We start from the raw sequence: 69,967 nt of genomic DNA, 5'->3' as shown, positions 1-69,967 counted from the left end.
AAATACACTCACGTTCTAAGGTCGTGTGGGTTAGGACGTTAGCATGGGGATGTTGAGGGGCTCATTCAGACCTTAATAAAGCCCGGAAGCCCCACAGGATCACACTGGTTGAAGGACTCAGGGCAGCCCCTAGGGTTGGGGGGCCGTGGAGAATGACCTCAAGCATCCATCATTTAAAAGGTGCAGGGGAGGGGCCAGTGCTGTGGCGTAGTAGGCTAAGCCTCTGCCTGCTGCGTCAGCATCCCATATGGTTTGAGTCCCGGCTGCTCCTCTTCCGATCCTGCTAATGTACCTGGGAATAAACAGTGGAAGGTGGCCCAAGTGCTTGAGCCCCTGCACCTGCATGGGAGACCTGGAAGAAGCTCCTGGCTTTGGATCAGCTCAGCTCTAGTAGTTGTAGTCCTCTAGGGAGTGAACCAGTGGATAGGAGGTCTCTCTCTATCTCTCCCTCTCTGTCTATAACTCTGCCTCTGAAATAAATAAATATAAAACTAAAGAAAAAAAAAGAAGGAAGGAAGGAAGGAAGAAAGGAAGGAAGAAAGAAAAGTACAGGGGAAAGATGGGCTAAGGCCCAAACACTGCAAGGCCGGGCTCCCTGGAGGGGTTGCTGGTATTCTGGGAGGGAGGATGCGGGAGTACCTTGTGTTTGGAAACTGAGCTGAGGTTGTGAGCTGAAGGAGCTTTGAAAGAGGCTTATTATTATTTATCGCCACGAATAATTGCCTCAGGCAGAGGGGGACACTACAGCCTGTGGCTGCACTCCTGTTTTCCGGCCTTGACCTGACTACGGCTGAGCTCATGGTCTCTCTTCTGCTCCTATTTCTTCCACATTGTTACTTTCGCCTGGCCCAGCCCACACAGCATGCAGCATCTTCAAGGCCTTGGGCTCCAGAGCAGGGGGAGGCCTCAGAATGGAATTTCAGACTAAACTCCCGCTGGCCAGCTACCTTCTCAAGGGCACCGAGATGTCTCAGGGAACAGCTGCAGCTGCCCAGGGATCGCCAGAAAGTTCTAGTCTGTTGTGCATGAAAGGGGAAGGGCCTGGGGAACAGCTCACTCTGGGAAGGGGTCCAACTGCCCTGTTCCTGTGGGCCCAGCCATGTGGGACCCCGGGATGGTACCTGGGACATTTGCAGGATGAGGGGCAGAGTTGCAACATTCCATAATTGCTGGTTTTGTGCTGTGGACACCACTCCTCTGAGAATCAGGGTTTGTTTTGTCACGTGGTGGCTGCTCACAGAACACATGGCCACCCCAAGCTGCCTGGGGCTGAGCAGGCCACGGAGTGGCACTTGGTCTGCACAGTGAGGGGTGAGAAGGATCCGGCTGCTCGCATCCCCATCCTGCGCAGGAAGAACCCGAGGCTCAGCGGCTCAGCTGGCAGGTGGCGAACGGTGCTTCGGCATGGGAGGTCCCGCTCTGTACCTGCAGGAGCTTGGCCCACCCCCTAGCCATCCCCCAGGAGGCTCCGGAATGCTCTGTTTCTCAGGTGAGGCTGAGGCCCAGGGCTCACGGGCGAGCCCAAGATCATACAACCGGTTGGAGGCAGAGCTGACTCCATGAACTCCTGCCATCAGGTTTGGACAGATGTCAGACCTGGGCTAGGAAGGACCCAGTGGCTTAGGACCAAGGCCTGCCCTGGAGGCCCTGGCAGTCTATGTCTGGTGGTGAAGGGGGCTGGCAGGATGGGAGCCCGGGTGGGAGTGTGCGCACTGCTCCGGGACCCAGGTCTTTGCTGCGAGCCAGGAGCTGCGCTGGCTCAGAGAGGCTCCTGTGAGTGCAGCCAAGTGTAGGCCTGGCCTCTCGCCAACACCTCCAGCCACTCATGTCAGGGAGAGCACGTGGATCTGGGGTCGGATAGGTCTGGTGCTGTTTTGGGTAAGGCGTGTGACCCTGTGCAAGTCAGTCCATTTCTCCGAGCCTCAGTTTCTCTGCTTTGTAAAGCGAAAACCGCAGTGCCTGCTGGGGAGGACTTTGAGGGTGAACACGAGGCCCTGGTTGTCAGCTCTCCAACCCGGTACCCGACTCAGAGTGGAAGCTAATAAATGGCAGCTTAGACGGCCAGGATCAGCAGGGCTGTGTAGTTGCGAGCACATGTGTTAGCACCTGTGGCTCCGAGCAGGTCCTCAGGCATGCGTGGGCCTCCCTGGCACACCTGGCCTCCCGCAGGGCCTACTTCGGGTCAAAGGCTGGGCAGGCACTTGCATCACTACAGTGGGACCTTGGGCAATGTCCTTTCCCTCTTGTGCAGAATGGGACGATAAAACCTCACAGCACTGTGAGGTTCAGATGAGGCCGCGTGTGTAAGGACTCGACACAAAACACATTTCCAGTAGGCACGCGCCATCTTCAACGTCATGACCATCGTCCTTGCTCCGTCACGTGTGCTGGACAGCTGCACCGAAGGGCCTGGGCCTCTGCCTGGGCCCAGGAGGGACAGTGCTTTGTGTGTGCAGAAGTGGCCTAGTAGCTTGAGACCCACAAATTCCCTCTCCCGGAAGTGGATGGTCTCTGGGATCCTGTTGGTCTACAGTTTGATTCTTCTCTATGTGGGGCCTCAGCGGCCTTCCTTAGTGGGGAAGGAGTCAGGCTGACTGGGAGGGAGGAGGGGGGGAGGGAGATTGATTCTCCACCTTCTGGTTCACTCCCCAAATGCCCAAAACAGCTAGGACCAGACCAAATCAAAACCAGGAGCCCAGAACTCCGTGTGGGTGGCAGGAACCCTAGTACTTGAGCATCTGCTGCTCACAAGGCGCACAGTAGCAGGAAGCTGGGATGGAGCGCACAGCCAGGACTCGAACCCAGACCCTCCATAGGAGGTGCAGGAGTCCCAGGGGGTAGCTTTACCTGCTCTGCCATGAGGTCTGTCCAGAATTTCTTTTTAGCTCCGTCATTCTGGGATCCTTGTGACTCTGAGGCTTGGCTGAGCTGAACATTACTCAAAATGCTTTTCTCCCATGAGTTGGCTTCCAGGCAGCCCAGAGTCGGGGGGAGCTTGTGCTGTATCAGGGCCCGCTGTTGTCTACAGATGGGTCCACGACACAGGGCACTCAGCTGCTCTGGAGTGCAGAGCCATGGACTGTGACCACTACCAGGGCTAAGAGCAGCCCCTGGTCATCTTCCCAGAGCAGAGAAGCCTTGAGACTGAAGCTCCGTCTGGACAGGACCAGCAACAGCCAGGGGCTCCTGCTCTGCCCGCGCCGTGCGGTCTCTGAGCACACGAGGAGAAAGAAGGCACGGAGCCTACTGTCCAGGACACACAAGTCGCTTCGCTTCCAGGATGTGTTTGTTTTCTCCAACTCGAGTATGTGCTGCGGGGCAGGGGCGGGGGTGGGGGAGTGGACTTCCTGTCTCCTGTTACCGAGCCATTCCCCGGAACTGGCCGTGTGCCTGGCACGTGGCTGGCACTCGGTATCCATCAACTTTGTGGAACATTTACACAGCCATAGGGTAACAAGGGAAATGTGAGCTCAAGGTGCTGGGAGAACAGTGGAGAAGGTAAAACATGAGAGGTAACCAGTACACTGGGTTTTGAAGAAGGAATAGGAGTTCATCAGGGTGGGGGCGGCTTTGGCTCTTACAGTTAGATTTCAGGATAAACTTAATATTGATACTGTGAGACTCTTCAGCCAATCTCCCTAGGAGGTGAAGTATGCATCTTAGGGAGATTAGAATATTCGTCTGGAGTTTGTCATCCTGGGGAGGAGCCCCAGTGGCATGCCTTGTGTGCCCCCGGTGCTGTGTGAGGCAGCGGGCGCACACCTGCTGTCCGGCCCGAGAGATGGGCATTTGAGGAAGTCAAGGGCTCCAGCACTTGTTGTGGGTCTCAGAGCTGGCCGGTGCTGGGCTCCAGCCATGCTAACCATGGAGTGAGTGAAATGAATGAATGAAATGAATGGGTGAATGTCCGAAACAGAGCCGCTGTAAAGCACCAGGCCCCACAGCCTGCGTTTCAGAATGAGCCCCAAGGCGTTTTCCACGTGGAAAACCCGTGTTTGGAGCCTACAGCCTTTCTGCTTCACTTCAGGCCCTCCCGCCTCCTCCCTCCCAGCCCGAGGTCCCAGGAACACTCAGAAGCTCCCAGAGGGGCTGGAGAAGCTCCATCTATCACCAACCTTGAGATGTCCCAGGGCAGGGCTGGGTAGGGGCGGGGAGGAGGGGCGCCCAAGCCCTGGAGCTCCTAGGTCCTTTCCCTAGAGGGGCGGGCCCAAGATGTGGGAGTGGAAAGGGAGCGAGGGCAGGGGTGGAGGGAAGATAAGCGGGCGTCATTTGTCTTTTTAATTGGCTCAAATGCTCCGAGGAGAGCTTCGTGTAATCCTGGCTGTGGGCTGGAGTGGGTCCAAGCACCAGGCCGAGCAGCGTAGTGCGGGCTGCCCTTGCCCTGGGGGTGGGGGTGAGGGGAGCACCCCTTGGGAGCCTCGGGAGGATGGGTTCAGGGAGACAGGGTGGGAGGCAGTGAACACGGCCGGGGCGGCTTTTGCTCCTCCGGCATCTCAGCAATTTAAAACCGTTTTTCAGGGACTGAAAGAGACATATTTTAAAGACCCTGTGACATCTGCAGGCCCCTCCTCGTTCTTTCCTCCGCCCAAGGCGGGTGCTGATGTGGGCGAGGCGTTTTAGGGGTGTCAGCAACCTGGAACTTGCCCATGCAATCAGCAGGATTGGCCCTCTGAAGGCATGCACGCCCAGCACGCACCCTCACGCTCGCCAGCTGTGCCCTGCTGTGTGGATTGTCCCATCTAGGTCTCTGAAAAAATTTATTGGTGAAGACAGGACAGGTGCACCCCCCCCCCCCAGCTCCAGCTCCCAGATGCAGCCTCGACAGCCCAGAGAGGCGGATGGATGAGTCTGAAGGCACCCAGCCCTGCAGCTGTGGCTCAAACCCAGGTCTCCCCATCCACATTCATAGTCTGGGGGTGCCCTGTGTGGTGCTTCCAGTGACGGGCTGCAGGGACAGACGGCTCCATGCGGGTCCCCCCTGGGAATCTGGGCCATGGGAGGAAGCAGGGGGGGAGGAAGCTCTCAGGAACAGGATTGGCCCAGAGAGCGAGTGCCGAGGGCAGAGCTGGGGAGATGCGGTGTTCCCAGGTAGGCTGTTGGTGGGTGAGGCTGTTTGGTGGGCATAGCCGTCACAGCTGTCATACCGGGCCTTGAGGAGCTTCCCTCAGGAAGGTTCCAGAGCAAGATAAGACACATTCATTTTGCTTCCTTAAAACCCCCAGGCCCAGGGGAGGAGGTGGCTCAGCCTGGGTGGGGGTCCTCACACAGGGCAGGGCTGTGTACCTCGGCTTCTCCCTCCCCCCAGGATGTGCCTGCGAGGCTCTGGAAAATGCCCGTTTTGACCACCGCCTGCCCTCTGTGCCCTGAGCTCTGTAGCTCCTCGCCTGCCAGTGTAGCCTGGGAGATGGAGGCCAACGGCAGCTCAGGGTGGCGACAGGACTCAGGGAGAGTGGGTTGTTGGAGAGCTGTGTGTCCCAGCACCTGTCCCCGGGCAGCATCCTGCAGGGCGGCAGGTGGGGAGGTTGGGGGAATGGGAAGCTGCAAGCGCCCCCATGGGGCTGTGGCACAGACGGCCTCCCAGGGTGACCCACAGCAGGACCAGGAACTGGAGAAGGGACCCAGAGTGGGGGAGTTGGCCGAGGCCTGCCCGGAGAGCGTGCCAGGAATAGCCGGGGTTGCGGGTGAAGTGACCCACAGGGTGGGTCCCCCAGGCCAGGCCCAAGCAGGAGCCAGACTTCCAGCAAGGGCCAAGGTGGGGCCCCAGCAGCAGGGTGGAGCAGCAGCCTGGCTGGGCCGAGAACTGACCACAAGGTCATCAGCCCCAGGCCAGCCCAGGGGCTTGGACCTGACTCACCCGGTTCTACCTTTGTGACCCCTCATCCGGGGCAGGCTGGGGCAGCCAGCGTGGAGCCAGCCGGCCTCCTTCTTGACACCAGGTGCCCCTGGTGCTCTGTCCCCCCGCTGGGCCCCGCCCCGGAGCTGCTCTGCAGGGGAGGGAGGGCACCTAGGCTTGGGGCCTTGGCTGGCGCTGGGCAGCCTGGGAACTTGCCTGTGAGGACAGTGAAGTACCCTAAGTGGAGTGGGTGGATCTCTGCTGCCTCTGGTCCTGGCCTTTGACCCTCCCACCAGGCTCACCTGGGGCCACAGCTTCCAGATTGCTCTGTTTCCGGGATTTCAGCTCCTCCCCTGCCCGCCACCTGCAGCCCCAGGCCAGCATCTTGCTGCCCTCGCCCATCTCAGGGGCCTCTCTACAATCCTGTCATCAGGACAACCGGCTCCTCAGTTCAAAATCCCGCTGCTTTAAACCACAGAGTCCATTTCTTTCTCCTGCTTGGAGCCTGACTGATCCATTTTCCGGGGAGAGTAAAATTGAGCCTCATTTTATGAATGAGACCCGACAGGACTCTGAGGAGCTCGGGATGGGGGGAACGTGTCGGGGAAGTTGGGGTTTGAACCTGGGGTCCGCAGTCCTCGTCTGTTCTACCTCGGCCGCCAGTCAATCAATGCCTTGGGAACCACTGCGCCCTCCTGCGGTTCCCCGAGCACGCCGCCTCCGTTCCACCTCCTGAGCGGTCCCACTCAGAAGTTCACCCTGACTTCGGCTCTCCGTGGGGACACTCCATGCTTACTTGTGGGCTCTCCCCCTCCTCAGTTGTTGTTCTGCTTGTCCATCCATCCGTCCATGCACAGTTGGCTTGTCACCTTTCCAGGCTCAGCTCCACTGTCACCTCCCCACAAACCAGTGCTGTACCTGTGGCTGAACACAACCAGGCGGGGAGGCTGAGCATTCTACATGGGGGAGACGGTCTCTCCCCCAGCCCAGCACCCCAGGGGACGTGGGGAGGACATACAGTAAATGTGTGCCTGTTGCCCAAAGCCTGTGCCACACAGGGCCTGGGCATTGCATTTGTGGCACCCAAAGTCGCTTTTTGGACACAGCTTAGGGAACCAGACTGACGGAGTGGCCTTTCCTCCCAGGAAGGAAATGTCTGTGTCAAGTTCAAGTCAGATGCTCCGCTGGGCTGGAAGCTCGTGGAGGTGGGGGTGGGGCTCCAGCTGAGTCCTAGGACCCGAGACCCCGAGGACGACTGTCCTGGACTCTCCTGGCACTCCCCTGGGCAGCTCAGGTGGGGGAATTGTGCGCCTGGCTTGGTCCGCAGGGGGTGTCCCGGATCCACGCACTGTCCTTTACCTCGGACCCGTGCCATCCACTCTTGACCAAGACAGCAGCGGGGAGGGTCCTGGGGACAAGGACCCAGCAGAGGAAAGGAAATGCAAGGAGGAGAGGAAAGAGGCTGCGAACATGTGGGAGTGAGGAAAGTTTTCCAAGCTTTTGGAGAAGGATTGCTCTAGATGCTTAAGAATCTTTTGCTTAGTTTTTTTAAAAAAAATTTAAAAATTGCCTTGGCATTTGACCATACATCACTAATTCCCTTCTGGTGATGAGGCTCCTGGGCTTCCCTTCTTCTCACAGCCTAAGGAGAAGTAGAAGAAGCAGAATCTCAGAGCTGGGGCCTGGGAGACCCTGTTCTGCAGACTGTACGCCGCACAGGAGCATTGCAGCTATTTTCCAGCAGGTGGCAGTAATGTGTCTTGTGGAAAGGTAACTTCAGTGTAACTGGCACAGAGGCCCTGTGCAGAGTGGTGGTGGCCTGGGGTGGGGTGAGGGCTGTGGCCCTTAACCGACGTGGAGCACGACCTGCCGATGGGGTGGGGACTACTCAACACAAGACCTGTGATGGCGGGTTACACTTGCTCTGCTCCATCCCCAGGATCAGGAAGAAGACCAAGGAGACAGTGCTACCGGAAGGCGAGTGTTGGTCCCAAACCAGGAGGAACTTGATAAAAGTACCAGCGATGGACAGTGGTGAGCTGCCCATCACGGGGAGCATTCAAGCTCGGGTGGATCTAGCAGACACCCGAGATGGAGTGGGACAAAGAGGACTTCCAGGGTCTCCTCCACACCCCCGGGGCCTGTGTGGTTATCTTTTTACTACGAGGAAAGTGACGGCAAGATCTGGAACTCATTGAGCCAAGGAGTGTGTCTTGTTTGTCACCACTCACCTGTGCCTCGGGCACATACGCTAAACGTGTGGCAGGTGGAGTGGGCTTCGTTGATCGAGGAGGGGGTGCCGGAGAAATGGGACCAGGCTGCCCCATCCTGAAGCTTTGGACGATTCATGGACAGAACCCTAGCCTCCAGCTCTGGCCCTCGGGCTCCCAGGCAAGGACAGCAGGACAGGGTGGTCCTCAGTCTCCCATTTGTCTTTCTGTCCTCCCCTGGGACAAGGAGTAGGGTGGGAAGGACGCCACAGCTTTGCCCCAGTCGGGACCGCAGCCCTGGACTGCCAGGACTCCGGGGGTCCTGAAGCCACCCGTCCCTTCCGCAGCCCCCAGCTGCAGAGGCCCCTGACAGTAACCATACGCCACCCCCACGTCACTCAAAGCGCCCGTGGCAAATGTCAGCCACAGTTGCTTGTAATCTTCAGGGAGGTATAAGGCGGTGCCAGAAGTGACCGGTCTCTTTATCCACATCACCCAGATATAAACAATATCGGGGACTAATGACAGGGAGATCCTGCGAGGCCCGTCCCCCGAACCCATTTCTCCCGCAGCAGAGCGCCCGGGAAGCTCGGGCCCTAATGGCTGCGGGGGGAGGCAGCTTGTTACTCTTATCTCCTGCAGGCAAAAGCACCTCAGTGAAAGACATTTTTGGTGCCGTGTTCTGGATGTCTCGGTAATCCTCTCATTTATGTCCGCAGACAAGGAGATCAAAGCCCCCTGGGGATGCATAAAACATGTCAAGGCTGGGAGTCTTACATCCATTAAAGCTGACAAATGCTTTGTCCAGCGGATGAGGTGGCCAGATAACCGCCCTGCTGCGCTGGAGGCCGTGGAGCCGGGCGGGGAGCACCGGCCGTGCCGGCACAGGGACCAGGGAGGGACTGGGAGAGGCAGGGCTGAGCCGCGCACCCCCTCACCTCCATCAACACCCCAATCTCTGTGAAGGGCAATCGTGGCTCCCTTGATCGCATGAAAAGCACACTGTGGAAAGGCAGCCCCAAGACGTCCTCCAGGAGCGCAGAGGCCCTGGGTGGACATCGGAGGGTGACCTCTGATGCAGAGAACGCCAGGCCTGGCAGAGGGGTGGGAAACCCTCAGGAAAGGGAGGCAAGAGAAAAGGAACGAGAAAGCAGGCTGCAGGAAAGGCAACGTCCCACTGCTGGGCCTGTCTCCGAAGCATCACTCACGACTGGTCCTGTCCCCGCTGTGGTCACCCTCGTGTGCCTCGGCTCTTTCAGGGCCTGGCGAGGGCTCCCTGGAGTCCCACTGAGGACAGCCCTGCAGACAGAGGAGCAAGTGTCGCCGACAGGCTTGGGGAGGACTGAGGCCACTGCTGGTCTGCAAACAAGGGGAGAACGTGTGTGTGTGAGAGCAAGCAAGAGCGCTGTGCCCGCTCTGCTCGCCCAGGCCCTGTGGCTCAGCTGGTGCCTCCCGCAGGTGCAAGAGCCGACAGTGTGAGCCTGTGAGCTGTCCGCGAGCCTGCACATGTGGTTCCGGCTTTTTGCCTTGGATGCATTGCGGCAGAGCCTTGCGCAGACTGCTCTCTGTTGGCTTAGATTGGCTTCCCGGTGTAAGTCATCAGAATGGCGAGCACAGGGAGTCCCCTAGGGGTCCATCACAGGAACCCCACCTTAGCTTCTGTGAGAGCCTGAGGCAGCCCTTGCCAAGGGGGGAACTGCTCTCGAAGCTGGGCTCTACTGTCCCACTTCTGTCTGTCCCAGCCGAACCATCTCAGCCTCACTGCCAGGGAGCCATGGCACAGCTGCTTGGGACTGGTGTCGCACTTCCCTGGGGAGGCTTCTGGTTTGAAACTCCCCCAAACACATTCCCTGGAATGGCACACGTGAGGGTCTGCCAAAAGTCCGAGAAAAATGCTTATTATGAGAAAACTGCAGGGGTCTCAAAAAGTTTTGCACCCAAATAAACTTGTCTTTAAAAAATGTTAATTGATTTAAGTGGCAGAGAGAGAGAGCGAGCCAGCGAGCAAGCTCTTATCTGCTGATTCACTTCCCCAATGCCCACAATGGCCAGTGCTGACGGGGCTGAAGCTGGGAGTCCACAACTCAGTCTGGGTCTCCCACGTGGGTGGCAGAGACCCAATTGCTTGAGCAGTCACCTGCTGCCTCCCAAGGTGTGCATCCACAGGAAGCTGGAAGCAGGGCAGAGCCAGGACTTGCACCCAGGCACTGTGATATGGGATGTGGGCATCCCAGTAACTATCTTATCTACTGTGCTAAATACCTCCCCTAAAGTTACTTCTAAATTCCATGCTTTCATGAATATGTTTCCTCCCCTCATACAATGAAAGCTACATGCCATTGCAGACTCGTAATCTACATGAAACCAAGCAAGAAATCTGATGAAGCAATGACTTCCCAACTGTCATGAAAGTTTCCCCACCTCTCCACTAAGGCCACTCAACTGCTGCCTGACTGCAAGCTCTAAACCCGATCTGGATCTCAGGCATGGGAGTTACGCATGCGCGCGCGCACGCACACACACACACACACACGCAGAGTGCGCGCGCGAGAGAGCACTTTCATCTGCTGGTTTACTCCCCAGAGGGCTGCAACAGTCAGGGCTGGGTCAGGCAGAAGCCAGGAGCCAGGAGTTTCTTCCAGGTCTCCCATATATGTGTCAGGGGCCCAAGCACTTGGGCCAGCTTCCGCTGCTTTTCCCAGGCCATTAGCTGAGAGTTGGATCAGAAGTGGAGCAGCCAGGACTCGAACCGGTGCCCATATGGGATGCCGGTGTCATAGCCAGTGGCGTAACCTGCTGTGCCACAGTGCCAGCCCCTCCAGGATGTTTTCATCTCCCCAAACTAAAACTTGGCACCCACTAAACATGCACTCCCCATTCCCACCTCTTGGCCCCGGCAACCCTCCCTCTGCTCCCTGTGTCTATGAACTGACTGCTCTAGAAACCCAGGGTAAGTGGGAGCACACGGTACTCATGCTCTTGTGGCCGGCTTGTTTCACTTAGCACGTTTGCAAGGGTCATGCTTGTTGCAGCATAGCCAAAATTTTCTTCCTTTTCAAGGACAAATAAGATTTCACCCTGTGTCTAGACCTCATTTTGTTTCTGCATTTATTGGTTGATGGACACTTGGGGTGCTTTCTTCTTTTGGCAAATGTGAAAAATGGGGCAGGTGTTGTGGTGCAGCAGGTTAAGCCACTGCTTGGGACTCCCACACCCCATATCGGAGGGCCGGTTCAAGTCCAGGTTACTCTGCTTCCAGTCCAGTCCAGTCCCTGATGTCGCACCTGGGAAGCAGGAGGTAATAGCTCAAGTACTTGAGTTCCTGCCTCCCGTGTTAGAAACACAGATGGAGTTCCTGACTCCTGGCTTCAGACTGGCCCAGCCCTGGATCTTGTAGCTATTTGCGGACTGAACCAGTGGATGGAGGATCTCCGCCCCCCACCCCCCCTTTCTTTTTGTTGATCTGTCTTTCAAATAAATTAATCAATAGGTCTTTAAGAAAGCAATGCTGCTTTGCACATGTTGCTTGGGCAACATCAGGTGTACTTTAATGTTGTTCATTCAGGGCTGGTGCAGGGGGAAGAGAAGCCACACAGTAAAGAAAACATGGAGCAGAAAGCAAGATGCTCTCACAGCCTTCCCTCGTCCTCAAGGCGGGAGAGGCCAGGGGAGCAGGGAAGGGAAGGTGGGAGCCCTCTCTGTAGCATTTCCCTGCACGCGGGAGGCCAGGCTGATGCAAGGCAGCCCTCAGGGTTCCACCCTGTCCCAGAATCCCTGCTTTCTGCATTGCTACACCTGCCAGACCAGCCTCGGGAGCACGTGAAGCTCAGTTTGTGACTGAGCCTTCACTGGAGGCGTTTCCAGAGCCCCCGCCTTGCCCTCGGTCTCTGGCCAGCTCGGTGGGCTGTGCGCTCCAGCATGCACGTGGAGAAGAGAATCGGCGACGTTCCAACCGAAATTCTGCTCGGTGGTCCCGACGGAGGAGAGAGCAGAAGCAAAGAGCTCTCGGTCTCCAAGGACTTCCGCTTATTTATCGATTGCTGGGCAATCATTTTCTGGCGGTGGCAGGAGGCTGGGGTACCGGTCCCTGCTAGGGTGAGGGGTTTGAGATCCTGGCTGAGGTTCCAAGGGCTCTCGAGGTGGCGTGGGAGCCGCCACGCTAAGGGATTGAAGAACCCTAAGGAAAGAGGAACCAGCGATGCAAGGGGAGCAAGGCAAGGATGGAGCCTGGAGAGAGCCCTGGAGCTGGGCTCTGGGCCCAGAACAAGTGCGGGCAGGGAGGAAGGGCGTGAGAAGAGCTTGCATTCACCCTCGCAGCCATGACGTGCTGAGCACGCACTGTATGTCCAGCCCTGTTGTAGGCGCCAGGGACAAACCCAGCGGCTCTCATGGTTTGCTGTGTTGGGTAAGTGGCCACCTCCAAGATCAGGGGGGTTTTCCCTCAGATCTGAGGGTCCAGTCCCTCTGTCCCTCTCTTCTCTTTCGTGTGTTAACCAATTAACCAACAAACTAGCTACTTATGGGGTTAGGTAGGTAGAGCAGGAGCCCTTGACAGAGCATCTTGCTTTCTCCCTTGATAGCATTAGTTTCACACTGGGGTTGGATGGAGAAGCCAGAAGGGACTTGGGGCAGGGGCAGGGGCAGGGGAAAGGTGCCCGGCCAAGGTCATGAATTCCGTTTTCCTTTGTCCCAGTCAGGATGTTGATCTGGGTCACCCAAACTCTCTCTAAATATAACTCTGCCTTTCAAGTAAATAAAGTCAGATTTACAAAGAGAGAGAAAGTGATCTTCCGTCTGCTGGTTCACTCCCCAGATGGCTGCAATGGCCAGGGATGGGCCAGGTTGAAGGCAGGAGCCAGGAGCATCTTCCAGGCCTCCCATGTGGGTGTTAAGGGGCCCAAACACTTGGGCCATCTTCCGCTGCTTTCCCAGACACATTAGGAGGGAGCTGGATTGGAAGTGGAGCAGCCAGGAAATGAACAGGTGCCCATATGGGATGCCAGCGTTGTAGGTGGAGGCTTTACTCGCTGTGTCACAATACTGGCCCAAGCCTCAGTTTTCTCAAATATCAGATGGGGGAGATAACAATAGGGCTTACTTCAAAGGTCAGAATCAATAATAGGACGCACCTCCTACATCTGTAGGACACAAGCTCTTGGCCAGGCAGGGCACAGTGGGTTAAGCTGCCATCTGTGACACCGGATCCTGTATCAGAGCACTGGTCTGAGTCCCGGCTGCTCTGCTTCTGATCCTGTGCCTGGGAAAGCAGCAGGAGATGGCCCAAGCACTTGGACCCATGCACCCACGTGGGAGACCCAGATGGAGCTCCTGGCTCCTGGCTTCAGCCTGGCCCAGCCCAGAATATTGAGGCCATTTGGGGAGTGAACCAGCGGGTGAAAGATGTCTCTGCCTCTCTGTAACTCTGTAACTCTGCCTTTAAATACATACATACATACATACATACATACATACATCTTTAAAGCAAAGGCAGGTGCCTTTCAGCTGTGATTCCTTTAGGACTTCTCTTCATTGACTGATGCTCCAGACCCGACTGCCCCTGTGGCCCATCCAGGGACCCTCGCATCTGGAAACAGGGCTGTTGGAGAGGCAGAACCCAGGGGCCTGTGTTGACTGGCATGGAGGGCTTCTCTGTTACTGAGCACTGCACCGGGCAGCCAGTCCAGGCTAAGTGGGGAGGAGGAATTGTCCTGCGAAGAAAAGAGACTAAGAGTCATGGTGGGTCTATGGGGTCCAGGGGAGAATAGGGGGGAATGGCAGGGTAAACAGATGAGCCCAGGGCCAGTGTTTTGGGGGAGGGGGCCCGAGAGACGCCCCTTAATGCATCACATGCACAAGGTGTCCAGTGCACCCCTGTGGGGTGCTGGGTCCTGGGGGAGGCCTTCCTGCGCTGGGGTACCGCAGTCCTGGCCCTGTGGCTCCCAGCCAAGGGAAAGGTGCTACCTGGTCATCCAGACACTGCGGATGCTTTGTGTTTACACCACCTTCTCTGAGGCGAGAGCCTGAGCGCCACAGCCCCTCCCGGCAGCAGGGAGAGTGGAGATGCCTGGCCAGCTGCTGGCCCCAGGCTGACCCCCACGACCCCAGAGTTATCACAGGGAGACGGGTCCTGCGGTGGGCCCAGGACCACCAACAAAGCAACCAAGACAAGGGCAGGGGGTGGAGCCAAGGAAGAAACCACAGGGAAGGATTTTTCAGCCGTGGACCCTCCCTGGCCCCAAAACAGGTGATTAATAATTGCCGGACGGAGAGACGCTGGCCAGCATCTGCCGAGCACTTTACAGACACTTTCATTGAGTTTCACCTTGGCCCTGGGAGGCAGGGACCATGGTGACCCAGGCACTGGGGCACACAGCAGAGACAGGAAATCCCTTTCTGGAGGTTCCTGCGCCTGGCTCGCGGCAGCACTCGGAGCTTCCTCCAGGTGTGTCCACTTCCACAGCCCTCCCCTCACTCCACCACCGGGGACAGAGGCGCAGGTGCATTCCTGTTGAGCCTTTAGCTCCTGCTCTGTGGGCAGGAGGCCTTGTGCGACACAGGAACTTTGAGAGATGGGGTGAGGAAAAGTTGAACGTGTTTGCATGGTCAGGGAGTAGAGTGACAGCCACTCATTGCCCATGCTCCGCTCCAGTGTGGCTTCCTCTAAGACATGCAGCTGCTGCCACACCTCACCTCTCCCGTGGGGTGGTGGCTGAGGCACCTCCTCAGTCCCAGCAAGGCTGGTCACAGTTGCAATAGAACTCAAGGGACAAGCCATAGAATCCTTAAGTGGGACACAGGTCATTTCCTGTAGCCCCCTGCCTCCCTCCCTCAGTCTGGCCTGTAGGATGACGCTCTATCCAGACTTTTTTTTTTTTTTTTGACAGAGTGGATAGTGAGAGAGCGAGACAGAGAGAAAGGTCTTCCTTTTTGCCGTTGGTTCACCCTCCAATGGCCGCTGTGGCCCGCGCATCTCGCTCATCCGAAGCCAGGAGCCAGGTGCTTCTCCTGGTCTCCCATGCGGGTGCAGGGCCCAAGCACTTGGGCCATCCTCCACTGCCTTCCCGGGCCATAGCAAAGAGCTGGCCTGGAAGAGGGGCAACCGGGATAGAATCCGGCGCCCCAACCGGGACTAGAACCTGGTGTGCTGGCGCCGCAAGGCGGAGGATTAGCCTGTTAAGCCACGGTGCTGGCCTCTATCCAGACTTTAAGAGAAAGGAGTATCATGGGTTTCATGGGCTCTCTCCCAAACTCTATTAGGTTGGACTATATGATATTGCTAATTTTTAATTATTTTTGACCTACAAAAATGGCATTTTCATATGGTCCAACCTAATTTTTGAAAGGGTCACACTGATCCAGTAGAATTTGCTGGAAATTTCTGTCCTCCGAGTTCTTGGTCCCCCAGCTGACTTCTTGGCAAAGTGCTGTCCAGGGCCACTCTGGGGGGAGTAGCTGCGTCCTAGTCCATCAGGAAGCCTCCACCACTGTGTGGCGGTGCGGAGGTCGAAAGCTGTGGGACTCTGGGAAAGTCACCTGGCTCCCTGTGCCTCAGTGTGCTCATCTGTACTTCCTCCCCGGGTTTTTATACCATGAAACAAACTGACGTAGGCAAAGTCTCCAGCGCCAGGCCAGGCACCGGGTGCTGGTGGGTTTGTGTGGACCATTGGAGTCACCGAGAACCGTGTTCGGCTCAGCACTCAGAGCTTCCGTGAAGTCACATGGGCAGAGCTGAGCGCTTCAGCATCGACCACCCCTGCCCCAGTTCCAGTGCTGGACGAACCCTTCGGGTGCCCGGAGCCATTGCTGCCTTCCTCCGTGTCCACTTTAGCTTCTTTCCATCCATCCACTCGGCCTGCTCTGTCCCGTCTGCCTGAGGGTCGCTTTGCCAGAGGCCACACAAATGAGTCTGAGCCTAATGCTAGGGGGCTCTGGGTTAGGGAAATTGTTGCCCTTTGTTCTAATCCTATCCATTTAAGACAGACACCTGCCAGAGAGCCACCTGCCCCTCTCCAAAACCCACTCCTCCTAACACATACACTTCCCTGTCCATGCCATACCTTCCCCTACTCCTATGACACACCCACTCTGGCATAACACTTCCCCATACCCTCGCACCTTCATGGGAGGTTCCCCCCATAACACCCCACCTCTGATTCTTCCTTGGATCCCTGGAAGCGGTCCCAGTACTTTCAGCTGCCCTGAAAACTAACCCAGGCAGAATGGAGCAGAGCCATCCCTGACCCCTAAGAAAACAAAGATGATGGTGATGTTTCCCCCTATCAGCCCCTCTGTGTCTTAACCATTGTCCCCAAGAGCTAGGGGCATTGGACATGAACTTTCTTGGTGAGGAGTTTTATGAAAGAAGAAAGAGAATTTAGATAACTTGCCAAAAATCGCAGCGTTTGAAGCCATGGAGCTGGGATTAGGCAGACGCTGAGCCCCTCCTGCTCTGAGGGTCGGAGGGTCCTCTGAATGCCAGGCCTCGAGCAGCTTGCTGAACTCCTAAGGTGGGAGGCAGCTGCGGTTCCAAGTGGGGACAGAGCCGGCAATGAGGCCGCGTCTCAGAAAAGCCAGGTGAGTTCTGCAGAGACCAGAGCTTCCCGCTCCCTAAACACAGGGATTTTACCCAGAACTTCCCAGAGCTCCCCAACCCCAGCTTCCCTCAGACTCTCCTGAGATGGCACACTCTCTCCTCCAGAGAGGGGCCGGTCGGGGGGTGGGGGCGGTGGCGCTGAACTCCCAGGCCAGACTCTGCTGCGAGGTAGAGATTCTGAGAGTGAGACTGCCCTGTTACTTCAAGGAATGCAAAAATAATTCCAGACAGGTTAACAGGGTACAGAAGCTCCTCGACTTCCGATGGGGTCATGGCCTCCTAACCTACCGAACACCGTCGCTTAGCAACAGTATATTGTAGTGCACCTGTCAGCTGTTCCCTCTGGGATCATGATGGTGGGGCTGACTGCTGCTGCGCTATCCTGCCACACGCTGCTAGCCAGGTCAAACCTTGTAGTGTCCACTCCGTGATGACCTTCCCACTCTCATCAAGCTGAGAAATCGTAAGTGGAGCCACCGCAAGTCGGGGAGAGCACTCACAGAGAGCCCATCTGGAAGGAACACCGGGGTGCTCAGGAGACTGCCAGGTTCCTTCTTTCCTCCCCTCAGCTGAAATTGCCTCCAGGTACGCTGCTCTGGCACATCCCGTTTCCTCTGCACTCAGAACTAGGGACTGGGAGGAGAAAGAGGAGGTCTCTCTCCTCTTACTCTCACACTCGAGGAAGGCAAGGCCCGGACGATGCCAATGAGGCCCAGCTCCTGGCCCTGCGTTCCCGGCTCTAGGGGCTAAACAGCCACTTTGCCTCCCAACCAAGTGCTTGGCATCTGCTTTGCTTCCATGGATACTTTCACTACACCTATTCTACAGATGAGAAAAGTGAGGCCAGCCAGTGGCCCAGCTGAAAAGTTTCAGAGTGGCCTGGGTCCCATGTGGCCCTGCCAGGTGCTGATTCCACAAGTGCTCTTCCCATGGGACCCACTGCCTGGAGAGGTAGGGAGACCCACTCTCTCCATTAACTGGCTCTGTCCATGCTGTTTGTGTGAGCGCCACTCCCAAGGGGGAGAGTCCCTCACACAGGGACCTCCTGTTTTCCGGGCAGAAGCCGGAGCCCTGGTCCCTGTGTTTGCAGCCTCAGTACCCTGGGTCCACATCCTGGCTCTGCTGTGTATTTGTGGGTGACCTGGATTCCTTAATGCCTGGAGCGTTTTCTCACGTGGCACGCAGGAACCACCCAGCCCTGGCTTTCAGGACTGTGCAAATGTGGCCTTGGCGGCCGCGCTTGGGCAGGTGCCATGGCGGTCATGGGAACAGAGGGTGGCGGCCCTGCATCCTTCTCTGGGACGCCCTGGTTGTGGAGGAGCCCTTGGAGGCCCCGAGTTGTCCCTGTGGATGAGGAGGCTGGTCTGGCCAGCGCCGTGGGCCGGCTGTGAGAAGCAAGAGCATCCCTGCTCCTCCGAGGCCTGCCCGCGCCCCGACCCGGGTTTGATAACCTGCGCCCCGGAGGGCGGAAGTGGGCCGGAGGGGGCGGGCGATAGAGCAGGCCCCCCAGGGCGGGACCCCACCTCCTGGGGGTCATGTCATCCATTCTCTGCCACCCGGCACAATTGCACGGAGCCATCCATCACGGCTGCCTGCCTGGCTTTTTTCTGCTCCAAGTGCATTAAGGCATTTTCATTCTAAAAGACTCAGAGTAATGTGCTGGGTGGGCGCCCCACCCACCTCTGCCCCATTAGCTCCTGTTCCCTCCCCGGAGTCAGGCCCAGCACTCTTAGGTGGGTCCCTTTGTCACACATCGAGGTAGGTAAGCATGTATGTAACAAACAGTGGTGTGTGTGTGTGTGCGTGTGTGATCACGTGGTTTTCTCCCACCTGCCGTGCCATGGCCGTGTTTCCATATGGGTACCTACTGAGGGACCCATCCATTCAACGCCAGGACAGTCTGTAAGGCAAAGGTGCCCTGGTTTCCTTACACCTCCCCCGGTTGGGTACCGCATGGTTGTTGCTGTTGCGATGGTGAACACGCCGCCAGGGAGGGTACTGGTGTTTATCTACAGAGCTCAGGAGATGTTTTGCTGGAGGTTCATTTTCTCAGCATGCGGCAGCTCCATCCACCTGTATTCATAGCCAAAATGTGAAGTGCTGTGCCCCAGATGCTACCCCAAAAGTCTCCGTCCCACGGTGTGCCCCTCAGCCTTTAGCTCAGTAGCTGTGTTTCCAAAAGCTACACCGATAGTATTGTATGGTGGTGGTTTTGCCGTTCATTGTTACCATCTCATGGCAACAACATTGCTCGCTCTTATTTAATCTGCCTTTTCCCTTGTGTTGGTGTGGTGGATTGCCTTTTGCTGCATTTCTTAGTGGTCTGTAGTTCCCTTTCTGGGCAGTGCCCATTCCTAGCATTCATCCATTTGTCTTTGGGCTGCTTAAGAACAGGAAGCATGGCCGGTGCCACAGCTCACTAAGCTAATCCTCCGCCTGTGGCGCTGGCACCCCGGGTTCTAGTCCCGGTTGGCACCGGTTCTGTCCCGGTTGCTCCTCTTCCAGGCCAGCTCTCTGCTGTGGCCCAGGAGGGCAGTGGAGGATGGCCCAAGTGCTTGAGCCCTGCACCCCATGGGAGACCAGGAGGAAGCACCTGGCTCCTGGCTTCGGATCAGCACAATGCGCCGGCCATAGTGGCCACTTGGGGGTAAGCCAACGGAAAGGAAGACCTTTTTCTCTGTCTCTCTCTCTCATGGTCTAACTCTGCCTGTCAAAAACAAAACAAAACAAAAAAACAAAAAAAAAAACACAAAAAAAAACAAAAAACAAAAACAAAAACAGGAAGCGCTCGTGAGTTTTCCTTGCAGTAATCCTTTGTCGTATGGGCACTGCAAGTATTTTCTTGCCGACTATCACTGACTTTCAGCTTTGCGAGGTTCCCCTCTGCAGGCCTAGAAGCTGTCCCCTGCTATGCTTCTGGACCCCTGTCAAGTCCACCGTTCTCCCACCGAAATCCTGCGCATGTGCTAACCAGTGCTCTCTCTTGCATGCCCATCTTGTGCCAGGCAACGCAGCGTGGAGGCCTGCCGAGGCACTGTCTTGTCCGTTGCAGGCAAGGGCTCTGATTAGTGATGCACTCGGCAAATGAGCGCAATCTCAGGGAGCTGATGGCCTCACAGAAGGCCACTGAGGAGGACCTGAGCCCCGCTCTGCAGTTCTAGCTGCTGCTGCTTCTCCGCCTTCCTCCTCTTCCTCCTCTTCCTCTTTCCTGTTTCCCTTCTCCTCCTATTTCTCCTTTCCCTTCTCCTTGTGCAGTCTCCTTTCATCCTTTTTGAGAGGCAGAGAAACACAGAGAGAGAGAGAGAGAGAGAGAGAGAGAGAGAGAGAGAGGCTCATTCTCTAAATACCCATAACAGCGGGGGCAGGGTGGTGGTGCCTGAAGCCAATAGCTAATTCCACCTAGGTCTTCCAATCGGGTTGCAGAAATCCAACTACTTGATGCTTCCTAAAGGCTCTTCATCAGCAGGAAGATGGAGTCAGGAGCTAAGGTGGGGATTGAACCCATGAATTCTGCTGTGGGGTCATGGGAGTCCCAATGGACATCTTAACTGCTGGGCCAAATACCTCCTCCCTTTTAAAAATATTTTCTTTTCTTAAAATAATATTTGGCTAGGCTGGCGCTGTGGCTTAACAGGCTAATCCTCTGCCTTGCAGCGCCGGCACACCAGGTTCTAGTCCCAGTTGGGGCACTGGATTCTGTCCCGGTTGCCCCTCTTCCAGGCCAGCTCTCTGCTATGGCCCGGGAAGGCAGTGGAGGATGGCCCAAGTGCTTGGGCCCTGCACCCGCATGGGAGACCAGGAGAAGCACCTGGCTCCTGGCTTCGGATGAGCGAGATGCGCGGGCCACAGCGGCCATTGGAGGGTGAACCAACGGCAAAAAGGAAGACCTTTCTCTCTGTCTCTCTCTCTCACTAGCCACTCTGCCTGTCAAAAAAAAAAAAAAGTTTGGCTAACACATAATGTTTGCATATTTTTATGGGTATGGTGCAATATTTCAATACATATGCACAGCATAAACCAATAAAATGATTGCCTTATCTTTTCTTTGTGTTTGGAGTCTGCCAGTTCTTCACATAGTATGTAATATGTTTTTGAGACCTCTACTCACGTCACTGTCCTGTGGAACATAGAACTTGTGATTTCCCACTGTGTTTTGTTCTCTGTAAGCCAATTCCCCTCTCTCCTCATTCTCTCTTCCTTCACAGCCTTTGCAAGTCACTATTCTAAGTTCAGATCAGCTATTTTTTTTAAATTTTTTTTTAATTTTTATTTTTGACAGGCAGAGTGGACAGTGAGAGAGAGACAGAGAGAAAGGTCTTCCTTTTGCCGTTGGTTCACCCTCCAATGGCCGCCGCGGTAGGCGCGCTGCGGCCGGCGCACCGCGCTGATCCGATGGCAGGAGCCAGGTGCTTCTCCTGGTCTCCCATGGGGTGCAGGGCCCAAGCACTTGGGCCATCCTCCACTGCACTCCCTGGCCACAGCAGAGAGCTGGCCTGGAAGAGGGGCAACCGGGACAGGATCGGTGCCCCGACCGGGACTAGAACCCGGTGTGCCGGCGCCGCAAGGCGGAGGATTAGCCTGTTGAGCCACGGCGCCGGCCCAGATCAGCTATTTTTTGTAGCTTCTACATTTGAGAGAGGATGTGGCATTTGTCTTTCCGGACCTGGTTTATTCCATTGAGCATAATGACCTCCTGTTCCATCCATTTTGTTGCAAATGGCAGGAGTCCATTCTTTTTTATGGTTGAATACTATTCCACCACGTGTGTGGGATCCCATTTGCTTTACTCACTCATCCATTGAGATGGACTTGGAGACTGATTCTGTATCTTGGCTGTGAATCCTGCTGCAGTGAACCCACGAGTGCAGGTTTCTCTTTTATTTGGTGATTTCATCTCCTTTGGATATATACCCGGAAGTGGGATAGCTGGGTTGTATGGCAGATCCATTTTCAGTTTTTTGAGAAACCTCCATACTGGTCTCCTTAATGGCTCTTTCACTTGCATTCCCCCCATAAGGATTCCCTTCCTCTACATCCTCACCAGCATTTGTTATTATTTTTGTCTTTTTGATAATAGCCATTCTCATTGGAGAGATACCTCATTGTGGTTTTGATTTGCATTTCCCTGATTGTCAGTACTACTTAATATTTTTTCATGTGTTTGCTGGTCATTGAATTTCTTCCTTTGAGAAGTGACTATTCAGAGCTTTTGCTTTTGAACAGGATATTTTGTTGTTGAATTTTTTTTATAGTCTAGATATTAATGTTTTATCAGCGGAATAGTTTGCAAATAATCTTCCCATTCTGTAAGGTCATCTCTTCCCACTGCTGTTTCTTTTGCTGTGCAGAAGCTTCTTAGTTTGATACAATCACACTTGACTAATTGTGTTTTGTTGCCTGTATTTTTGGGGCCTTATCCAAAAAACGTTGTGTATGCGAATGTCTGAAAGTATTTCTCCTATGTTTTCTTCTTCTTCTTTTTTTTTTTAAACAGGCAGAGTGGACCGTGAGAGAGAGAGACAGAGAGAAAGGTCTTCCTTTTTTGCCATTGGTTCACCCTCCAATGGCTGCCACGGCCGGCACGCTGTGGCCGGTGCGCTGCGCTGATCCAAAGCTAGAAGCCAGGTGCTTCCTCCTGGCTCCCATGGGGTGCAGGGCCCAAGGACTTGGGCCATCCTCCACTGCACTCCCGGGCCACAGCAGAGAGCTGGACAGGAAGAGGAGTGACTGGGACAGAATCCGGTGCCCCAACTGGGACTAGAACCCGGGGTGCCGGCGCCACAGGAGGAGGATTAGCCTAGTGAGCCATGGCGCCGGCCTCTCCTATATTTTCTTCTAATAGTCTCATAGTTTTAGATCTCACACGGAGATCTTTGATTCATTTTGAGTTAGTTTTGAGTAGGATGTGGTGGTGAGGGGGCAGGAAGCAAGCTTAAATCTCCAGCGTGTGACGTGTGACTGTCCAGTGTCCCCAGCCATCTATGGGACAGACTGCTCTTTCTCTAGGGTGAGTTTTTGTCACCTTTGTCATGAATCAGTTGGCTGTAGAGGCATGGGCCCAGGTCTGGAGTCCATTCTGTTCCATTGATCTATGTGTCTGGACCACACCATTTAGGTTGCAATAGCTCCGTAGTATATCTTGAAATCAGGTACTGTGATGCCTCCAACTTGTTCTTTTTGTCCAAGATTGTTTTTACTATTCAGGGTTTTGTGCTTCTGTATGAATTTTAGGGCTTTTTTCTAGTTCTGTGAAGAATCTTGGAGGCATTTTGATGGGGAGTGTGTCAAATCTTTACATTGCTTTGGCTAGAATGGACATTTTAATAATACTAATTCTTCCCACCCCTGAACATGGGAGATCGTTCCCTTTTTCCTGTCTGTGTGTGTGCCTTCTTCCCTTTCTTTCATTAGCATTTAGTAATTTTCATTGTAGAGGTTAGATTTATTCCAAGGCATTTTTGGTGACTATTGTGGATAGTATTTCTCTTATAATTTCTTTCTCAGTGAGTTCATTTTTGATGAATAAAAGTGATACTGTTTTTTGTGTGTTGGTTTTGTATCCTGCAACTTCACTGACGTAGTTTGTTAGTTCTCCTAGTTTCGTGGAGTCTTCAGAGTTCTCTTTCTACAGAATCATGTCATCTGCAAGTGGGAATAATTTGACTTCCCTCTTTCCTACTTACATATCTTGTATTTCTTTCTCTCTCCTAGTTGCTGTGGCTAAAACTTCCAGCACTACGCTGAATAACAGCAGTAAGAGTGGACATCCTTATGTAGTTCCAGATCTAGTTCCAGACCAGAAGTGGAGCAGCCGGGACTTGAACCAGCTACCATACGGGATGCTGACACTGTAGGTGGCAGCTTTACCCACTACGCCACAGCGCAGGTCCCAGCAGTGCAGTTTCTTAATCTTGAGTGCAGTGTGAGGGGCATGTGGTTGGAGCTACTGTTTAATACAAGAGGCCAGAAAACAGTAAGGTAATGTCAGCAGCCGTTACACAGGAGCCTTGGAGGTGAGCACGCAACAGCTCAGTTGAGGAACGAATGATGCTGATGGTGACTGTCTCTTTCCTAGGTGCCCTGGAGGGGCTAGGGGTTCGTGACCTAGGCAGGCTCACCCAACAATGCATGCACATGCCCCACCTACCTCAGTCTCCAGCGCCATGGCCATGCATTCTATTGGCTCCCCAGAGAGCGGAGGGCATGTTGCCCGGCCCTGGGTGTGTGAGGCCAGGAGCTAGTGGCTCACGGGAAAAGGCCACTCGCAGTCCAGAGCAATGACCAGGAGGCTAATTTTAACCAAGAGCAGCAGAGTGACCTTGGCACAGGAGGGGACGGCTCCAGCAGCGATGCCCCTAGATGGTACCCTGGCCCTTCCAGAAACATCAGGTGGAGATTAGAGAGCCCTCCTTGCCCTCAGCCCCCCCGCTGCTGCTGTCAGCTCCCAGGCAGCCGTCCCTTTTCACCTCATCAGTTCTCAGTAATCTGCCTTCAGACCCGCAGGGACTGGCTCCCATCAGGCCCTGTCAGTCTCTGTTGCCCACAGGGACCCATGGCCCAGGGGCCAAGCTGCTGGTTGTGGTGGGAGAGCTAGGGGCCCTGGCTGGTTGGGTTCTGAGGACGCCATGGAAGGTGCGGTCTGGCCTGGACCTTGGCTTCCAAGTGTGTTGGGGGAAGGGAGGGTGCACCTATTGACACCCTGCCGCATGCACACCCTGGGTCCAAAGCCCTGTGCCCATTGTCTCGGTTCATCCCCAATTTCCCTAGAGGCAGGTGTGTTTGTGTCCATTTTAAAGATAATGTCACCGAGGCTCAGGAAGCTCAATAATTTGCTAGGGACCCCGCAGCCAGCACGAGACAGAGCCTAGAGGTGACGTGAGTGTCGCCCGACTGCTCCCAAGCTCGTTCTTCTTCCACCGCACGAGCTGCAGCTGGCAAGAGCTGTGTGCCACGCGGGCACCCGGCGTTTTGCGGGGCCCGCCCCAGCCTCTGCTCCGGCTGCTGCGACCTCAAAGCCTCGCTCCTTCCCTCGCTCGGGAAGCTCTGGCTGGAGGGGGCTCTGCAGCGACGGGGGAGGAGCTTAGTGGGTGCCCTCGCCTCTTGGGGCCTTGGTGTTCTCATCCACCAAATGGGATCAGTAACAGAACCCACTTGTGCGTGGTGGCATTGTGCGGCCGCAGCACACGCCCAGTGCCGGGCACAGAGGACGCAAGGTGGCGCTGTCAGCTCGGGGATGGTGCGGGAGCCGAGCATATGCGCACAGGTGACACACTTGCTTCCAGGAGCCGGGCCTGGGGGAGGGCTCCTGGGGCGGAGGGGCCCTGCCTTACTTGGGGCAGGGTGAAGTAGGGGCCTGAGCGGTCACAGAGTGCCCCTGGTGCCTGCAGCCCCTACCCATGGATGCCTGGGCGCTCCCGGGGGCTGCTCGTAGGTGTGCAGGGACGTCGGGCAGAGTCGCGTCCAGGGCCTCGCGCCCAGGGCCTCAGGCCACGTGCATCCATGTGGGCGCCCTTGAGGCCTGGTGGCTCCGCTATCTCCGCTCCCCACTGGGCTGAACCTGACCAGGAGGGCCCCTGCGCAGCCCCGCAGGGCATGGCTCATGCCAGTGCCCTTCGCTGGGGCCGCGGGCCCCCTTGCCAGGGACCCCCTTGCCAGGGACGTCGTGAGGAGCCCACAGGCTTTCGCCCCTGCCTTGTCGCTGGTGGCTGGAAATGGGAGTTGGCCGCAAGCACAGGAGCTGCTGGGAGTCGTGGGTGTAGACCATGGAGTACCGCGCCCACGTGCAGCCCTAGGCTTGCTGGGTGCTGTGGTCTGCGCCCTGAAATAATTTCTAGAGAACCACATGACCTTGTCTGGACAATACAAAAAGTCCTGGTTTCGGACAAATGTGCAGGTGAGGGAGCTCCTGCCGGCCACCGAGGGGGTCCCGGGAGCTCGGAGCAGGGGCCTGGCCTAGCACCTGGAGGCGGTGCCCGTGGCAGTGGCAGCTTCCAGGTGTGGCTGCTGGCCTTTGGGCTAATGCCTCCTCCCAGCCTCAGTTTCTCATTTGTGAGGACAAGGGGTGAGACTGTTGGACTAGGTGACTAGCTTCCAGAAAAAATATTGAAGGCAGACTCTGTTTCAAAAGAGGCAATCAAATAAGTAAAATGCAAGAGGAGCAGCCGTGTCCAGCGGGTGGGTGACGCCCACCCTCTTGTTCTCCTGGCCATCTCACCCTGAGCTTCCGACCCCCGAGGTTCTGCCATAGCTCCCGCCCAAGGCTCCCGGCAGTGTGGTTTGAACCTTGTGCGCCAGGTGCTTCCTTGGAGAATGGCTGAGATGGAGAGCCCTCACTGTGCTGTTCACTGGCTGTGTGACCTGGGCTCTGTTTCTCACCCTCTCTGGGCCCCAGGTTCTGCCTCTGCAAAATGAGGACTCTAAGCCTCCCTCTCGGGGAGACAGGGTCCTGGGCACAGGCTCAGCACGTGTGGCTGACTGTGAGGCCTCTGTCGCTATCCAAGCGTCTAAACCACATAGTAGCAGCTCGGCTTGGCAGCAGAGGCCGGGGTGGGGTGGGGTCCCTGAAGTCAGGCATCCGGGGGTCTCTCGTCCTCCCTGCTCCCTCAGAAACTGAAGAGGGGTGTCTAGCAACTCTTGGTGAACATTTGAGGTGGGGGTCTATGCACAGGTCCCCTAGGCCCACCTGGGACAGCTGGGAGTATCTGGGCTGAGGTGGCACTGGGAGAGATGTGTGTACAGGCTCTTTCCCAAGAATGGAACCCAGGGGTTCCCCACATGCGCACAACTCCTGCCCTGACCCAGAACCCCCCCCCCCCCCAACAGCAGATGATCAGCCAGGCATCCGGGGCACAGCAGGAAGCAGGGGATCCTCTGAGTTAGGGGGCCCAAAGGGCTACCAGGAGCACACAGCAAACCCTGGGAATCCCAGAAGTACCAGGCTCTCTTCAAGTAGGGCAGAGGTCTCTTAGGGCCCCAAGTTAAACACAAACAAACAAACAAACAACAGGGGTGATTGTGTCCACACACCACCCTCCACCGTCTCCACCACCACCAGGATGGCCACGATGAAAACAAAAGGCACCCAGAGAATGGCCAGTGTGTGTGGCCGTGTGCTGCAGCCGTGGCCTGGGAGACGGATCTGTGCCCCTGTGTTCATGGCGTCGGAGAAATTATTGTTACCTCGCTTCTTTGTCTCTTGGAAGAATTCCCAAGTGGACGGCAAAGAGATTTAAAAGCATTTATTAGAATCAGGGACCTGCAGCCAGAGCAGTGTGGAGGGGGCTCCCAAGGAGGAAACCCCAAAGGGACTGGTGGCAGTCGGCTTTAAGTACAATTTCGAAGAGGAAAAAACTTGACAATCAGATTGGCATTCAGTTGCCAGGCAGAGACAAAAACCATCACAAGACTCATTTACAATTTTCCATCTGGGTCTGGCCTGCTAAGGGCGGGGTAGGCAACTTGTTTTCAGAAGGAGCTGTGAGCTCAGGAAGAGCTCTCCTGTTATTCTCATGGTAAATGTGGAGATTCTGAAGGAAGGAGGGCGGCCTGTGTTCTTGCTAAAGATAATGTTTTGGGGAAGGAAGCAAATATTTTACACCGCAGGTTCCACTGGGGTCCCCGACTATGAACCCATCTGACTCCTCACAAGGACAGTGCCTCCCACAAGAGCCAAGCGGTGAACACGCCCAAGTGTCCATCGATGAAGCAATGAGCAAGCAAAGGAGCTCTTTCCAGAAAGGGGAGCTGTAGTCAGCCTCACCAGAAGGGAGTTCCAGCCCACGCCGCAGCCGATGAACCCACGGCCGAGACGAATACCACGTGACTCCACTTGTTGGCGGGGGTTGGGGTCCCAGAGGCAGAAAGCAGAGGGGAGTAGGGGCGCCAGGGGCCTGGGTTAGTGTTGACTGTTGCGGGGTTCGAACCCTGCTGAGGGAGAGAGGACTCTGGGAACACCCCACATGTTACTGAAGGGCCCGCTGAGAAACTCCTCCACGGCCTACTCTGTGCCATGCCTGTTGTAGGACACGAGCCAGTGACAACGCAGACACTCAGGGGACCACCTGACCTGGCCAGGGAAGGTGAAACCTGGTGGGTGCCGTGGGAAAACCTCGCCCACCTGCACGAACATCTAGGCTTCGGGATGAGTTTGCTTAGCGCTGGCCCCTGGGCGGTCCGCTTCAGCTTTGGCTCCTCCTGGTTTGTAGACTGGGAGTTTAATCCCCCAGATACTGTTGTCTGAAAGTAGTCAATCGTGAGACCAGCACTGACACTGCCATGAGCTTAGCGCTGGGCCCTGGGGCATAGGAAGCAGCAGAGGCAGCAATGGCTCTGGGGTTCTGTGGGCTGTTTGTCCAGGGCTGGATGTGACCCAGCCCTACCTCACACCTGGAGATGGGGTCTACAATGAGGTCCTGCGCCTGGGCTCTGAGCCCATCTGCCTGGGGGCCTTGCACGAAGAGGAGGGGACACAGACACACACGGGGTGACCACGAGGGACACACAAAATCGGGGTCACCCAGCTAAGGGGTTCCTGAAGGCCCTTCTTTGGGGTCTAGAACTAGCACTAGTAAGTTATTATTGCTGAGTGTCTACCATAAGACAGGCGCTGTGACAAATACCTCATGTGGACTGTTTCACCTAAATCTCACAAGTGTAAAAGAGAGGGGTCATTACTGTGCCCATTTTCCAGATGAGGAAACTGAGGCTCGGAGAAGTTGAGCAAAGTGCCCAGGGTCATATGTCCCAACAGGAACTGCTTGAACTTGAATCCAGGTCTATCTGACCCCACAGATCTTGCTGTTACTCTTGTCACCAAAACGTTGAGGGTGTGCCCCACTTTGGGGGTGGAGACAGGGTGAGCTCAACCTCCACCTCAGGCAATGGGGCATCTGGGGTCCCAAGACTCAGGCTGTACTCTCACCACAGGGTGAGGGCGAGGGATGGCAGTCTCTCTCTCTCTCTCTCTCTCTCTCTCTCTCTCATACACACACACACACACCTTTCACTTTCTAGCAGGGGGTTGGAAAGCCCCTCCTCCTTTATAAGCTTACTTAGGTGCCCAAGAAAAACACCAGAAAACCTGGTTTCAGCCTGGCCACCACCACGGCAAGGGCGCCTCCTAGTGGAGGAAACTCATCAGCCCTCCAAGGAAAACCTGGTAGTGCATGCACGTATGTATGTATGTTTTTGAAAGGTGGGGTGATAGAAAGGCAGAGAGAGAGAGAGAGAGAGAGACAGAGAGAGATCTTCCACTTGCTGATTCACTCCCACAACAGCTGGGGCTGGGTCGGGCTGAAGCCAGGTGCCAGGAGCTCTTTCATCTGAATCTCTTGTGTGGGTGGCAGGGACCCAAGCACTGGGCCAGCCTCTGCTGTCTCCCAGGTGCATTAGCGAGGAGCTGGATTGGAAGCAGAGCAACCGGAACTTGAACCGGTGCTCCAGTATGGGATGCGAGTGTCCCTAGCAGTGACTTAGTCCACTGCCACAATGCCCCTCCTTTGTGGGCTTCTGTTCTGGGTTCTGCGGGCTGTCATTTGCGTATCAGCACTGGGAAACACCACAAGCACCAGCTAGCCCTGCAGTACCAGGACCTGAGCCTGACTGACCCCCAGGTGTCATAGGCCAGCCCTCCTGGGAAGCCCTCCTGCAGACCTCGCACAGCTCAGCCCGGAGGTCCAGGAGGAAACACCTGGGGCACTGGCGCTTTGCCATACCCTCCCCCCAAGTTCTGCACTCCACCGCAGCTGGGTCTCCCTGCAGCCAGGGCTGAGAGCAAGGGGCCAAGCCGAGGCTTGCGCCACTGAACCGCTGCAGAAAGACCACGATTGCAGATCCAGCCCAAGACTAGGAGATAGAATCTTCCAGGGACAAGAGGAGGGCCCCGTGGGCCCCGAGGAGATGTCTGTGGAGCACTGGGTGACCTCCTTCATCTGTAGGGTAAGGCGCTAGGGCAGCTTCCTCAGCTGCAGAGCGACAACAGTGGCCGCCACGCCAGACTCCTGGCGTTTGCCCCCTGTCGTTGGTTCTGAGCCTTCGCTGCGCCCTGGCTCCAGACCCGCGCCCACGGGCCGGGGATAAGTGGGATGAGGACGCCCCCTGCCGGTCGGAAAAGGCACTAAGGGGTTCGTGGTCGCCCTGCGGGGGCGGGACTCGCCTTCAACCCCAGACCCTGCGCCTTGCAGGGCTCGCGGGGCAGAGACCCTCAGGCAAGCGGGCACGCGTCGCCAGTCTTGTCGGCAGAAACTACCCGGGGAAGGCCAGACTCTTGCGACTTTATTACAGAACAGTCCCAAAGTGCGGAGTGCCGCCTGGGTCGGGGCCCCCGGCAGCGGGCAGGGCGCGGCTTGGGGCGCACGGCGGCGCCTGCGAGGGGCTGGCACCGCTCTGCGCACCTCCCGCGGCTTAACCCTGCGGCGGTCAGCGCGAACGACAGGCGTGGGGAGCCACATGGTCCTGCCCCGTGATGCCAAGCACAGAGGGGCTCGGGAAGTCGTTCCAGGGCCCAGCCGGCGAACCTGCGAGGTCACCTCTACCCTTGGTTTCCTGATCGGAGACGTGGGTGAGCCCGTCCGGCTCGCCCGCGGCCTGAAGAAGAGCCGGAGCGGTCCACAGGTGCGGCTCATCCCGGGCCCGAGGCTCGCACAGGTGAGCCGGGGGGGCGGGGCCGCGCCTAGGGCTGCAGCTCGTACTGGCGCTCGGTGGCCGTGTAGAAGTCCTCCAGCACCGACTGCAGGAACTCGAAGGTGGGCCGCTCCTCGGGCCGGTCCCGCCAGCACTCGGCGATGACGTCGCGGTACAGCTCGGGCGGGCAGGTGTCCGGGCGCGGCATGCGGTAGCCGCGCTCCAGGCTGCGGATGACCTCGGGGTTGCTCATCCCTGCGGGCAGCGGACAGCGCGGGGCGGGGCGCCGGGCTCAGGACGGGGAGGGCGCGCGCCGCACGGGCGCAGACCCCTGCTTCCTCCCGGCAGGCGCCCTGACTGCCGGCTCGGGCCGTCTCTGTCTAGGGTTGGCAGAAAGGCTGTAGGGAGGCTGTGCGTCTCCTCCTGAATGGGCAGCCCCCCGAGGAGGACCCTCTCTGATGATCTGTGATTGCCTGGGACAGCCGCCACGCACTGGGCAGGTGCCCTGAAAATTCACCCCGGCCGACTGCCAGGCTGAGCGGTGCGGAGAGTGGGGGTTTTGCATTCTGCCCGCTCAGGACGGGGCTCTGGTACACACCCCAGGTGTAAGAACCAGGGAGAGACAACCTGTCCCCAACCTGTCCCCAGCTGACACAGATCGGCTGGGAATGAAGTGGAGTTCACTCTGATTGCTGTTTTCAGAGCTCACTTGAGGTCAGGGCAAAGATGATGAAGCAGCACAACCCCCCCCCCCCCCCCCCCCGGGACCTGCCTTGGTCTCTGTCCTCACTGACAGGACCCTGCTGTGGCAAGCACGGGCAGCGCCGGTGCCCCTCCCACCCCAGGACGGCATCGGGGAGACAGGCAGCGTCGGGAGAGCTGTGGGGCACAGCCTACCTGGGTACGGCACCCGCCCATACGTGACAATTTCCATCAGGAGTATCCCAAATGACCACACGTCTGCTTTGATGGTGAACACCCCGAATTGGATGGCTTCGGGCGCAGTCCACTTGATGGGGAACTTGGCTCCTGCAGGAAAAGCCCCAGGAGGCTCTGAGAGGCGGTGCCTGGGTGCCTGCACCCCTACACACCCCCAGCCAGCCCCCACTCTGGGGCCTTGCTGGGCTCGGCTGCTGGACACAGCAGAGCTGCCTCCAGGAATCACTAAGATACCCCAGGACACAAGAGCACTCCCCATCTCCCCTCTGGGTCTTTGCATGGAGGGCACATGGACCTCATAAGAGCGCGTCCATCTGGGATGGCAGACTCTCCCCCTCCCCGCACATGTGAACTTGTCCTGCAACCTGGAGATGGCAACAGGTGATGTGGGTGCCTCCCCAGGGTGCTGTGAGGCATGAATCCAAATCCTGGAGTCTTAGCCCACGCTGTGCTCGCCTGAGCTTTTCCATGGCCTTGCTATCTCGGTCACTGAGGGACCGAGCCCGTCTCTCCTCCTGGACCGACCAGCTACGGTGCTCGGCTAACAGCGACACCTCCGCTCACTTTCGCTTCTCCCGAGCTGCACTAGACTGAGGCAGAGTGCTCTGGGGGAAGCCTGACCCGGTGCAGGCGCTGCTGCTCAAAGTTTGATCCGTGAAACTCCGCTTTGGTGGACAGTGTACAGGAACCAAACGGGCAAAGTATTTGGGGCTCAAATTAGCTGGGGAGACTAGAGGTGAGGCCTATGTACACGTAAAGGTCGCTGCGGGACTTCTCAGTGCCTTTGCTGTGGCACCGTGCACTGGGGATCAGCTCCAGGCAGCACCACCACGCCTGTGTCCCTGCAGAGCCGCTCCCCTGTGGACAGTCTGCTCTGCTGAAGGCACCCAGGACAGGTGATCGTGCAGGTGCAGGTGAGGGCGCCTCACAACGCTGAGGTCCCTTCCCACGGGGGTTGTAGAGTCCGGGGCAGGGCAGGCCTGCTCACCTTCCTGGGCGGTGTACTCGCTGTCGATGATGCGGGCCAGGCCGAAGTCAGCGATTTTGCAGCTCAGCGCCTCGGACACCAGGATGTTGGCCGCCCTCAGGTCGCGGTGGATGGAGTTCATGTGCTCTATGTACGCCATGCCTTCAGCAATCTGAGGGCACAAGGCCATGAGATGAAGGGCCGTGTGGGGGCCGGGAGCGAGGGTGCACGCACCCAGCATCCCCTGCATAGCCCCTAAGCACCCCCTCCCCCACCAGCCCATCTGCCAAGCCCACCTCACCGTCCACTGGCAAGGCTGGGAGGGCAGGGCAGGCTGGGGCAGGCTTTTTGCTTGCTTCTGGTGGCTGCATGGGGGTGATGTTGTGGCTAGGGGAGGCATGTGGGAGGCAGTGCTCCCCAGCCAGCTCAACCCCAGGCCCCCAGAAGCCCGGCATGGCAGGGACACAGTGGTTGGAGACACAGGGGGAGCCTGTGCATCTGGGCAGTGTCCGAGTGACTGTGGGGAAGGCGGGCAGCAGGACCAAGGCAAGGGCAAGGGCGAGGAAGGCGTCTGTGGAAGGAGGGAGCAGAACAGGAAGGGGTGGGGAGGGCGTGTCCTCTCCTTGGGGAGCCCAAGGTGGGAACCCCGGGCCCTCTGCAAGTTGCTTCACCTTGCTGAGGGTCATGGCTGTGGCCTGGGACTAAGGGAAGAGTACGCAGGGCACGGAGTGGAGGAGCAGGCGGGACGCAGTCTGTGGCCGGGGGCCGGGCCCTGCACCTGCCCCGAGGTGGCCACAGGGGGCCTGAGCAGAATCCAGGTGGAAGAGAGCAAAGGGGAGGAAGCCTGTTCTCCGTCCCCTTCTCAAATCCTCGGCTGTTTGCACTGCTCTGGTGCCTGCCAGCTGAGAAGCTGTGGCTCTATTCACCCGACTGACAAGTGGAGAAACTGAGGCAGAGGACACACAGCCAGTTTACCCCTCGGGCCCATGGTGCAAGACGCCAGCACTGCAGAACCAGAGGATGGAAGATCCTCTCTCTCTCTCCCTCTCTCCATCTGTCATACTTTCAAGTAAATAAGTCTTTTAAAAAGCAGTTGATTTTGTTAAGGCCCAGAGCACCAGGGAGAGGGGCGTGGGCAGGGGTGAGGGCATGGTTCCCCCCAGGCTCCCTCTGCACCTGTGGTGCACCAACCTGGGCCGACATGTCGATCAGGCGTGGGAGGGACAATTTGCTGCCTTCATCTGTCTTCAGGAAATCCAGCAAGCAGCCTAAGAAAAGAGAAGTTGCAACTGGACCTCCGCAAAGCCACCCACCCCTGGCTACCTGTGCCAGCCTCTCCCCTGCTGGTGGTGGGAAGTGGCTGGTGGCGCCATCAGAGCTCTTGCTGCCTCGGCACGGGGTCCACCTGCAGACCCTGGGAGCCTTGCCCACTGAAGCTCAGTCGCAGCTGACAGCCCCCAGCTGGGGAGAAGCAGTTAGGTGGTGGCCAGGTCAGCCACCTGTCTGAGGTCCCTGGCGGGGGGGGGGGGGGGGGGGGCGGGGCGGGCTGAGAAGGGAAGCCAGGTTCTGACTGGAAGGTCAGTGCTGTTCCCCAGCCAGGTGCTCCCGCCCGTCTGCCTCGCTCCCCGTCCCTGCTGCCAGACTGTGCCCCAAGGACCAAGGAAACACCAGAAGGGAGAGAACTGGGCCTGGGGCCTGGGACGGAGATTATGGCCCCCGCGCTGTGGAATCAAAGCCGAGCTGCAGCCCGCGTGGCAATGTTGAAGGAACTGTATCACCATGGCCACTTAAAGGCACCATGCAGGGTCAGGGTTATGGGGGGGAGGGGACAAGAGGGAGGTGACAGGCTGAGGCTGATCCCCCCACCCCCACGTGCGCCCAAGTCTGCTGCCCATGGGAACCTGCCGTGGACCTCAGAGGCTGCCCAGCCCAGTCTCTGTGGTCATCCAGGTTGTAAAATCCCAAGGACCCAGCTCTTTCCACTTGGCAACGCGCTACCCTCCCTGTGAGCACAGAAGAGTGTGATAAGCACACACACTGCAGAAACGTGGCCTGCACTCTGCTAGGTAAGGACCCGTCAGCTCTCTTCCCTCTCAGCCTTTTCCTACTGCACAGCCCCCACCCCCCAAGCATGCAGAGCAGTGCCCTCCGTCTGCAGCACACGAGCTCACAGACCCCCTGGCCAGGCAAGCCCAGCGCAGGGCCCCACCCCGGCTCCCGCCCAGCATGAGGACGGAGCCCCGCAGGAGGCACACCTCTGGCCATGTACTCCGTGACGATGTAGATGGGCTCCCTGGTGACCACGGCGTAGAGGCGCACCAGCCGCTCGTGCTGCAGCGTCTTCATCAGGTTGGCCTCGCCCAGGAAGGCTTCTGGAGACATGGTTCCCTCCTTCAAGGTCTTGATGGCCACCTTCACGTTGTTCTTGTAGTAACCTGAGCCGGGGCAGGGCAGGGGGTTGGGGGAGAGGATGGAGCAGCCCTTTGCAAGACAGAGGGGGCTGCTTGGAGGCGGTGCCTTCCCAGCCTACAGAATTGGGCCACCCAATTCTATAGGAGGGGATCTGAGCTGGGCTCAGAGCTGGGGACCTCTGCTCCGCGGGCTGCACTGGGGTCTCAGTCTCTTGAGGAACTCACCTTGCCTGGTAGTAGGGTAGGCGGGGGGGGGGGGGGGGGAGGGGGCGTTCACCTCTTTGCCCCATACCAGGGTCAGAGTGGCGTTCCCTTGCCCTGCACATAGCCTGCCTCCTGCCCCTCCGTGTCACTCTGCAGCTTGACATGGAAGTGAGCTGCATGCAGTTGCAAGGTAGGGGGGTTGGGCCTGCTCCCTCCTCCTTTCCCACTCCTCAAAGTTCCTGTAGCCCCAGGCTCTCCAGTGCTCCGTAGAGCTCCATCCACCCCCAAAGGGTAACAGCCAGCAACCCTGAGCAGACATGCCCCGCCCTGTCCTGTGGCAGTGGCGCCTGGAGGAGCTCCTGCCAGAGGCCCCTTGGGCATCAGCCTTGGGTGTAGACATTTGGGGAGGCTTCAGGATCCAACCCTGAATCATGCCCCAGTGGACCAGGGCAGGGATCGAAGCACCACTGGATCTTATATTCTGATGGTGCCCATGGGGAGTGGGGAGTGGTCCTATGAGCTGTAAGTGCAAGGTGGGGAGACGGGACTGGAGGGTAAGGGACAAGGCCAGTGGCTGGCTGCAGCACCTGCACCTACAGTCAGATCCAGAGCTCCTGGCTCACGGCTCTCCATGCTTCAGACCGCCTCCATCTGTGGGAGCCAAGCCGAGGGGTGGACCAGATGGTCAAGCTCACCCCGAGGCCCAGGCCAGGCCACCAGCAGGCCAAGCGGAACAAAGCGGGGGCCTAGACTTAGGGGGTGGAGAGCTGGATTCCTTCTTCCCCAGCAAGATGTCCCTACGGGCATGCGGGCATGGGTGGACAGCTCGAGGTTCTGGACTTGCATTACTTCGTCCTCACAGCCTCTGTGCGGGGCCCCAGGGGGAGGCGCATGCTGAGCCTTCTGCCTTCCAGGCACCTGCATGCTCTGGGCCCCGGGGCAGGGGAAGGGCCCGGCGCACCACCACTCACCCATCCAGACTTCGCCAAACTGCCCCGAGCCCAGCTTCCTGACCAGCTTCAGAGACTGCCGGGGGATCTCCCACTCGTCCTGGGCCCAGGGGCTCTGAGGAGCCACGCCCACACAGGGCAGGGTCAGCCTCTGGCATAGACCGTCCCCCTTCTCTGCATTGGGGAAGACAGGACCGGACAGGAGGTTACCAGAACAGCCAGGCCCCTGCTCCAGAGCCCGTCATCCCTGGCCGTGTCAGTCCCTTCCCTCCCCCGCGTCTCCCCGCCGAGCCCCGCCTCCTAGCGTAGGCACAGGTGCATGCGCATGCGCATGTCCACGCTCGGTTCTAACATTCATTCTGCATAGAGCAGGTCTGCAGTCATCAGCCTGCCTTGCTGAGACTGAACATCCTTGCTGCTGTCCAAGAGGTCCCACGCTGAGCCAGTAGAGGGCCCCTGGCTTGGACTCACCATGCCGAGTGTGGCCAATCCTTAGATCCGCCTTTGGGATCGTCTCCCTCCACCCCACGGAGGCGCCCGAGAGCCACAATATTTGGGATCCTAGAGACAGCCTCAGGGCTCCTCTGGCCCCAGCCCCAGCCCCAGCCCCAGCCCCAGCAGGCGCCCCCTCTTACCAGAATAGTGCTCCACCAGGGCCTGGAGGGAGGGGAAGGTGGCTCGGGGGGAGATGTAGTAGCCCCCTTCATCCAGGGAGCGGATCTTATAGTGTTTGATCACCTCCCCCTGGGGGCTGGCATCCTTCACCGACAGAGAGAAAGCGCCTGCAGAGAAGATGGCAACTCAGCATGGGCTTGTGGGCTTTGTTTCAATGCTTTGCAAAAAAAAAGCTCCTCTCAGTTCTGGCTGCTTCCACCGTAAGTTCCCTTTTCTTTCATCTCGACCTCCACCCCCTAGCGGTTCCTTGGCAGGACAGCGTGCGGCTGTTCGTGCTGTCCGCCACTTGGGCGCCTGGTCACTCAGGGACCCTGTGCCAGGAAACCCTGGGAAACGTTAAGGCGGCTGCTGGCAGGGGTTGGGGGTTAGGAGCTTTATTTATTTTTCTGGCTGATCAGGCTGACTCGGCTCCCACAAGCAAATAGCAAATCACAGCATCAGGTACCCGTGCCCTGGGCAGAGGGCATCGTAAGCTATTCCCCAGTGGCCCTGTTCAATTCCTTATATATCCGTGATGCCCTTCTGCCCACAAGAACAACTTCGGAGGTAGGAGTTTCTGCTTTCCATGACCCCGAGGTTTTCCTAAAATGCCCCTGCCCAGCTCTCTGGGTTCCATGGGCACCTCCTGTTCTCCCCACACCCACAGCTGTCATTTGGGGTCGCCGAGGCCCGGAAGGAAGACCTGGCTTCCCAGCGGCGGCTCCGGGGCGCCCTGCAGTGCCGCGCTTCCCCGCCAGGGGTCAGGCGCGGGGCCTCTTTCTCCAGCGTGGCCGCGTCCTTCTCCTCTCCCATCAGAGCCCTGACCCCATCTCGGCCTCTCCGCGGGGCACACGCCCCTTGCCGCAGGCACAGCGCCCCCCACTCAGCCCGCCCGGGCCTGGTGCTGGGTCTCCAGGAGAGCAGAGCACGGCTCGGAGGGGCTCCTGCACCCTGGCGCCCCCGGGATGGGGGCTCTCCCCCGGGCCACGCTGCTAGGCCGGTGCTTAGGGTCCCTTCCTGCCTCAGTCCTCCAAGGACCCGACCCTGACATCTTTGGACAATCTGGTTTTCTTCTTAAAGAGGTCGTCCATATCCTGTCAGCTTCAGGTTCACAAAACCCAGCCCCTGCCTCTGTGCCGTGTCGGCTGCCCCGGACTTGGGCGCTGTGGAGACTGGGATTTTCTGACGGGGGAAGGCGGCCAGCAGACTGGGGCTTGGGAGGCGGACCGAGGTCCTGCAGCCCGCACTGGCTGGCCCGCACGCCCCTACCGGGGCAGCTCCCTTCCCAGTCTCCATGTGCTGCCTGTGACTTGAGGACGCTGACTGTGTGGTCCTCTGTGTGTGCGTACTAAATAAGATTCAGAGCAGTACCTGCCTCACAGCCCCCAAATGGAAACAACCCAATGTGGACCAACCTCACACAGATAGGCAGGTTTGGGATTCTCATGCACTGGATTCTCAACAGCTCAACAGATGAAGGCATCTGTTATTGGTTGGATCGTGTCCCTAAAGTCTCATGTCCAAGTGCTAACCCCAGCACCTGGGGATGTGACTGTAGTGGGATTCTGGGACTCTAGAGAAGAGATGAATTAACATGAGGTCTATGGGCAGGCGCTAATTCAACACCAGTGCTGCTCTCACAAGAAGAGGAGATCAAGACGTGGACAGGCATGGAGGGAAGGCTGCGTGAGCACTCCCGGAGAGACCAACCCTGCCCACACCTTGACCTTGGACTTGGAGTTGGAGCCCCAGGGCAGGGGGACGGTGTATGTAGTACTCTGTTATGGCTGTCCTAGCAAACGGATGCAGGCTCTCACAAGGAGAAGTGGAAAGAGCAATACACATGGAAATGAAAATGGCACGATTCCCGTGAATAAACTCAACAGTGGACACAACGTGGGTGGTAAAACAAACAAACAAAAAAAATCGAGGGAGGATTTGCATGCAAGCCAGGGCAGTGGTTGCTAACCTCTCAGGAGGCAGGGACGACCACAACTGTACATCTGGAATGTTCTTTCTTGGCTGTGGTTACACAGGGGCCTACTTTTCATCACCCTGTATAATTTATAGTTATGTACTCATTGATGATTTACGTGGTATTACATGTATTTTGTATTTCACAACAACAAACATGAAGAACGAAAGAGGAGCTGGTGCTTGGCAAGGTAGATAAGCCGCTGGTTGGACCGCCCGTATCATCCGGTATCAGAGTGCCTGGGGGCCAGGCCCAGCTCTGCTCCCTGTTCCGGCGGCCTGCTAATGTGCACCCTGGGAGGCAGCAGGTGGTGGCTCAAGTACTTGGGTCCCTGCCACCCACACAGGAGACCTGGTTTGAGTTCTTAGCTCCTAGCTCTGGTCCCAGCCCAGCCCTGGCTGTTGTAGGCATTTGGGGAGTGAACCAGTGGATGGAAGCTCTGTCTGTCTTTTCCAAATAAATAAATAAATAAATAAACATTAAAAAAAAAAAAAAGGCAAAAAGCTTAAGTAGGTAGAGGAGGGGCAGCCATGTTTTGCTCAGTTACAGGATCCAACTTGGAGACCCAGTGTCTCCAAGTTGCCATTCTCCACAGTCACTGTCCCCTTTGAGGCACAGGCCAGCTCCCAAACCGTGTCACCTGCTGGCTTCTGGCTGAGGGGCCTCTCAAGGATCATGGAGCTCACCCATCTTTGGATTCCACATCCCAGCTGGGGATTGAGGGCTCTGAGGTCCACGCTGCCTCCACGGACCCCAGCAGCCTCACTTTCCTGCTGACCAGGTTGCATGGTCGGGGGGGGGGGCGGGTCTCCCACTGGCCTCTGCTGCCCGTTGTCTGGGTGGTGTCCTAGCCTGGGAGAGCTGCTCGTGTGCACAGCCTCAAAGTCAGCTGCCCAGCAGGGCCAGAAGTGGGAGGGGTCGGAGGCTACAGGTTCTCTAGACGGGGACCCTTCCCCACTCACCGCAGACACTAGGCCTATGGTGGTGGTAGGGGGTGCTTCCCAGGGCCCCAGGGCAGGGGCCAGGAAGGCTTACCTTGACTGGTTTCGCTCTCTCTTATGAGGAAGGAGCCGACCTTGTTGACTGGAGCTAGAAGCTGCCTCTCCGCCTCTTTCCGGCTGATTGACTTAAAGAACCACCTGAAAAATGACAAGACAGGTGAGTCTCAGGGTCCCCTTGCTTGGCAAGTTTTTTTTATAAGATTTATTTAATTTTTTTTGAAAGTCAGAGAAGTCTTCCATCCGCTGGTTCACTCCCCAAATGGCTGCAATGGCCAAGACCCAGGAAGGTTGAAGACAGGAGCCAGGAGCCTCATCCTGGTCTCTTATGTGGGTGCAGCAGCCCAAGCGCTTGGGCTGTCCTCCAGTGCTTTCTCAGGCCATTAGCATGGAGCTGGATCAGAAGTGGAGCAGCCAGGGCCGGCACCATGGCTCACTTGACTAATCCTCCGCCTGAGATGCTGGCACCCCGGGTTCTAGTCCCGGTTGGGGCACCGGGTACTAGTCCTGGTTGCTCCTCTTCCTGTCCAGCTCTCTGCTGTGGCCCGGGAAGGCAGTGGAGGATGGCCCAGGTGCTTGGGTCCCTGCACCCGCATGGGAGACCGGGAGGAAGCTCCTGGCTTCGGATCGGCGCAGCGCCGGCCATGGCAGCCATTTGGGGAGTGAACCAACGGAAGGAAGACCTTTCTCTCTAACTCTGCCTGTCAAAAAAAAAAAAAAAAAAAAAAAAAGAAGAAGTGGAGCAGCCGGGACTTGAACCGGTGCCCATATGGGATGCCAGCAGGGCAGTTGGCGTCACCCACGACCCCGATCCCGGTCCTGGAAATATTTTTATCCAGCTTCCTTGCCAAGCCACCCTTAGAGATGAGTTAGTCCTGAGCTGTTCTCTGTGTCTTGGAGCTTGCTCATCCCATCCCGCTTCCCATCAGCTGCTGGACCGAAATGAAACCAGGACTTTATGTGGGTGGCCACTGTTAGTTCTGCTCAGGAAAAATGCACTCGATCCATCACTGTCCCCTACAGCATTGGCTCCGCAGGGCGGACACATGTCTGCCCTTGGGGTCCGTGTCTGAAGGAGACAGAAGGCAGGAGACTCCCCAGCCTGGATTCCAGCTGTGCCCCTTCAGCACAGGACTGTCCAGCACCGAGACGCCCCAGGGCCCCGCTAGCTGTTCTGCGGGGAAAGCCGCAGGCCAGAGCGCCCAGCCGGGCAGGGCGGGAGCAGCTGAGCGTTACCCGCTGCGGCCCCTTCCCCAGGCTTGGACGGAGCCCGCTGTGTGCGCATGCTCCAGGCATCGTGTGCGCATGCTCCAGGCATTGTGTGCGCATGCCCCAGGCATCGTGTGCGCATGCTCCAGGCGCTGTGCGCACCATTCGTGGGCTAGGCCTCGCTGACCCGCACAGCTGGTTCTGGTGAGTGTGGGCGGTGAGGCTGCTGGGGGAAGCTGGTTCGGAACAGGGTCCGAATCCTGGGAGCCCCCTGGGCGCTGAGCTCTAGAGGCCTGCCCCTGGAGGCAATGGGGCCTGGCTGCTGGCCAGGGAGCCTCACCGTGAGCTCGCAAGGCTACGCTGGGCTGGCCTCCACCCGGGGATGCGAGAGAGGGAACTCTTGTCGTGCTTGATGGGGGTGGGGGCGGTGTGGCTCCCTCTGTGTCACACTGCGGGTTAAGTGCTGTGTGGACCACTCCCGCCCCTTCGGGCTGGGCCCTGTGGTCACTGTTTAGCCAGCTTTCGGGCCCTGCCCTGCGTGGCAGCCTCCGGAGCAGAAGCAGGAAAGGCACCTCCGGTTTGAGGGGCTTCTGTTTGGCCACCTACTTTTCCACCTCCAGGGACTCCACTCCGGCCACAAAGTTGCTGGGCACGTAGCCTTCTTTCCCTGTGACGAGCGACTTGGCCAACCACCAGTCTCCAGTTCTATGGGGGAGGAGAAACAGAAATACAGCGATGGCCCCCAGAGGCGGCACCCCCTCCCCATAACCTCATCCCTGGCCGGTGGGCAGAGAACTGGTGATGGAGGGCATTGTGGCAGCTGGGGGGAGTTTGTGCGTGTCGCCCAGTGCCCTGTGGGGCAGGTGCAGGGAATGACACAGGGACAGGGAGGGGCGCAGCCTCTGAGGGGCAGCCTGGCAGCCCAGGACGGCCGTGCCATCTGGTGAGCATCCTTCCTTCTTGATGAAGGGGACACTTTGGAACTCAGCGAGTGAGAGGGGATTTGTTTGGAAAAACTAAAGCAAGAGGGCTGCTGTCAGGAGGACGGGTGGCCCCTGTAGGGTCACAGGTCAGGGCCTTCCTGGGACGGGTTCAAGGCCACCACAGAACCTCACGAACAAAATCAGGTTCTCAGGGCTTTGCAGGACAAGGGGTGTTCAAGAGAGAGCAGACTTTGGGGGAGTTGTCTGAGCCAGGCAGGTGCTACGGGACCCTGTGAGAGCCAGGAGGGCTGCACAGAGGAGGCAACTTCAGAGATGGGCTCTGAAGGTTGTAGAGGAGCTTAACCATGGAGCAAGAGGCTGTGCAGGGCAGCCAACTCCCCAGGAAGACCTTGGCAGGGAAGACAGTGGGTCAAGTTTAAGAGGCTGCGGCGTGGGATGGGGTGGGAGAGGGGAGAAGAGGCAGCCCTGGAGGGCTGGGGTGTGGGGTGAGGAGGCGGACAGCGAGAGGGAGTTCTGCCGTGTCCAGGTGCATGGCCAGGGGACAGCCTTCCCAAAACTCACTCCTGCAAGATCTGTAGCTTCTCGCCCCTCACCATGTGCAGGTCCTGGTCGTTCACGGCTGCGTAGTCGTACAGGGCCACCACAAAATGTCCCTCTGGAAGGAACAGGGAAGAGATGGCCACCACACAGGAGGGATGTGGGGGCTGGGGCTGGTGTGTGGGCCGAGTCACCTTCTGGGTATACAAGGGTTAGGGACAGGCAAGGATGGGGCAGCCGAGGTGAGGGTCTTGCTCTCCCTGGAGAGGAAGTGCCCAGCAGGTGCACGGGCCTTGTGTCTGCTCCAGGGCTGGGCTGTCCCTCAGAGCCCACCCCTCTCTGCCCTTCTGGGTCCTCTGAGAAGCCCTCAGGCCTGGACACAGACGTGGACAGTGAGCTGCGTGGAGGCAGCCATTGTCAGGATCTGCCGACAGCAGACCCAAGCATGGGGAGCAGAGTGAGCCAACCCCCCCCCCCCCCCGCCTTCCCCTGCCCTTGCCCCTGGCGCGCCTAAGCGTCCCTCCTCCTTCCCCTATACCCCCTGCCCCTGCAGCCTCTATCCCTTAGAGGGCATGGCTTTTGAAGGCAGCAGCCCTAGCCTTGACCTCTCCTGGATCACCTCCATGGGGCTTCTGACTGGCAGGCAGTACCCCGGGCCTGTAGGCCCAGAACAGAGCAGGGGAGCGGGCCTGCAGGCTTGGTCTGTTGTCTCTCAGTGACCACTGCGGGTGACGAGGGCTCCCTGCACATCTGGGGAGGGTTCCCTGGAGACCCCGTGGCCTCCCCAGGAGTCCATGCCTCCGCTTTGTCCCTGAGGAGTGCTGTGACCTTTGGCAGGAAAGAGGCTGTGGTGGGGACAGGGACCTGTGCGGGTGTAAGATTGGAGTTCGCACACCAGGGGCCGCTAGTTGATTTCCTTCCCCTGAGCTTCGTTTCTGGAGATGGGGACCCCCTGCCAGGAAGCAAAGGATTGCTCACCCCCATGGGGACGAATGTTGTCCCCAGCAGGATCAGGGATCCCACTTGGATTGTGACACTGACAAACTGAGCCCTTCCTAGGAGCCGCGCGTTACCCGCTGTCACACACTGTCCAGTCCTGGGACAGGACATGGGAGGCCTTGAGTGGCTGTGCCGGCCCAGGCAGACCTCTCTGTGCTGTGTGGGGACAGCTGGCTCTGGACAGGTCACCAGCCTGGGAGCCCTGGAGATCTGAGCCCACCCGAGTTTTGCCACCAGAGTAGAAGTGGAATCTGTGCCGGAGGGAGGGGGGCGGAGAGGGCTCTGGAACTGGGCTGGGAAGGTGGGTGACAAGGTGGTGCCTCCATGTGGACCAGAACCAGAGCATTTGGCTCCGCGCCGTTGAGGTTGGGAGAGAATCTTTGAGAGCTTGGACTTGATGATGCTGTTAGAATTCCCTGCAGTGCTTTTCTGTTTGTTTTCCTTTCTGGTCTGTGAAAGACTTTTTGAAAAATCCCACCCAGAATTAGGAAGCTGTGCTTGGTCCTGGAGAGACTGCCAAGGCGCCCGCGGACCCAGGCCTCTGTCAGCCTCTGGATGCCGTCTTCTCTTCTCTGACCTGGAGGGCCGGCCTTGGAGAGAGGGCTGTGGGGCCTCTGTGCGCAGACCAGCCCTTCTTACCTTGCTCTGGGAGTTCACTGGGAGGTGGCGGGTCCAGGTGGTTAAGGACGACCTTGAGCGGAAACACACAGGCTCTGAGTTAGTGCAGCCTCTGCAGAGGGACAGCCTGGCAGCATGGAGCTGTCAAGTGGGCTGATGGATACCTGTGGGCACCGGGGAGGTGGCACAGGCAAATCCGGTACCTGCAGCAGCAGCTCCCCGGGGTCCCAGTGCCTCCCTCAGACATACTCAAGACTTTGCCACCTTTGCTCCAACCATGTGGGGATGCCCCAGGCTGGAAGAGACAGCTGTGGGGTGCGGAAAACCTCAGGCACCAGGGTGAAGCCCTTAGCTCTACCAGTAGAAGATGAAGCTGCAAAAGGGTGTTTGTTGATAAGGAAAAATATTTTGGAAGTCCATTTCCCTAAAACTCAACACATATATTTGTAAATGTATGTCCTAGAGAGAAACCTCTGTGTATATATACCAGGAAACATAGATTAGAGTGTTCCTAGAATAAACATTAAAACTTCCAAAATAATCCTTATGACCAAGTGATAGGAGGACAGAAAAATTGCAACATCATAGGGCTCTTCAGAAAGGTTGGAGAAAATGCATATTATGGAAAAACTATGGCACGAATGTCAACATTTTTTCCACTAAAACTTCCTTTTTTAAAAAAGAAATGCTTGTTTATTTATTTTTCTCTACCTGAGTGGCAGAGAGAGAGACAGAGAGAGAAAAAGAGATTCCAACTACTGGTTCACTCCCCAGATACCCACAACAGCCAGGGCTGGGTCAGGCCACAGACGGAAGCCCAGAGCTCCATCTGGATCTCCTGCGTGAGTGGCGGGGACCCAGATTCTTGAGTCATCATCTGCTGCTTCCCAGGATGCAACAGCAGGAAGCTGGACTGGAAGCAGAGCAGCCGGGAGTCGAGTTGGCGTTCCCGCCAACTCCCATATGAGATGCAGGTGTCCCAAGTGGCAGCTTAGCCTGCTGCACCACAATGCCTGCCCATGAACTTATCTTTCCATTCTGTTTTCCAAGAACTTCTGGAAGTACCCTTGTGGCCATGCAGTGAAGTGAATGAACTGTAGCTCAATGCATCAGTGTGGGTGAATCTCACAGACATAATGTTGAACCCAAGCTTAAGTCTCAGAGGATGCCTGCTGCTCAATTCAGTTGATTTAAAATTCACAGCTGGGAGGCCGTTACTGTGGTGCTGTAGGTTAATCCTCTGCCTGCAGCACCAGTATCCCATATGGGTGCCAGTTCTAGTCCCGACTGTGCTCTTCCAGTCCAGCTCTCTGCTATGGCCTGGGAAAGTAGTAGAAGATGGCCCAAGTCTCCCTGCACCTGCGTGGGAGACCCGGAAGAAGCACCTGGCTCCTGGCTTCAGGTCAACGAAGCTCTGGCCATTGCAACCATTTTGGGAATGAACAGGCAGATAGAAGACCTTTCTCTCTCTCTCTCTCTCTGCATTTGCCTCTCTGTAACTACCTCTCAAATAAATAATACATAATATCTTTAAAAAAATAAAGTTCATAGTGGGAAAAATAAATGCTGTTTATTCTTGTTTACATATGTGATAATGGAAAACAGCTAAGGCTTGATGAACACTCTTGGGAAGTGGGGGTGTGGGCTATGGGAGATGAACAGGCAGAGGTGCAGGGAGACAACAAGAAAAACGTGAGGCTGGGGGGAGCCGCACACATGCTGGCTTGATTGTACTCTTTCAGCCCGATGTGTGTACTCTGATATTCTTTTTGTGGTCCAGATTTCTTGAACACAATCTTGAAGTAGCATTTTGCAAAGTGGTAAGCACGATCTCATTCCCTTAAAAACATGAACACACAAGGAGTGCACAGAAGTGGGCTCTCAGGACTCAGAGCTGGCCGCTGGTGTCTGGGATAGTGAGGAATTGTCATCTTGTGGTTATATGGCTTTTTTAAGTTAAAATAAATCCCAGGCTCCACCACTTTACATATAACTTTGGGGAAATGACTCAATCTGTCTCGAGTCCAACTTTACCCATTTGATCATTTGTTTGCTCAACAAACAGCTGGTTTTTGAGTGCCCAGGCCAGGGGGTTAACTGGGTGACAGGCGGAGAAGATGGCTAGGCTCAGCCATGAGATGACTGCAGTAACTCCCACCTCATACCAAGACCCTGTGAGAAACGAGGGGGTGGCCTCATGATGTACCCCTGGTGGCAGAGGAGGAGGGCTCAGGCATGGCTCCCAAGTGCCCTAGGCCAAAAGAGGGTAAGGAGCCCAGCAGCGGGGGCACAAACCATCGCCTGGAAACGCATTTGTGAAAATGCAGTGGCTGTTAGAGGATGCTCACTGCTTTGTAAACAAACCAGAAGTGTGTTTAAGGGAAAATGGGTTTGGGGCTGGCGTGGTACGGTAGATTGAGCCGCTGTTTGCAATACACCAGCAGCCCCTAATGGAGTGCTACTTCAAGTCTCTGCTGCTATTTCCCATCCACCTTCCCACCAGTGCGTCCAGGAAGGCAGAGGAAGTGGCCCAGTTACCTGGCCCCTGCCACCCATGTGGGAGACCAGAAAGGAATTCCTGGCTCCTGGCTTCAGCCTGGCCCAGCCCTGGCCATCACAGCCATTTGAGGAGTGCACCAGCGGATGGATGGATGATCTCTTTCTGTCTCCTTCTCTTTCTCTCGTTCTGCCATTCAAATAAAGAAAATCTTTTTTTTAAAAAAGATCTTTTTAAAGATGTTATTTAATTGAGAGGTAGCGTTACAGATAGAAAGAGGGAGAGACAAAGGTCTTCTATCCACCGGCTCACTCCCCAAATGGCCTCAGCGGCTGGAGCTGAATCCATCGGAAGCCAGGAGCCAGGAGCTTTATCCGGGTCTCCCATGTGGGTGCAGGAGCCTGAGCCCTTGGGCCATCTTCCACTGCTTAACCAGGCCATAGCAGAGGAGCAGCTGGGACATGAACTAGTGCCCATCTGGGATGCCGCCACCACAGGCAGAGGCTTAGCCCACTACACCACACTGCCGGCCCCAGTAAATCATTGTTCAAAAGGGAAGATGGATTCCCCAGCAGTAAAACGTTACCACTTGAAATCTCCCTGTTTCCTGCCCATGGAAAGTTTTCTGCCTGTGCAGTGCCTGTGGGGCTGCAGGGAGACGGGGGGTCTGTGGTGCCCTCAGTCTCAGGATGCTCACCTTTGCAGCGCTGCGCAGGGGGCAGTGGTGTCCGGGTGCTTCCAGGTAGAGGAAGGCACAGGTGTAGCTAAAAGCTTGGACCCTGCCCCACCATGCCCTCCCAAGCTGTGACAAGAGAGCACTGGCTAAGCATCCTGGGTTAGACCCTGTGTGTTGTTCCATGCCTATCAGGAAGGCACTTCTACTGTACCCGTCAGGTGGAAACTGAGGCACGGGTGTGTTAACTAATCTGCTTCGAAGCACACACTAAGATCCGCACTGGTTGTTGAGCATTCTGCTCTACTGCCACGCTGGTGTGTGGCTTGTCTACTACGGTGGGCTTGTCAGAACCGAGAGTTGTCTAGAGACGGCACTCGGGCTGGCTGGAGACCTGTGGTAGCCTCCGGGAGCTGCAGGTGCACCGCACTCCCCCTCCCGCTGCCTCCCCACCCCAGTCACTCACCAGGGGCGGTAGTGGTGGGGGCGCTTTGCTCTGAGCGCTGACTGTCGTGGGGCTCCAGTGGCTCTTGCCCTTCTCCTTGACTTGCTTTTTGCTGCCCACCAGCCCCATCCTGTGGAAAGGACACAGTAGATTGGTGGTAGGAGATGGCATGGCTGCCTCCGGTCCCTTGCAGGTAGGAAGGTGGAGGAGAAGGGTGGTTAGAAGGGGTGGGCAAGCGGAGCCTGTGTCCGTCATTTTTCAGTGGCCCAGAGAGGAGAACAGGACACAGAGATCACCTGGCCAGAGGCAACAGCCAAAAATTGCTGGGGTGGATCCCAGGCTCCTGGGGACAGGTGTCTGGGTAGGGAGGCTCTTGAGTGTTCTAGAAAGAGCCCGATCAATGTGTCAGGTGTCTGGGTTTCAGGCTTCCTTTGGCCACTGGATGTGTCACTTCAGACTGTCCTGTTTCCTTTTTGGGCCCATGGGCTCCTGGTAACCTGCAGAGCTGTGCTGGGGCAGGCAGGAGGTGCATTCCGGCTCCAGCTGGCAGGTGGGGTGCTAGAACGAGGGAAGACCAGCAGCGCAGGCTTCTTCCTGAGAGTACCTGGAGTCTCCTTGGGAGGGGACAAAACTATGGCCAGGAATGTTCTCCAGGAAAGAATCTTAGGATGACAGACGTGGGGGAGGCTCTAAGGACCAGGCCATTAATACCACGTCCATGCCAGGAGGCCATGCTCTTTAGGGAGGCTGCTTCTCCACCCTGTTAAATAGCTTGTTCCTGGTGAAACAATCAGCCGGTGCAGAGCTAGCCCAAGGTGCAGTCCAGTGCTGGGCCAGCACACTCATCTGGCCCAGGCCTGAGGTGTAGACCTTCGTGGAGAGAAGGGTCCCTGAGTCCCTGATGTTTTATTTAGGATGAGAATCTTGCTTCTCAAGCACGGTTCTCTCTGAGGGGCTCATGTGAAGGTGGTCTGGCTGCGTGACACATACAGGGACTCTCTGTCTTTCCTCTGGGGCAGCCTCTGGTGTTTATTAACACTGGGATGATTTGCTCTTTAAAGGCTCCTTAGAACTCAGCCTTAAGTGTCTCTTCCTGGAGCCCTTTTACTTAGGAGTCCTCTAGATATAGTTCTAACTTCTAAGGGAATTGTTCTGTACCAATTTCTCCTTCCGCTTGCGCCATTAAAACTTACAGGAGATCTTTGATTTCCTCTGCATTTTCCAATTGTTTGCTGACTCCCAGTGCTCCTACTGATTCCAGCTTCTCTGTCAGAAAGAGAGCGAGCGAGCGAGCGAGCTCCCATCCACTAATTCAGGCCCCCCAAATACCTGCAATGGCGGGGCCGGGGCCAGGGTTGGGGCCAGGAGCCAGGAACACAGTCCGGGTGGCCAGAATCTAATTACTAGAGCCATTGTTGCTGCCTCCCAAGCAGGTGGGCCATCTTTCGCTGCCTTCCCAGGTGCATCAACAGGTTCAGAAACAGAGCAGTCAGGACTCACACTAGCAGTCTGATATGGCTTAACCATGCACCACATGGTTGGCCGCAGAGATACAAAAATGTTTATTGCAGCAATAATTGTAGCAGATAAAAAAAAACCCAACACAAAACTCAATAATGAAACTACTCACCAGTTAGAGAACTGTTGACAAAAATGTATACTCTCAAAATCTCTAAATTATTGCACAGCTATTAAAAAGAACGAGCTGGATCTTTTATAATGAAGCTAAAAGGAATTTCTACAGTGTGTTGTCCCATGAGAAAAGCAGGTGTCAAGAGGTACACGGAGGGGTGTGATGCGGTGGCGGCGATGTAGCACAGAGGATTAAGTCACTTTCTGCAACGCTGCCATCACTTATGGGCGCCAGTTCAAGTCCTGGCCGCTCCGCTTCTGATCCGGCTCTCTGCTAATGTGCCTGGGAAAGTAACAGGATCACCCATCAGCAGAAGGTGGCTTGGGCTCATGCCACACATGAGGGAGACCCAGATGGAGTTCCAAGCTCCTGGCTTTGGCCTGGCCCAGCCCTGGCCTTTGTGGCCATTTGGGGAGGGAACCAGAGGACAGAAGATTTCTCTCTCTCTTTAACTCTGCCTGTGAAGTAAATAAATCAGTCTTTAAAAAAATGCTCCCTGGGGCAGTCCGTATTTGGAGACAGCTGAGAGTGAGGAAAGAGCCCCTCGGTAGGCGTATGTGTGTTTGTGGAAGGCGTGGACACCGAGCTGTTCACTCTGGTATTGGCAGGAGGAGATAGAGGTAGGAAGCAGAGGTAGAAGTCCCCTCCTCCCCCACCAAAGAAGAGCAAATTGTAAAGATTGTGTGTATGTGGGTGTCTATGCAAAACAGTGCCCCCAAAAGATATTTCCTAAAGTGTTAATATTGTTTATCTCAGGTGATGGCCTCCACGTGACGTTTACTTTCTTAGAATAGTGTATATGCATTGCATCCTTTAAAGACTGCGGGCACAAGTAGGAAGACTAAAAGTGAATGTGAATGTTTTGCTCCGCAGTAGAGGGGCCTACAGCCAGGAGCCAAGTTCAGACTTCAGTTCCTGACCGTGGCCCCCAAGGGGCCGGCCAGGGCTGCCTGAGCCTCAGGCCTGTCCTGACCTCTCTCAGGCTCCCTGGCTCAGCAAAGGAACAGGCCAGCCCCAGGGTCTTCCTTCACGCGGTCGGCCATGTTGCAGCCAAGTTGACACTTCCCGGGCAAGCATTTATGACCACTTCAACCACATAACGGGACACTTGAAGAACCCGACAGAAAGTGAAATGGCTGAAATGAAACCACCCCCGACTCACACTTCGTCCTTCGCCTCTAGTGGTGTCCGGACGGATGGTTTCCCATGACTTCCATGAAGCTCCAGGCTCTCCACACCGCCCTTTGCCCTGTGGCTGCCTGGGGACCAGAGGCACTCAGGAGGCTGGGGCTGGGGCTGCCCCTGCGTGGTTCAAGTTGGGTGGAGCCAGGAAGTGCAGAGGTCTGTGCAGAAGCAAAGGGAACCCACGCTGGCCTGGGGGCTCCAGGAGGCCACGCTGCATTGAGCAGACCTGGCCTCCTTTCCAGTGGGGCAGGACGGGGTGGGGGAGGGTGGAGTCTGTGCATGTGTCTGTGTGAGAGAGTAAAAGAGGGAGTGTGTGTGTTTGCATGGAGGTAAGTGCTTGTCTATGGGTTTGTGTGTTTGCATTTGTGTGTGTGAGACAGCGTGCATGTGCACCTGTGAGTATGAGCATGTGTGGTAGGAGGGTCAGCAAAAGGAGAGGTGGGGGAGGGCTAGAGCCCTGTGCAGACCTTCATGGGGCAGGGAGGTCAGTGTGTGCCCCTGGGGAGATGCTCAGAGCCCAAAAGACAGCTTTAGCCGAACAGAGGATGTGTGAAGGCAGCAGCTAAAGATAGAGAACCAAGATACCCCTTGCTTGCGCTTACTTAGCAGGTAATGGCTGAAAAGCACTTGACATACGTGATGGTTTTGATATTCATGACAGCATCGCTAGTTTGGCTACAGTTATCCTCATTTTACAGCTGAAGGAAGAGAGGCAAGGTGACTTGCTAAGGTGACAGAACCAGGAGCTGGAAGGCGGCGTCCGCCTCCTGTGCTGCCCGAGCTCACTGCCCAAAGCAGGTGCGTGTGTGGCCCTGTCTGTGCTCCATTCCTTTCAGTTGCAGGTCATGGTCACATACAGACCCCCTGCCCTGCGGGACTGCTGCCTGCTCTGCCATGCTCTTTCCATTGGAGGGAGCTCAGGTGGAGCTGCTGGGCTGGGAGGTCTGGGATTTGGGGCAGAGACTTGGGCAGCCTTTTCCCTCCTCCCTGATCCAGCCTGGGTACGAGGTGGCTCAAGGAACCACTTACTGGGCGTGTGAACTGGGGCAGACCCCTGAGTCTCTCTAGGCTCATCTTCCTCCCCGATGCGAGAGAGGAAGCAGTCCCTGTTTCTATACCAGACTTTCCTGAAGAAGCCTCCTCAAAGGTGACGCTTAAAAACTCAGGCAGTGCTGTTTGGGAAGGGGCGCTTCTCTTCTGCAGGAGGAAACCTGGCCCCCCGCCTTGCAGTTTTCTCTTGCCTGTTTGGCCCATCTTCACGCTCTGTTTCCAGCCTCGCACAGATGCCTTCTAATTATGCACTCGCCCACAACCATGGGCTTACTTCCAACCACTGTTTGACTGTTTGTGTGAAGTAAGGGGAAAAGACAGCAAAGTTTTGAAACATTTCTGCAAACACTACATCCTGGATAAAGACACTTGTCTCACCGCAGCCGAGCCATTGGCAGGTGGGCAGCAGCCACACCCTCGCTCCCTACCCCTGGCCCTGTGATGGTTACCAGCGCTCACTCACCAGCTGAAGTGCTCACGTTTAAACTCAGCACATGGGAAATGTCTGGGGTGGTTGACACATTATGAGCAAATATATAGGTTTTTATAGAGGTCTGGGTCACAACCTGCACATCATTCCCATGGTTGTCAGGCAAACTCAACAGGGCAAAGGTGGCAAAAGAACAAATAAGGCACCAAACAAATTAGTTTTGTTTTCTAAGTTTTAGTTTTGATCGACACAAAATAATCGCACATATTTCTAGATAAATATGAGCTAGAGGGCAGCCTGTGGAACTTGAGCAATACTTTCCCTCCTCGGCGCTTTATGCAAAGGTGGTCCCCGGTGCCAGTGGGGTTCCTTTATTTCTTTTGGGTTTTGGGAGCCGGGGGTGGGGGTCAGTGGTGGTGATCATGGGCAGGGGACAAAGCAACGTGCGTATTGAGCCGCCGTGGGCGTGGGGATGTGTAGAGCACGCCTCGTTTTTCAGCCAGCGCTGACTGTTTCAGAAACCAAGCGGGTTATTTTACAGCCTGGGGAACTCCTGGTGGAAAAAAACATCTCACCCATGATGTCAGGCCCGGGGTGCAGATGGCCTCATGACGTAAAATTCCATCCGACTCTGGTTTATTCTGAGTCGTGGGTGCTGTCATGTGTTACACATTTACTGTGTGCTACAAGCTGGACCACACAGCCCGCCCGCAGTGCCCTGTTCCTGAGGGGCCTCACTGCATGGCACACACATGCTGAGATCGAATCTGTGGCTTGGTGTTTCGTGCTGTGTGTCTTTTGGTAAGCTGTTTAACACTTTGGTCCCTTAGTCCGGGAATATTCGTATTTCTGCCTCTAGAATGTTGTAAGGATGGAATTAGCTTTTATATTCTATCGGTACATCTTAGAACAGTGGCCTCTAATAAAAATTTCACTGTTATTCCACTTATGCAACTACCCAATGATTGCAGTTCCCATAGGGCAGGCATTATCACCTCCTCTCGACAGTGAGACGGACTTGGAGACATGAGCAACTTGCAAAGGTCACGCAGCTATGAACTGTGGTGCCAGCCACAAATGCAGGTCACATGGACTCCTATGGCTGGGATCTGGAGACCTTGCCATATCACACTAACTGAAAGCTTGACTTTTCTGACTGTATCTGCCAGGTACAGGTGTATCCAGGTAGAACAAGTGAACCAATTGGCAAAGGAACTCATCCTGGGAATTGGCAGCCATGATGAGACATCCACTTCCCATCGCCGAGACCCCTCACAGAGCTTTTTGCTAATATCCAGGCATTCCAAGTCTCTTCACAGCATAAACCCACTAGTGCTATGCCCGATTTTATAGAAGCACAAAGTACCATGACTGGCCTATGACCCGCGATTTAAAAGAAGCTAAAGAACTTGGACTAAAATCCATTTTTCACGTGTCAATTCAAGTTCAGGCTAACTCACCTTGAGTGGGGCTCCCTCACCTTCACCCTAGTAGTGATCCCTCCACGTGGGAACATGCAGCAGCCCCCGGGAGGGCCCTTCGAGTGCTATACTCTATTGTTTGTTCACATTCAGTCACTGTCAGCCATCTGCTGTGTCAGGTACAGCAGCAAACACAGACATGAAACAAGCAAAAACATCTGCCCTCATGGTAAGAGACAAGAAGTGCCTCAGAGTTCAAGGTAGGCAGATTACATACAGAAGAGAGGCCTAGGTACAAAGTTGTGTGAGCTTGGTTAGAAGAAATCGCCTCCACCTGCGAGAAAACATCAACCAGACCCAAGAAGGATGGCAAAGAGATGATTTTCTAGATTAAAACTTGTATATAAAATATTTCAAAATATACTAAAATAAAGAATATAATGAACTCACATACTCATCACCCAGATTTTGACAATTATCTTAAACTGTTTCTTCATTGAAGTTTTAGAAAACAAATCGTTTTGTTAAATAAATGTGTGAGGCTTTGAAATGAAACAAATGACTTGAAGCAAATCATTTCCCCTCCCCAAGTTTTGCATGTGTGTCTAAAACGTGGAGATATTATATCTCATGTAACAACTATGCCATTGTATTACACCTAACAAAACTAACACTAATTCTATAGTATCTAACCATCCAGCTATCTGATTCAATCCATAATCAAATTCCAACAACCATCTCAAAAAGAGCTTCTTGCTTGGTTTGTCCCCCTCAGGATACAAATAAAGTTCCTCAATGAGCAGAACTCCTGGCTACTCTGCCCTTAAGTTTCCTTTTTTAAGTAAGAGTCCCTCCCCACAACTTTGGTTCCTTTCATGCCATTGATTTGTAAAACCAAGCCTATAGAATGGTCCACCTTTCAGACTTGCTTCTTGGTAATGGTTCATAACTTTTCCTCTGTATCTATATTTCTTAAACTACAGGGCTTCAAATAGTTTGTCGAAGATGGGATTAAAAGATGAGTTTATTTTTGTGCAAAGAAACTTGGAATCTATGTACATGAGTGATCTACAAAAGGTTCATGGAATGTGTATTATGAGAAACTGAGCACAGATTGCATTTTTTTAAACTCAATCCTATCTTTGGAGTTAACTCTAGAGGTTCCGTTAGACTCAGGTTCACCTTTTTCTGGTAAGGTGATGTGTGTGCTGTGTAGTTCATTTTATCAGGAGGCTCACCATGTCTAGCTATACCATCCTAACAATGCTGAGACAGATGGGGCCCTAGTCCTCTGTCAACTAATGGTTTCATTAGAGAATGCCGAAGGCCAATGTCTGATTCCATGATTCCTTCCACATCATTTCTTAGTTAAGAATTGAGAGTGAAAGGATGAGAAAGTGGGAACACCAGAAACAAAATTGCTAAGTTTAATGTTACCAGGTTAGGGAGTATTTTCCCAAAGACATGAAACATGGTTCAAGGTTAATTATGAAAAACTTAATTATTTGCTTATATATCAGTAGTGATGTGAATAACAAACTAACATCAACATAGTCAACTGATGTTTGAGAAAACAGCAAAAGAATTCAACTGGGAAAGGGTAGTCTTTACAGTGAATGCTGCAAACATTGAACATCCATAAGTAAAAAGTAATCTGAACACATAAATTTACATAATTCCCCAAAATTAACTCTAAATGGATCATAGAGCAGAATGTAAAATGCAAAACGGGGCCGATGCTGTAGCATACAGGGTAAAGCCACTGCCTGTAGTGCTGGCATCCCATATGGCACCGGTTCAAAATCCCAGCTGCTCCACTTCCTATCTAGCTCTCTGCTATGGCCTGGGAGAGCACTAGAAGATGGCTCAGGTCCTTGGGCCTCTGCACCCGTGTGGGACACCCAGAGGAGGCTCCTGGCTCCTGGCTTCAGATCAGCACACCTCCAGCTGATGGGGCCATCTGGGGAGTGAACCAGTGGATGGAATATCTCTCTCTCTCTCTCTCTCACCCTCTGCCTCTCTGTAGCTCTGCCTTTCAAATAAATAAATAAATATTTTTTAAAAATGCAAAATGAAAACTCCTGGAAGATCACTCAAGAAATTCTAGATGATCTTGGATTTGGTGATGATTGTTTAGATATAACACCAACAGTATGATCCATGAAAAAACACTCAGGACATTGGACTTCATGGAAATGGGACGTCTAGATGATGAGATGTTATTCAGTGCTACAAAAGAAATGAGGTTTTTTTTTTTTTTTAGAAATGAGTTATTATATTAAAAAAAAAACACAGAGGGACTTGAAATGTGAAATGAGCTAATCAGAAAAACGCACATACTGTGCGATTCCAACTGTAAGACATTCTGGAAAAGGCAAAACGAGAGAGTAAAAAGATCAGCAGTTGTCAGACCATAAAAATACTTGAACCTGTTTAGCAGCTTTACTGAATATTAACTCCCAACTGGAAACAACCAAAAGCCTATGTATAAGAGCACTGTGTGAAGAGAAAGAAGCTGAACATGAAATAATACACACTGTTTAATTCCATATATATGGACCTCTAGACAAATCAAACTTGTAGTAACAGAAAGTAAATAGTGCTTGCCAGCGGCTGGGGGTGCTGTAAGAAGATTGAACTGAAAGAAGCCAAAGGAAACTCTTTGCAATGATGAGAATGTTCTAAATTTTAATTTAGTGGTATGTATATTTGTACAGATTCAGAACTGTACACTTTTAAACAATTATTTATTTGAGAGGTAGTTACAGACAAAGAGGGAGAGAGAGAGAGAGATCTTTCATCAGCTGGTTCACTCCCCAAAGGGCTGCAATGGCCAGAGCTGAGCTGATCCGAAGCCAGGGGCCAGAGCTTCTTCCTGGTCTTCCATGTGGGTGCAGGGGTCCAAGGACCTGGGCCATCTTCTGCTGCTTTCCCAGGCCTTAGCAGAGAGCTGGATTGGAACAGGAGCAGCTGGGACACAAACTGGTACCCATATGGGATGCCAGCGCCACAGGCAAAGGCTTATTAACTTACTACGCCACACCACTGGCCCATAATTTTTCACTTTAAATGGGTGACTTTTATGAGTGTTATTTACACTTCATTAAAACTAATTTTATAAATATCATTTGGGTTACACTGAAGGGTGTTGCCTTTTGTTGAGTTTTCTAACATGATAGAAAAAGTTCATTTCTGTCTAGTTATTCCAAATTTAATTTCAAAGCCAATGAAAGCTCCCCTTGCATACATACATACATACATGGGGGAATAAATTACACAATGACATATTCTATAAAAATTGAAAATGAAGCATCTAAAAAAGAAGGAAAATTGCATCAAGGACAATAAAAGAGGCTTACTTTAGTATTTGGGAAATTCTCCCTCAAATGACAGACTTTAATGACAGAGTATCATAAAGTATCAATAAATATTGGGCCGGTGCTGTGGCATAGTGGATTAAGTTGCCTCCTGCAGTGCTGGCATCCCATAGGAGTGCTGGTTCGAGTCCCAGCTGCTCCATTTCCCATTTAGCTCCCTGCTAATGAGCCTGGGAAAGCATTGGAATATGGCCCAAGTGCTTGGGCCCTTGCACCCATGTGGGAGACCCAGATGGAGTTCCAGGCTCCTGGCTTCAGCCTGCCCAGCCCCAGCCATTGCAGCCATTTGGGGAGTGAATCAATCAACAGATGGAAGATTCCTCTCTCTCTCTCTCTCTCTCTCTCTCTCTCTGCCTTTCAAATCATATAAAATAAATCTTTAAAGAAATATCAGTAGATACTGTTTAAAACTGACAAAGATATAAAGATTTAAGTATATTATTTTAGAGGTTGATGTTTTGGCCTAGTGGCCAAGAAATACCAGCATCCCATATTGAAGTGCTTGGGTTCAATTTCTTGCATCATTAGTGTTCCAGCTTCCCGCTAACGCAGACCCTGGGAGGCAGCAGGTAATGGCTTAAGTAGTTGGGTCCCTGTCACCCTCATGAGAGACCTGGATTAAGTTCACCACTCCTGGTTTCAGCCCTGACCCTGTCCCAGCTGTTTCGCACATTTGGAAGTAAACTAACTGGTGGAAGCTCTTTCCTCCTTTTTGTATCTCTTTGCCTCTCAAATAAATAAATAAATAAATTTTAACAAATTAAATGTATATTATTTAATTAATCAATTTATTTAATTTTTATTTAATGAATACATTTTTACATAGATACAACTTTAGGAATATAGTGGTTCTTTCCCCCATAACCTCCCCCCCAGCTCCGATCCCACCTCCCATTCCCTCTCCCATCTCCTTCTTCATTATGGTTCATTTTTAATATGCCTTTATATGGCCGGCGCCGTGGCTCAACAGGCTAATCCTCCGCCTTGCGGCGCCGGCACACCGGGTTCTAGTCCCGGTCAGGGCACCGATCCTGTCCCGGTTGCCCCTCTTCCAGGCCAGCTCTCTGCTGTGGCCAGGAAGTGCAGTGGAGGACAGCCCAAGTGTTTGGGCTCTGCACCCCATGGGAGACCAGGAGAAGCACCTGGCTCCTGCCATCGGAACAGCGCGGTGCGCTGGCCGCAACGCACTACCGCGGCGGCCATTGGAGGGTAAACCAACGGCAAAAGGAAGACCTTTCTCTCTGTCTCTCTCTCACTGTCCACTCTGCCTGTCAAAAATAAAAATTAAAAAAAAATATGCCTTTATATACAGAGGACCAACTCTATGCTAATCATAGACTTCCACAATTTACACCCACGCCCACACACAACATATAGAGTACAGTTTGGGGAGAGAATTTGCAGTTGATTCTCATATTACAATTCAACAGGGACAGAGGTCCCACCTGGGGAGCAAGTGCACAGTAACTACTGTTGTTCCTTTAACAATTAACACTCTTTTTTATGATGTCAGTGATCATCCAAGGCTCTTGCCATGGGCTGCCATGACAAGGCTTTTGTGACCATAGACTCCGTCAGTATTTGGACATGGCCATAAGCAAAGTGGATGTTCTCTTCTCCCTTCAGAGAAGAGTGTCTCCTTCTTTGATATGTATATTATTTTAAATCATAAAATCAATCACTATGGGCAGGCATTTGGCAAGATACCACTTAGGACAGCTGGTTCAAGTCCCAGCTCCACTTCTGATCCAGCTTCCTGCTAATGAGAACCCTGGGAGGCACTGGTGATGGCTCAAGTACTTGGATCCCTGCCACCCATGTAGAAGACCCAAACTGAGTTCCAGGTTCCCAGCTTCAACATGGTCAGTCCTGGGTATTCAGGGCATTTGGGGAGTAAACCAGCAAATGGAAGAGATTCTGATTCATTCTCATTCTCTTTCTCTCTCTCTGCCTTTTAAATTAAAAAAGTGAACAAAATTTTAAAAACCAATCAGAAAGAGAAGAAATAACTAATAAACACTTGGGGGATGGAGGGGGTGGTACAGGTGGTTAGCAGTAAGGAAAGAGGTATCACAGTGCAGTGTGTTCAATTGTTTTTAAAAGATTTATTTTACTTATTTGAAAGGCAGAATTATATATAGAGAGAAGAGACACAGAAAGTGAGGGATCATCCATCTGCTGGTCCACACCCCAGATGGCTGCAGCAGCCAGGGCTGGGCCAGACTGAAGCCAGGAGCTTCTCCCATGTTGGTGCAGGGGCCCAAGCACTGGGGCCATCCTCCGCTGCTTTCCCAGGTGCATTGGCAGGAAGCTTGATGGGAAGTGGCGCAGCCAGGACATGAACTGGCGGTGCCCACATGGGAATAAGTGTTCCCAATGTTCTGAGCATGCACTAAATAGCATTTTCTGACCATTCAGAAGGCAGTTTAGGGTTGTAATGCTTTAAAGGTCTCACTGGATCATTTGATGTGAATCTTACAGTCCATGGTGCGATGGCTTTGGATGGAGGGTCTCTGAGTTGTGGAGGTGCTGAGGAGTGGCAGGGTGCAGGGCATAGCCTAGGCTCTCTCAGAGCTGTTGAGAAAGAGGGTGGGACAGCAGTGGCCCAGTTCCTGCACTCTAGGTACCCAGAGGAACACAAGATAGGGTCTCCGGAGGAACGACTCGCTGGTTTCCTCTTTCCTTCTCAGCTCCCTGTGTGCCTTCACCATGGCCCACGAGTCACCAGTCTTCATTCCTGCTGGATTCACACTCATTCTTCTGCCTCTGCCATGGCCCCCTGCCCCCATTGCCTGTTGACATCTCCTTCAAGAAACAGGGGTCCCTGTTCATATCCTGGGGCAACCACACAGTGTGTCCGCCAGCCTCAGCCAGGGCAGCGTGTGGTACGTGGAGGAGGACAAGGCCTGCCAGAGAGTGCGCCCACTGAGGCCCAGCCCCAGAGGCCTGTCCAGGGAGTGGAATGGGGCGATAAAAGCAGGAGTAAATCCCATCAAGAGCACAAAAGAACTTCAGGAGGATCTGTTTCATCCCCTGTTGAACACATAATTGATTTTTAAGAAAAGTAATCATGCTGTGCTGCCCAGAAGATCTTCAAAGTTGTCTTTTGCCCTGATGGATGGATGGAGTCATCCATCAAGAAGAGAAGAGAAAGATAGGCTGCAAGTAGACGATGTTCCAGGTGCTGAGATGCGGCCTGGGATACAAATATGAACTAAGGCAGGAGCCCCTGCCCTGAGGAGCTCCGTGAGGAGCCCGGGTGACAGCAAGCAGTTTAGATCCTGTGCTCCTGGTGTGTAAGAGCCACTGGGCTTGCAGTCATCCACCATCCCCAACATCCCAGTGCACTAAAGAGTGAACAGCTGAAGTGGCCAGGACAGTGCTGAAAGCTGTCTCCTGCATACCGATTCTTGATCACTGGCCGAGACCTCAGGGCCAAGGAGGAGCCATGGTCTGAGGTTTCTGTTGCACCACGTGGAAAACGCCCAGGATGAAAGCACGATTCGCTCTCTTGCATTGCACCACTGCGTGCTGTATTCAGGAGTCTTACTGGTGCATTGCCCGCCGATTTCCACTAATAATGAGTGACTTAGCAGAGTCCCGAGGAAGCCAAGAGGAATGGAGTTGGATGCCGCCCCCGCCCCCCCCCCCTTGCTTCCAGGTAGGCAGGCACATTTGCGTATAGGGAGGCTCTGGTGTGGACGACTGGGAGACAAAGGCGCTCAGGCCCCCAGGAAGCGGAGGCGCTGTGGCAGACAGCGTGCTCTGAATGAAGCAGCTGCTGGAAGAGAGAAGGCCCAGCCGTGCTCAGAAGCCGAGGCGCCGGCCTCGCCCACCTGCCCCGCTGCAGTAGCGCTGGGCCTTGGTCTCTTGAATTTCAGTTTCTTGGGCTCTTTCGGCCTTAAGGAATAACATTTCAGCCTGATAAATACCTCCTCTGGTTAATATTTAGAGCAGGCAAGAACAATTAACCAGCCACAAATATTTCTGTGTCTGTCTGACTCCCTGATGAGAAATGCGAAGCTTGTGGGAGCAATCTATTTTAAAAACGCCAAAACATTTCCTTGCGTTAAGAACCACGGGTTCTTAAGAACCATGGCGACAGAAGCTCTGACTTTAACACATTAGCAGTGAGCTTCGGTGAGAGAAGCTGAGCTAGCAGTGGCCCTCTGCAGGCAGCCACAGCAAGGCCCCTTAGCATTGTGGGTCCACAGGCGGGGCCTCGGCAGGGGGAAGACTCGAGTTCAACCCTAAGTTTCCCCACATGTTGACGGTGTGTCCCTCAGCCAGGACTTCTAAGCCTCAGTGTCCTCATCCTTAAAATGGGAGTAGTACAGCCCTAGGCCATGTCTAGACCTCCGTTTGTAGGCATGGATGTTTAGATTTATTTCAATCCGAGTTCCCCAAACAGAAAGAGGGGTTGGGGAGTTTTTAAAATATTTTGGGGGCATAGTTCCTTAGAGATCTGAGGAAACCATATGATCCCCAGAAAGTACACTTACTACGTACATGCTAAATTGGGGGGGGGGGGTCTATTTCCAGATCCCTGCCCCTCCCCCCACCCTCTGCAAAACCCCACAGTGATTCACAGACCTCTGATTAAGAACAAATGAGGCTGAGGCCTTGAGGTTGGTTTCCTTTGGAGTCGTTTCATTTAACAAAGAGGAAAGTCTGCTCTCTGGCCAAAGACCACATCAGTAACCCTGGCCAGCAAATATGGTCGTCAGGGAGCTAAATGACAGAGGCCAAACAACTCGGGCCACTGTCACCAATGAGCTAAAATACAGTTCAATCCCACCCCACTCCACCCCTAAAATGAGCAGTGAGTCTTCCCATATAATTGTCGTTTGGCGAGGTTGGCAAGGAACATCCCCAGCTGTGCGGTGTGGTTCAGAACGCCTTTGCAAACTGCATGATACTTAGGTTGTAATCATGGCCTGTATATTGGTAAAAAAAATAAATAAGGATACTGACACAGTCCAACTGAGACATCACACAGTGCTGAAAATGTCCACTGTGGATGCTGCGCCGGCATGCCATATCAGAGCACCAGTTCAAGCCCCGGCTGCTCCACTTCTGATCCAGCTCCCTGCTCATGTGCCTGGGAAAGCAGTGGGAGGTGGCACCCCTGTGGGAGCACCTGGATGGAGTTCCAGGCTCCTGGTTTAGGCCTGGCCCAGCCCTACCTGTCACAGCCATTTGGGGAGTGACCACAGATGCAGGATCCCTCTCTGTCTTCCCTCTCTGTCACTCTGCCTTTCAAGTAAATAAAATAAATCTTGAAAAGAAAATGTCCGTTGTGAAGACACAGGAAAGAAGCTCATGGTGAAAAGAGGAAGCAAAAAAAGTAGAATCAAAGTGTGACGCCCTCCCGATTCCAGCGACGGAAACTACGCGTCAGGTGAACGCATGTGGTTGGCCCTGTTACCCCTAGCTTCTCCCTCTTGTCAGGTTTCTCTGGGCGGGGGGGGGTTATATAACATTTATAGTTTGAAAGGAGATGAATGGCATATGTGTGCAGCATCAGCTTGCTCTCCACATGGCTGGGGCCCATCTGCCTCCCCCACGCGGCCAGCTCCTTCTGCGGCTGCCCTCAATGAGGCGGGGAAGGCAGACCCGGCAGAGGCCCCCAGACCCAGACGACCACAAAACCCAGCCTTGTGATTGGAAAGAGCCATGAGGGCACATTCAGCATTTCCAGCGCTGGCCCGGTTCCTGTCTGAGCTGCTTTGTTTAGGCTCCGTGGCTCAGAGGCTGGCTCATGCGAGCAGGATTTTTGAGATTTCCATGTCTGGTCCATGGGGTTTTCTGCATTTTGGACTCCTGTCATCCAGGAACCAGCTGACACACAGAGTCAGGTGAAATGACTTCCCGGGGGTGACAGAGCCTGTTGGTAGGAGGCAGTGGGGCCACGCGCCTGCTACACACAAGGCATGACCAGACACTTCACTGGCGTCTGCTGATGGCCCTCGTGGGTGATATGAGGTTAGCTACTCCCACAACAGTGACCTAGAGGAAACTGCTGGAAGAGGTACCGCAGCAGGATCTGAAGGAGGCAGTAGCTTCACCAGCCAGGAGGCCTCTGCTGTCAGGTTGAGGGTCAAGGTCAGCATCCCAGTCACTAGCACAAGCTCCCTGCAGCTCTGCCCTCGAGGTCTGCTCTCCTCCCCGGTGGGGCTGCTGGCCAATGGGAGCTGGGGGAAATGAGTAAGAAAGGCCACCCCTCACCCCCCAGCAGCATTGCCTTCCCACAGGCGGGGGCATCCCCTGAGCCACTGGGGCTGGCGCTGTGATGCAGCGGGTTAAGCTGCCATCTGTTTGAGACTTCAGCATCTCAAACAGGAGCCGGTTCAAGTCACGGCTGCTCCACTTCTGATCCTGCTCCCTGCTAATGCACCTAGGAAAGCAGCAGCAAATGGCCCAAGTGCACCTACGTGGGAGACCCAGATGAAGCTCCTGGCTCTGGCCTGGCCAAGACCTGGCATTGTGGCCATTTGGGGAGTGAACCAGCAGATGAAAGATCTCTTTCCTCTCTCTTTCTGTAACTGTGTCTTTCTAATAAATAAGAAAAAAAAAAGAAAAAAGAAGAAAGAAAGAAAATCCCTCCCCCAAGTCTCTTCTGGCCTCTAGACAAATGAGTAGCTCCCTGACCTGGCAGCCCCAAAGCACGTTACAGGGCCTTGGCAATCAGTGGTGCCCACGGAAGTCCGATTTGAGTCGGAATGAACAGGGAGTGTACACAGCTCAGTGTCTGTGCCCTTGGGGCCTGGCACGGCGACTGACTTCTTGTATGTCCCAATAAGTGGAGATTGACAAGTGGCTGTTCTGATGTTGGGAGACAGAGAGGTAGAAAGAGAGCACAAGGATGGATCTGTAAGACCAAAGGCTTCAGCGGGACAGGTGTGGGGGACACTGGCATTGTGACAGGCTGTGGCTCGGACCTGAGCGACTGGAGAGACAGGAATGGCAGCAGAAAGGGACAAGCACCGGCTGATGGCGCAGGACAAGAGAGGCCTCCTTGTTCCTTCAGGCAGGCTCACCCCAGAGCTGCCCAGCACAGTAGGCGCTCCCTTGGTCCCAGCACACAGCCCTGTGTGAGCGCAGCGCTCAGTGTCCGCGAGACACCGCGCGTGCGTCCGCACTCTGGATAACATCATGGGTGTCCTTGGCCCTCGCCTAGATGCTGCTCTGTTCCACTGGACTGCCAAGGCACACGGACAGTTCAGAGCCCTGGCCTTGGAGGCACACGGATTTGAGTTTGCATCTCGCCTCTTGTCCTTTCTGATGAAACCATGGACTGTTGTGGGGATTAAGTGAGTTCATGAACAACACCATGTTCGGCCAGAGTATTTACACCACAGGAATAGGCAAATGCTACAAATCTGGGGTTGGTTGCTTTGTTGTTGATTTTCTACTCTTAAAGTGTGTCCTGCACACTGTAAATAGCAGAGAAAACTGAGCAAACTGTTTTTGAGTACTTAGAACTATTATCCAAGTTAGCATGTAGTTTCTGACACACACCTTTGTTGTTCCACTTTGATCTACTCCTTGACATAAATGAAAATGTTCTGGCAGGTGTTGTGGGGTGGAGGTTAAGCCCCGACGTGAAAGGCCTACGTCCCACGTCAAAGGTCCTGGCATTTAGTCCCACTGCTGCTTCTGATCCAGTTTCCTGCTAACACACCTAGGAGGCAGCAGAAGATGGTTCAAGCACCTGGGTTTCTGTCACCCATGGGGGAGACCCGGATGGAGTTCCTGGCCCCTGTCTTAAGCCTGATGCAGCCCCAGCTGTTGTGGGCATTTAGGGGAGGGAACCAGTGGTAGAAGATTAGCTCACTGTCTCTGCCTCTGTGTCACTCTGCCTTTCAAATAAATAAATATTTTTTAAGATGAAAAAATCAGTGTACATGCCAACTCCACACTTGTTCATCAACTACAACCATCATTTGGCTGCAGACACAGGAGTGGCAAAAGTCAGTGAAAGCACCCATTGGGACTCAATTGCCTACATGGTGGTTGTAATAAGAATATTGTGCATGCTCTATAAATGCTTTGAAACACCACCATATCACCCTGCACCTCATAAGTAGGGACAATTGTAACATAGTGCTCAAAACATGTATAAACTCCTTGTGGAAAGAAAAAATTACATCAAAAGAATATTGCTTGTGTTGTTATATTTGTAAATTATGGGTCAAATAACCCTTTATATGAGTATACTTGATACTAAATGGACATCCGTCTCCAGCAGATCTGTTTCCAAGGAAGCAGGTTGTTGAAGATTTACCAGCCTGCTATGCCCTTGGTCTCCCAGACATCTCTCCTGACCCAGCACTTCCCACCATGCTGATAGCTGCCTGGGAGCCCAGCTGATACACACCACAGAATTAAAATGATTCCTTTTCCATGTTGCTGTGTAGACAAAGGAGAAGTCAGCATTTCCCCTAAAGCCATCCAAAAAAAAATCTTGAAAATGGATTATTTAGAATCTATTTTCATAACCATGACCTTTTTAAGATAAAAATTCAACTTCAGAAGTCTAGGGGCAAGCATTTGGCACAGCAGGTAAGCTGCCACTTGGGAAGCCTGCCGTCCACATTGGAGTACCTGGGTCTGAGTCCCAGCTCTGCTTCCCATTCCAGCTCCCTGCCAGTGTGCACCCTGGGAGGCTGCAGGTGGTGGCCCAGAGACCTGGGTCCCTGCCACTCCCACAGGAGACCTGGGTGGAGTTAGCTGCTCCTGTCTTCAGCCTGGCCCAGCCCTGGCTGTTGTATCTGGGGAATAAATGGACGGGTGGGAGAGCTCTGTTTCTCCATTCCTTCCTTCTGTCTGCCTTTCAAAATAAATAAATAAAATCCGATTGTACCAGAGAAATGACAGGAATAAAAGGAATTGTAAATGAAATGATCTTATCTAAACTTTAGCAATACAAGGTGGAGTATATGTAAAAGCAGGCAGTTGAAACTAGTTATTTGTGTAACTATGATAGACCCACAGCTAAACATTTCACTGTAATCGGTCTTGTTGGCCAGAAAATAAGGATTTCCTTATATTTTGCACGTGAAAAGGAAACAACTTACTGAGCACCCACACTGTGCACTGGGCTATTTAAAAAATGCTGTCCTGTTTATATTTGTCTATTCATTCTTCTCGGTGTTTCCGAAAAAAAGACTTGAGGCCACTTTTAAAAATAGCACAGTAAGAGAGAAAAGTAGATGAAGAAAGCAGCCCAAAGAGCTAAAGCAGACAAACATGGGTGGGAAGTTGGTGCACAGACCCACAGCCCACAAGACACTGCAGGCAAGTGCTCATGGCGAGATGCAACTTCAGCTCTGTGTCCTGTGGTCCACAGTGCATGCTGGGAAATGACGAGTCTAAAGCATCCCTTTGCTCCTGAGAGGCCTGGGTTCGCCCTCTCTGGAGTCAGAGAGTAACTCCCCGAGTCCTTCTAGGGAGCTCCTGGGTGGAACGGTGGCATCTCAGGCACAAAGGCCAGCGTGTGATGAACCTCCTGCGCAAGCCCAGGGCGGGATGCCCAGCCAGGTTCTCTGAGCAGCCAGGCATGGAGCTCCAGACACTCAGCTCTTGGGCTGACTGACTTGATATAAGGATGCACCCAACATGCCATGCTCCCTGCTTCTCCATCACGGTGAGCTATTTTCCACTTTTGAGAAACATAATAAAACCATGCTGTCCTTTTTCGGGCTTCACAAATAAATATGGTGTATGAAAATAAGCAGAAGTTGTCATGTTAAATGTCTTTTCAATCTACAGGGACCGCCCTGGTGATTCTAACACAGAGAATGGGGCAGGGCATAGAATCATGGAAATGCTGCCTGCTCGTCAGTCCGCTCACCCAGGAGTTAGGGCTTTGGGGTTAATCGCATCCTGTGATGTGCTGTTCTCAACAAAGACTCGGAAGGTGCGGCTAACCAGCTGGAGGAAGGTAAGACTGACTGTAGTGAAACTCGCCTCATGAAGACTTAGTGTCTTGCCCAAGGTCACACAGCCAGGAGCTGGCTGGGCCGAACCTTGGACTCACTGCCTTGGGTGCACAAGGCCAGATCTAACCATTACGTGATGCGACTTTTCACCCCCTAACCCCAAGTCCTTTCCAGTTTCTTATATCCACACACAGAGAGAAAATGAAAGTAGCCTCACTGAACATTTGACTTGGAGAGTCCAAATAATTCTGCTTTGGCAAACCCTCTTGGGAACCAAATAAGAGCTTTACGTGCCCCCTTTGCTCACGTAAATGCTTGTGTGCAAGGTCAAGGAGCTCATAGTTAACTGTGAAACTGCCCAGGGGCCCTGGGCTCGAAGGTCAGAACCAACTGAATTCATTAAGTGCAGAGCGTCCGCTGCCGCCGTGGACATGATGTGCGGTTGTGCTTTTTATACACAAACGCTCCCTACACTCAGATGACCCTGGGAGTGAGGGCCCCCTTCCATATTGCACCCCACGTGTGTCTTGTCTGCCCATCTCTAGTCCTGCTCGACATCCCAGGTGCAAAGAAGCCAGCAGAGGGTGACGCTGACCAGGCCCCCACCGCGCAGTTGCAGGATGCACCGAGCACCACCTTCTGGCGAGGGAGCCCTGTGAGGACCCTGCTCTATGCCTCAGCTCCCGACTCCCGTCACCCCACCATGCGGTTCTTTTTAGTTCTGGCCCCTGTGCTTGGTGGTGACCACAGCTGCTGCCACTTCGCAGACAGCCAGGTCATCGGCTCACAGCGCGCCAGGTGGCAGAGGCCGGTCTCAGCGCCCGCCTGGCTGGCACCGAGGTCCAGAGCTTCCCTCTGCACCACACTGCTGTGCAAGGAGCAGAGCCGCCAAGGCCCCTCCCTGCCCAAAACCCAGCACGGGCATCACCGGAACGGGTTCTCATTAAATCCCTCCTCCCGCGTGTCTTACCCTGTACTTGCACTCAAGGCTTTGTCCTTGTTTCTCTCACTCCAGCATCATTTTACAGAGTACAGCACCACCACCCCTAGGCAGGACGCTGTGCTGGATAATGAGACCTCGAGGAGCATGGAGGGCCTGCCCTTGACCTCAGGAGTTCAGGGCCAGAAAGCCTGGCAGCCCTGCAAGCCAGAGCCCTGCGCACGAGCTGAGGCTCACAGGGACGCCAGGATGAACTTGACACTGATTGAAGAGGAGATGCTTGCAGCAGTCAGGGGTGCGGCCTCGACACGAAAGTCGAAGGTCGGAGGTCGGGGAGGAGATCCCAGGCCGAGGTGTGCCCCTGGGGGCAATGCCACCGTGCATTGCAGAAGCTGCGAGCAGCCGGTGTAGTCCACACACGGCCAGCAGTGGGGGACGCAGACGGGACGGGAGAGGTCCCTAGTTCAGGCCCAGCTGTAATCGCTGCAGTTTACTTTTGATTTTATGTAAGTGTCCTGCGGTTTTCATCAGTGTTGTGATTTGGCACCTAAGTGTTGTCTTCCCACAGCTTCGCAATCCTGCCTTCCTCACCTGTCTCTAATACGGCTGGGCCATCACCTCTGAGGAGGCTCACCTGCTCTGCGGAGCAAAGGGGCGTGGGGGGAGGAGCCGTCCGCTCTGTCTCGCTGTTCCCTCTTCACCCGCCTGGACCTCACAAGCAGGATGCTGGCCCCGGATGAGCAGATTCCAAGGCGGCAGAGTGGGCTCCCGAGGTAGGATCCACACACACACAGGAGCTACACCTGCTGGCTGCAGTGGGCTCTTGGGGAAGTGATGACCAGCAGGGCTCACAGCCGCTTGGCCGGCCGCAAGTTGCAGTGGGGGGTGGATTGGTGGTGACCCGGGGTTGCTCACTTGGGGTGCAGGTCTTCCCTCACCTCCCTTCTCGGCCTGCTGCTTCCTTCCTGGAGAGGAGTCGGGTCTGAGTCTGTGTTGGGGGTGGCGAGAGCCTGCAGCGGGATAAGCGGGCTTTCAACCCAAGACCCCCGACACACAGCAAGGGCTCAGAGTGTGTACAGAACAAAACAGAAGTGAATGATGCAAAATGTCAGGAAGGGGAGGAAATCAGGGCTCTCCTGGAGTAAGACGGAGCTGGAGAGAGCGGTGAAAAATGCCAGTGGCCTGCCCTGTTCCAGAATGTTCAAAGAGAGGGAGGGGCCCACTGGGCCACGGGCACAGGTGAGTGTTATGTTTTTAAGCTTTTAAAATTGGGATATTTTTAGGTTCGTAGAAAAAAATGTCACAAAGGCAGTACAGAGAATTCTCACGAAGGCGCCAGTCGCCTTCCCCTGACGCTCACCTGTGTCCATGGTTCCTGAACTAAGGGGTGAACCCTGGTGCCTTAACACTAACGTCACTCTGGGCTTCCTGTGGGCTTCCAGTGGAGCTGGTGTCCACTGTCGGCATTGTTCTGGATTTAGTTGTCACACCTCCCAGCCTGTTCCGATCTGTGGCAGTTGCTACGTCTTCCCTTGCTTTTGGTGATCTTGACGGTTTTGAAGGTGAAATGTTTGCAGGACAGCCCTTAGTGTGAGTTTGTCTGATGTCTTTTCATGATAAGACTGGGGCCGCGTGGCGTGGGGGAGGAATCGTCTGAGAGCAGAAGCTCACAGTAAGGGCATAGCTTGGTGCTGTTTACTGAGCTCTGAGTTACCATTTCCCCTTTCCTTGTTCTAAGTCCAAGCCGCAGTCAGAATGAGCGCCACCCCCTGGAGGTAGGAGGGTCTACATATATTACAGAGAGCTCTTGATAGCTGCCGGTGCACACATGGGAACAGTTCTTTCGAGTTCCATGGTAATGTGGATGGAGGAGGGTGAGATCAATGGCCCATTAGCAAATGGATGAGAAAGTTGCCAAAGTCCTAGAATTTTAACAAAATCCCCACAAACTATATTATCAACTGCTCTTTCCTGTTAGCAGTTGGTCTTGACAAAACAGATCTCTTCCCCAAAAAGATCATCCTAAGCCTTTTCTCCCAACCCACCAGCACATGCCTGACAAATGGAACAGCCTCATTCAGAAACAAACAAAATCAAACAGAGGCGGAGCCAGCCAGCATCACAGGTCCCTGCCACCCTCTCTCAGCTCTGTACTCTCACAAGCAGGTGGGTGCACTTGCTCTCAGCTCGGCAGCCGGGCTGTGTGTGCCACTCATGTCTTTTCCTCCCCCTGCTCATAGGCACTGCCTTCCCCAGCTTAGAGATCATAAGACACAGAAACTACCCGGATCAATAAAATTTTACAAGTAAAAAAAAAAAAAAAAAACCACCTCTAAAGTAGAAATGAACAAACAGCTGGGCAATCTACCCATAGCTGTGGCACAAATCATGTTAATTCCCTCTCTCTCCGGCAAGAACACTGGAGCAATATCCCTGCCCAGTCCTCCAAATATAGGGCTTGGAGCACCGTGTGATTCACAGAAACGAGATAGCCGAGAGCCGGAAGGCACAGAGACTTACCCTGCCAGTGCGTCAGTGGTTTCTCACCATTGCTGTTCAAATCGCAGTGCCTTTAAGGTGGTACAGCCTCCTGTCTCCAACCAGAAACTCACCAGGCGATCCTAAAGAAAAAGCCCATGCTCAGATGAATTGTTCTCATCTCTGTCGGCGTGTGGACCTCGTGGCTTCCTGGTGGCGGCCTCCCCAGGCTA

At 54.7% G+C, this 69,967-nt stretch overlaps 1 protein-coding gene across 1 annotated transcript; it reads right to left on the bottom strand.

Moving 5' to 3' along the window:
* Positions 1-30,305: 30,305 nt before the first annotated feature.
* Positions 30,306-47,405, bottom strand: BLK (BLK proto-oncogene, Src family tyrosine kinase). The gene is made up of 12 exons (XM_062212942.1): positions 47,298-47,405; positions 43,683-43,734; positions 42,069-42,162; positions 41,170-41,268; positions 39,392-39,495; positions 36,363-36,509; positions 35,749-35,901; positions 34,418-34,597; positions 33,354-33,430; positions 32,184-32,334; positions 31,154-31,285; positions 30,306-30,511 (listed from the first exon to the last, which is right to left on the bottom strand). The coding sequence occupies exons 1-12, from the start codon at positions 47,403-47,405 to the stop codon at positions 30,306-30,308; spliced, it is 1,503 nt and encodes a 500-aa protein (XP_062068926.1).
* Positions 47,406-69,967: the final 22,562 nt, after the last annotated feature.

Source organism: Lepus europaeus, chromosome 16, assembly GCF_033115175.1.
Source record: "Lepus europaeus isolate LE1 chromosome 16, mLepTim1.pri, whole genome shotgun sequence".
Taxonomy (NCBI): Eukaryota; Metazoa; Chordata; class Mammalia; order Lagomorpha; family Leporidae; genus Lepus; species Lepus europaeus.
This window is presented reverse-complemented; position numbering and strand designations above follow the sequence as displayed.

Excerpts from the sequence above, each read along its gene's own strand:
- BLK (XM_062212942.1), bottom strand. The coding sequence starts at position 47,405 with ATGGGGCTGGTGGGCAGCAAAAAGCAAGTCAAGGAGAAGGGCAAGAGC. Across the intron at positions 43,735-47,297 it reads CCCCACCACTACCGCCCCTG|GTCGTCCTTAACCACCTGGA; the intron begins GTGAGTGACTGG and ends TTTCCGCTCAAG. Across the intron at positions 33,431-34,417 it reads CACGGAGTACATGGCCAGAG|GCTGCTTGCTGGATTTCCTG; the intron begins GTGTGCCTCCTG and ends CTCTTTTCTTAG.